The sequence below is a fragment of the Papaver somniferum genome, chromosome 6 (assembly GCF_003573695.1).
Source record: "Papaver somniferum cultivar HN1 chromosome 6, ASM357369v1, whole genome shotgun sequence".
In the NCBI taxonomy this organism is placed as follows: domain Eukaryota; kingdom Viridiplantae; phylum Streptophyta; class Magnoliopsida; order Ranunculales; family Papaveraceae; genus Papaver; species Papaver somniferum.
In genome coordinates this window covers 95,820,143-95,892,231 of record NC_039363.1, presented here as the reverse complement: position 1 = coordinate 95,892,231, position 72,089 = coordinate 95,820,143, and the positions used below count along the sequence as shown (strand labels likewise).

Here is a 72,089-nt window from a genome sequence, read left to right as displayed (position 1 = left end):
TTTTTCAAGACCCTAACGGAGCGGCTACCACGGGAGTCGCGACATCCAGCGTCGATGAGGAACACCTCCAATACCCCTGGCGCCGGCACCTCAGCAGGGCACACCTTCGCAGACGAAGAAACTCGCGCCAGAACCCAATTGGAGAGAAATCAACCGTCCAATTTTGTCACGCGATAAGATTTGGAGCAACTTCTTCGAAATCGAATCAAAAGTGATGATATAGACATGCATCAGCATCAACCCCCTTACCCGCCTGAAATACAAAGAATTCCTCTTCTAAGAGGATATTCTTCTCCTCAACTCACTTTATACGACGACACCGGGAATGCACGTGAACATATCTCTCGATTCCTGGAGTCCCTAGGCGAACATGAATACAATCACGTTCTTCGTCCGGGGGAAGTTTTCGAAGTCGCTTACCAGAAGAGGATACACGTGGTACAACAACATCACACCAAACAGTATCCCCAACCGGGGTGGCATGGTTAAGTACTTCTTCGTGTCTGAGCAAGTTACCTTCTTGGATCTAGGAAGGATGTTCCAACGAGATAATGAACATCCAAATGATTTTGTCAAGAGATTCAGGGTTCAAGCGCTAGACTGTCACGACCCAAACGTGACCGAACAACAATTGGTGAATTCCTGCATCAACGGTATGACTCCCATCTATCGTGCCTTACTAGAGAACCTGCGGTTCCAAACATTCTCTGAACTCCATGAGGAAGCCAAACGATCGGCCACGACAACACCATCATTGTTAGAAATAACCAGGCCAACCAGAGGCGAAGATGCACGCGAAACTCGAGGAAGTAGGCGTCTCGTCAACAAGCAATACAACGTCGGTCTCTCCTCTGTGAGCGTAGTAGACGAAGGAGGGAAAAAAAAGGCCCCAGCGGCAGACCAAAAGCCTAAGCGCGCGGCACCAGCACGACGGGCGGCTCCGCCCCGGAGGGCCGCCGCCTAAGCTCCCATGCATCATCACGAAGCTGAAGAAGATGTCCTGGATTTCCCGTTCCCGATCGAGGATGTGATTGAAATCTCAGAGGCATGAATCCAGGATGACGTCATCAGACTACCACCTCCCATGCGCCCACCGACCGAAGACGAGATGACAAACCCCAAACACTGCCGCTACCACAGGTTTGTTCACCATCCGAACAGTGACTGCAACAGACTGAAGCATATCTTCAAGGAGAAAGTCGAAGCAGGGGAACTTCATCTGGGAAATGAAGGAGTACATAGAGATCCACTTCCAGTCAGGAATTGCGGGATCTCTGGGGACTCCGTACACGAGACTATACAATCCATGATGCAGCATGTATGCGATATTCTCTACCTTTCCAAGGAACAACGTCAAGATATATTTTCAACCCTCAATCGTGTTGTGTCGGGCAAACGAATTTTTCCTGTTACGGAAGCCACGCCAGGAGCCCAAGCTCTTTCATGGAACGATGCCGAAAAACACAACTGGGAACTGCTGATCACGGTCTATCTAAGAGGAACTGAGCTCGACACAGCCTCTGACTTCAATGTTGTTACCATCAAGACTCTGAGAGCTATAAGAATTTTGAAGCAAGAGGCTTCCCACTCCCCATCCATGGTCAAGAATTCGAAAGGAGAAGCAATGAACGCATACGGCTACATTAACCTCGAGATCAAGGTGAGAGACGTTATAACGCATAGAAAATTCCACACTTTCAAAGAACTGGGTTATGACATGATCCTGGGGCGCTCGTGGGTATTTGACAACGAAGAAAAATTGGGAGCATCCCCTCTGCCAGTGTCAACACCCGAAAGAGTTTCCAACAAGCCATCCAACCTGCTGCCGTATCAACAACTTACCAATGGAAATCGATCACCCGGAGAAAGCCCGCTGGCGCTCGCTCATAGATTCCAAACAAAAGTAAGTCTGGTCAAACAACCTTCTCTACAACCAGTCACTTCTTCTCTTAGCCCGTCATGGGGAATTAGTCTGATTATCAGTACGGACATTGTTGAGAGATGTGAGTGGGACGCTGGGCCTTTCAAGTGCTTCACCAAGAATTTGGAAGCTGTAATCGAATATGACGAGACCAAGAGTCAAGCGGTTACACGACGCCCAAAGTTTCAAATTGGAGATATGGTATTCAAGGCAACCTCATTTCAAGTCGGAAATATAACGGTGAAGATAGCTGTTCGGACTGATTCACCCGAAGAAAAGTAAGACGAGCCATATCTGGTGGCATATGTTCTTTTGGGCGGTTACTGCAAACTCATCAACACTGACAAGTTGGAAGGCATAACAGTTCACTCGCGATGTATCAATCCATTCAATACCTAAAGCACGGTGATACTTCCTCCTCCAGCGTTCTTTCTTTAGTATTTTCTTCAGCGATTTTCCTTTCCACTCAATATTTGTATTCCCTCCAAGAAGAATGCACCGCTTGCATTCTTAATTAGGTTTTCGATTTCTATTTGAAGCATACTTTTCCTTTCAAACGAGTTTTCTGGAACTCAAAAAAAAAAAAAACCAAATAAATCCCGAAACATCGTTAAACCATTACCCATCAAATCACGACAGGAAAATCTGAAACCCTGCAACAAATACTTTACTCGATACTTTGAAGGGAAGAATACACAAGGAATCATCAGACGACAAGAAAGGTATGGAATATCAAACAACTTATTTTGATGAAGGTTTCAGATCCTTTCGAAAAAGAGGTTTTATTCAAAGAAGCTAAATAAGCGGGATGTTATTTGGCGAACCCTAACTTCCATGAATACAAAGAAGATAGAAATGAGTCTATGAAACATCAAAGTGGCTACACGCCAAAGAAAAACGGCAAAAAGGGAAACTGGTCATCGAAAGAAGACGCCTGGATCGCCAACGCCTCTGTCAGAGCCCTTTCTAGCACTTTCCCCAACAATCTCTCGGACAACAAACGTTCCATTCAGAAGTCGCCTCCGTAACAACAACTCCAACATCCCACCCGGAAATCGCCTCTGCAGCATCAGTTTCCGCCTCCTTTCCAACACCCACATCGATAACCGTCTCAGCATATGTCACCACAGCTTCTCCAACGTCCCTGACAGCAGTTTCGGCGTCCACTCCAAAAGCTGCTTCAGTTTCGTCAACCACAACGGCGTCTTCCTCGGAAGATTTTTCAGCGGGCTTTCGATGATGTCCCGGTTCATCCGCACCAGAATCAAGGATTATGGCACCATCTCGGGCAGGGAAATTAAGCTGGCTCTCCCCTAGAAGTTTCACAGACTCAGTCTTCCGCCGTTTCAACCGAGAGGCGAGTCGTTCAGCCCTAGCACTGGGCTGTGAAGAAGTTTCGTTTTCTTGAGGTATCTCAACGCGCTGGGATGCTTCACCATCTCCCCGCTTTTCGTCCATGTCCACCGGAGTCATGAAAGCCTGAGCATGCATCCGCACTCCACATAAATAGGTGGAAGGCATGTCCTAAATAATTTCACCAGCTTCACGAAACAGAGAATTAATTCTATCCAATGCCTCCTCATGAGAAGAAAACCTGTTGCTACAAGACAAGTCCAGCCGTGACGTATCTAAAGCTGTTGCTAGCTGGCATTGAGAAATTATTTCAACTCGGAGCAGACATGGGACAAGCTGTTATAAGGTACCTGCGATTCTAGGAGCTGCATACCCGTTGCCGATGCTACTCTGCCGGTGAAGCAATGTTGCTGCAGTATAAAAGTTGCTGACGCTGCCAATAATGCATAAAGCTGATGATGCTATGATGTACAAGTTATTACTGTTGTTGCAAACGGTCATACTGTGGAGTGCACGAAGCAACTAAGAGAGTTGGGTATCGAACAACTGCATCGGACATGCCTGTTGTTGCCGTTGCATACCTTGTTGCTGTTTCGTTTCTGCTACGAAGGGAATTTAAAGACCAGTGGAATCAGCTCAGCCAAAAACTACAGGTGGAGGATGTGGATGTACAACAAAAAGGAGGCACGATCCCAGGCAACTCAAGTGCTGTGACGAGGGAACTTGACTCAAAGCAACTTGACACACAACTCGCAGAGTAGGAGAAATCCGGCATAACTCCAACTTCAGCTCAACCTTGCAGGCCTGTGGATGTTGGAATATATTCAGATGAAGTCTCAACTGCTAAAGCTTCTCTCCGAAGAGTCAGAGGTACGGTTGTCACTGGAAGATCCCATTATGTACTACAAAATCAAAAGATGGGATACGTTTTCGCACTATATGCACCAGCAATCTACATGAAGAAGAAAACAGAGTGAGGAACCAGGAGAAAGCCCGAGACGATACCTGTAAAGAGGATGTACGTGATTTCAAGACGATCTGTACGAACGAAGGATTCAAGATCGCCTGCAGAGCGTCGAAATCCGAAAAAGGAAAACTTTCTACTAGAATTGACTATATACCTTACAGAATTATGAGTGGACCACCAGGTGTGTTTGTGAATGGAGCTTTGCACTGGTTAGCCAATCCATATCCAATTAGATCAAATAATGAGTTCTCAAAAGTAATACTTTCTTTCAACATTGCAAAAGAAGTATTCATTGAAATACCACATCCTGAATACTTCGATGATGGTAGCAGGATTGAGCGTAAACGCGTCGATGTTTTGGAAGGGCTTTTAGCAATGCTTTTCACTCATTCTAATGTTGGTTTTGAAGTATGGGTGATGAATGATTATGGAGTTGGAGAATCTTGGACTAAACGTTACACCATTTCTCGGATACAAGTTGATATTATTCCATCCTTTTGATATTTAAGGCGGATACATTCATTAAGAAATGGTGAGATCTTATTAGAAATTCAACTGGATGAGTACAAGCATCAGGTTGCACCTTTAATTTTATATGACCCAATATCCGAAAGACCTAGATTTGCGGAGATTGATTTGGGGATGTATTACAGATACTGGAATGCAGAAACTGGTCTTATCGGAAATTATGCCCGGTTTCATACAGAGACTTATGTGGAAAGTTTAGTATCGCTTCACTCAGGTACTTACGTCGGTGGTGGACAAGAAAAATCAGATCAAGATGACGCATTATCTGACTATTTGAAAGTATACAAGAGCTGCGATTGCTAAGAATGTAATGAGGAAAGGAACGCCATGGCTTATTCATGAAACTCGTCTGAGGAGTTGGACTCTTGAATATCAAAACAAAAACAACTTTTCCATTATATATCTGTCAGTCACTCTGGTTTGGAATTCTGCACCCTTCCCATATTCGTAGCTGTTATAAAAATTATTGAATATTTTTTATTTAAAATCCTCGTGTCATCAATTACAATTGTCAGGTACTTTTAGTTATCATATGCTCCATTAATATAATGGAATGTCTACCTATGAGTATTGCCCTTAATAGTTCTACTTTAATGACTTGATTATAAGAAGATTGGGCACCAGTTGGGTGACATTTGCATAGCTCCATTATGCATCAATAGCTTTGTCTCTGTGAATGCATCAATAGCTTTCTCTCTGCAATAAACATTTGGTACATGTGCATTGATAGAGCTATAACTGGTTCAACTAGTACCAGGGCTTTCATACTGTAAACGTGGTGTCGACACCAGAGCGCAAATTTAATCATCCTCAAATTGCTTCACTGATGACCAAAAAAGTATTGTCTTGCTTATAAAGAAAACACTGGGCACCAGTTGGGTGACATTTTTATGTATCAATAGCTTTGGCTTTGTGGGATCCTGCAATAAAAATTAAATTTGGTAGATACTATACGTCTATCTCTGAGTGCAGATGATCGAATCTAGCCTTGACGACTGAGGGTTAGCTTTATTGATTCTATCGTAGGGCGTTCATCCCGCCAAGGACATAAATTTGGTGTCGAACTGCAACATTAAGGGCACATTTCATCATCCTCGTCCTCGTAATTGCTTCATGACCAAGTATGTTATAACAGTCTCCCTGATTGGTTCCCTTTTAGCTATTTGAGAAAATGATTGTCAAAATTGAACAGCCACACTTAAGCTTCAATACTCTCCCGTGGATCTTTAGGTTCTTCCACTTACAGTAACTCCGTTCAAAATCTAACCGAAGTATCACCTTAGATTATAGTTTAAAAGATTGGAAAGCAACTGAAAGTCACTACCTATTTTCACTTCCAATTGATCCACTCCAAGGTTGGTTGGGTCCCGTCTTCCCTTCGACCTCGAATCAACTTGTAAGTTCTTGGGGATGTCAAGAAAAACGATGCAAACCAATTTCGTGTCTTGGAAATACATTCCACATATTGGTCTGTTAATATAAATCACAATTGAGAAAATGATTGTCATTACCAAAAGCAGGATTTTTATTTTTGTCATTACCAAAGAATGAATTTTATTTTTATTTTTGAATAATAAACAAGATGAATCCAGCCGAACACAAACAAGTTCAATATCACTATTGGGCCAAACAAAGTCTACAAAGTTCACACCTGCTTTGATACAGCAGAAGTATCAATAAATTCTTGCCAATATATTTTTGATACTACAATACAGATAATTGAAAGCATTAATCCCCCCTTCATATGCTCGTAATCTGCCAAGATGGATACTTTGAGTTTGATAAACAGTTTGCCATTGTTTTCTTCGTACCTGCACTTGGCTTCCGGCGAATTCTATCAAAAAGCAGTTGACTTAGCAGCAAGGGAATTACTTGGCTGCAACAGGTTTATCGTCTTTCCTTGCATTGTCTCATCGCATATACTGTTGGATGATATTCTTTTTGTTCTTCGTTTGGAAGCATTAAGGTGGAGCTGGATTGGGCTAAAACAGAAACATAATCTGCATTCTATAATGAGCACGTCAAGATTCTATTGAATCTTATTTGTTGATTAACTTTTATGTAATTATGTGTTGAAATGCAGACAATGCTTAATCACCTTGAAATAGTTCTTGAACTGCTTTGTGAATTTATGTTAGTCTAAGCTCAAACACTAAACCAATAAGATGTAGTAATAGATAGATACACATTGATCAACCTTGCTAGAAGATTTCCCACTCCCTTGTCAACAAACATTGGCGTCGTGTCCCGTGCCGGTCATGCCAATTGAATTGTAACTCTACATTATTTCTCAATTGAAACTCAACACTATTCCATCGTTTCGGTACTTGAGGCGCATACAGTCATTAAAAACCAGGGATATTAGAGATTCAATTAGATGATGAATATAAGTATGGAACTTTAGTTTTTTATGACCCAAAATGTGAAAGAGCTAGAGCTCCAGAGATTGATTTAAGGACGTGGGAGATATGGAGGACTATGGAGAGCTTAGTTTTACTTCACTCGGGTACTTACGTCGGTGGTGGGCAAGAACAATCAGATCTAGCTAGATGAAGCATTGTCTGGCTATTATGATGGAGAATAACATTCAGAAAATTATTTTAGTGTGTGATCCAGAAATTTAATTTAGATTGCCGTCGAGCAAAGGAAGGCGCAATGTCTTTTTCATATAAAATTCGGCGGGAGTTGATACTAAAGTAAACTAGCATTTATTCAATTTTTGTATATTTTTTCTCGATTGTTGTTTCCTTCGCATGCCTTTATTATTCACATAACTTATGGAATATGTTGGTTTACGTATCTGTAATTCGCAAATTCATGTGTAGTATCTGCGTCAGTGCTTCATATCCTAAAACAACCAAACCCTAACTGCTTTTTACCCTTAGTGTTAAATGTTACCAGAATAATCTTTCTTTTCATATAAGAAGTTTTTATCATTTTGATCGGTGCATAGAAGAAGAAGTTTTAAATGGAAAAAATGAATTAAAGCTGCATATTGATGATGTTTAGCCTTGTCCAATTTTATCACCTAAAATATGTGACCTCTGCATCTTGTGCAACCTGAATATTGTGCTACCTGTAGACATAGACATCATCCCCAGCCAAAAAAAAAAGCGACAAATATGCACGGTTTAAAATTCCCTTGTTAAACAAAGTCGCTGACAGTCAAAGACCCTTTAGTTGAGTTTCTAGCCACATAAGCAACAGACTCCTCAGTCCCAGTACTACTAGACTACTAGTTGCTTCTAATGAGAGTTTACATGGAGTCAAAGACCCTTTACTCATTGGAAATGAAAATGATGGGTCTACCAATTGATCAGTTCAATCTCATTTTCAAAAGTTTCATGTGAATTACAGTAGTGGAAGGGTAGTCAAATGATGGCGTCTCCAATATAACTGTATCTCTATATATTGGATCTATTAAATCCATGGGGAAAATTGATTGAATTTATGCTGTAGAAGTTATATTTTGGATTATTAAATCCATTGGGAAATTGATTTGAATCTATGATTACATTTTGCATTTTGTGTATATGTTTGTGCCTGGATTCATAATCAATCAAGTGATTTGGTTTTTCTAATGTATGTATATGTTTGTGCTGGGTTTGATTTTGCGAAAATAGTCCGCCGCATGAAATCCTCTGGAAAAAGAGGAGAAGGATAAGAATGTTAGCTTATCATGTTCCGATCCATGGAAGTGGTGACCAGTTTTGGTTTAATCCAACTCGGACGGGTTCAACCAACTTATAAATCCATCGGATCTACACTAATTTTTCTTCCTTTTTGGAATCAAACGTTAAACGTCAAAGTTATTATCCAAATAAACCTTTCTTTTCCATTTTGTCTCTTTGTAACATGTGATGTGCATCTATGAATCTCCGATTGATGTTTACTTTATTATAAAAAAGTTTGTTTTCTTTGTGTTTTTACATTCTAAATCTAAAAGCATCTATTTTATCCCTTTAAAAGTTTTGTTCGTTCTCTATTTTCTTTATACAGTAAACATAATTTAAATCTTGAAATAGATGTCATGATGATTGCATATCTTTTTTTGCCATGTTGTGAGTATATAATTGTTATTGATTTAAAAAAAGGAATAATAATAATAAAGTAATTGCTTGCTTTAATGTCTATTTTTTTTATACATGCATGCTTGCCGTTTTATTTGGTTTATATTATGCATGCTTGCCTTTTTTTTTATTTTTTTTTAGACGAAGTCCTTCAACAAGGTTAATGGTCCTCCTCGACTGTTGGTAAGAGCCAGACAGGAGGGGTAGACCAGTACATGGTAGAATTGTTGTTTTTATCCCGCTGAGCAAGCTCATGAGCTACAGAATTACAATAACGAGGTTGGAAAGTAAAGATACAAGCAACTAACTTAGAAGAGAAAAACTGAATGTCTTTAAAGGTAGCATCCGTACGCGAGTTATCCTCGAAATTCCTTGCTGAAAATTGGTCGATAAGGGACTTTGCATCGCTTTCTATAATGATGTGAGTTAGACGTTGCTCCAAAGCTTTCTTCAGTACCGCCTAGATGGCTCTTGCTTCAGCTTCTTCAGCAGAAAATACTTCGAAGACTAAGGATGCACAAAAGGTTGCTTTTCTTGAGAAATTTCGCATCACATACCCTGCACCATTTGCTCCAAAGATAATATCAAAAGCACCATCAATATTGCATTTAATCCAACCTGAAAAAGAGAGGGTACAACAACCACACCCAATATTTCGCTTAACTATTTGGTGTGATTTGTAGATAGTGGTAAAAGTGGTTCGATTCTCAGACTTGTGAAGGATATTAATTAGACTTAAATTCTAATATTAAAATAGAAAACTCACTAAAAATTATAGCAAAATCAATCAAAGTTGATATCAATATTAAAAGAACACTAAGGCTAAGATTCCACTATTTTTCAAATTCAAAGTGATTTAATCCAATATTTATATTCATGCAATTTTTTCGTTCAATTTGATTCTAAACTATTGCAACAAGTAGATTCTCAAAATAACAAGTGTAAATCCGAAGCATAGAACATCAAAAACCTAGGTCCAAGCATGCTCTATCAAAAGAAATAACAATTGCTTAACAAGAATCATTCAAACAATTTTCACTCAAGGCAGAACAATCATAAAAATAATTGCGATAAATAAATAAATAAGAATATACCACTTTTTATTGGAAAAATAGCTTCCTCTATCGCCTCAGCAATGGGGTTTAGCTCCTCATATTAATCACTTGCTCAAAATACATGTTTGTTGCTCAAAAGTTGATTCAAAGAGTGAAAGGTATAAAGCAGCTGATTTGCAACAGCGTAAAAGTGTTACAGATCTCTGGTACAAAGAGGAACAATGATTAATGTTGTATATAAACGTTACTTATCTTCTGTTGTTGAACAACGACAGTTTTCTGCGACAGTTGCTTGTGCGTCAATGTTCTTCGTGTTATTCCTCTTTAGCAGCAGCAGCAGCAGAAAAAGAGTTTGATAAAACTCTGATTTCTTCTTCTCTGGCTCTCCTCAGGTCCCCAAACTCTCGACACCCCTTCTATATGACCCAAATAATTTATTTATATCAAAAATACCGATTAAATCTCTCCCAAATCTTCCAAAATCTATTTCCTTCTCTTCACGGCAAAGTTGCGGAAATTTCTTGTTTTAGAATTTCTACGCGTTTATGAGCTTTCCTTTTTATTCTAAACTCTTCCTTAGATATATACAAATCTTTGGGAAGGTTTAGATCACTTTAATCTCTCTAAAATTCCCTAAAACAGGTCACACACGTGACTTTTCATATTTTCTGTTGTGATAAAAATCCGTCGATTGAGCCCAGTCTAATCGATTTCAACACCTATATCAGAATCCTAGACCCATAAGGAGTCTATCCTATGAAAATCAGAGGTTTAATCGACCTCAAACTCCTCCAAATCAGGAACCCTAAATCTGCCAGAAACTGCACCTACTTTCCCGCCAAAACTTATAATTCAAATGTAGAAGATGGTCGCCCCCTATCCAGAGTAGAGGTGTGATTAGCAGCTGTCTGGAAATGGGATGCCCCTTAGTAATTAGGTTACCCCTTATCCAAAGTGAGGGTCCGAATAGCAAATGTCCTTCATGAACGCAAAAAACTCTTTTCGAGCCAATTTCGCTGCAAAATCTTATTTTTCCAAAAACACCTACAAAGACATAAAAAGCCAAAATAAATACAAAATCGAGCACTAACAATATATACAATTGAGATTGTATCATACACAAAAATGTGTCTATCAAATACCCCCAAACCTATTATTTTCTAGTCCTCGAGCAAAAATAAAATAGAAATAAAATCCTAACTCACTGTCGCAGGTATTGTCGATTGCATTTAGCGTATGAAATACCCTTTAAACCCCTAGATGTCTCTAGTGACGGAGTGTTGTCTCCGGAGGGCTTACCAGAGGTATACCCACAAAACCTTTATACTCCAGACCCTAGCTATCTACACAAAACCTTGGAAGGCACTAAAGAATCTCCTTGGTTGGCATACTTATTGACTACAGGAGGAAGTACCCTGATGCGAAATTCCAATTGTTGTACACGAGTTCGCACTCAAGCATACTAAAATTCATATGAAGTGACAGAGCTCTACTCAGATAGTCACACTATGGACATCAAATATTCGGAGTCAAAACTAATCACATGGATAGATCAAGAAGATGGATATAGAAAAACATAGATGGTTTTGATGTTTACTAGGTGAACGGTGTTTCTCATATCTGTCTGAAGGCCTCCGCCAAAATGAACCTATCCTAATGGACTGAGATACTAGTCTGACTAATATCAACACACTGGCATATACAAGGGTACCAGTGATTTATAATCCTAACTATAGGTCAACACACTGGCATATCCAAGCGTTCCAGTGGTCGACTTTATTGAATTTATTCCAGTTGGTCTGATGGTCTGGTCTCAATTTCTCTCTCTTTTTTTTTTGTATCTCAATCACTCTAATTCACCCTAGCATTGGTAACAACTTGAATCGTGAGCCCCACCTAATCACTTAGAGAAACATAGTTTAAAAACAAAACAAAATAAAAGAAGAAGTGAAAAGGACGCAACGAGATATGGTGAAACTATCATGTTATTTATAACACCTGAGCTCTGTACTTTTATGAATAGACTCTTTAGATGTTGCCATCTAGTCAGATTGGTTCCTCAACTCCTACAACCAAAATGCTTCCATGCACTTAGATTGGTTAGTGCCATCCTTAATAGGGATAAATTTCTAGGCTCTGGAGTTTATTTATTGCAACAAAAAGGTAACAAAAAGTTCTACCCCACCCCCAAACTTAAATCTAACATTGTCCTCAATGTTTCTAATTAAAAAACAGTACCAAAAATATAAGTAACATGAGGAAATAGTAAAGAGAGAAGTCGGAAAGATATTACCTGGGTGAAGTGTAACCAAAAACCTACAAAAATATTATACAACATACAAAATCGCCTCGATGTTCAATCAAGGTAAATAGGGTCCTCCAGAGGGACCTCCTCAACATCACCTGTAGGAAAAGGCTCTAAAAAGGGCTTCAATCGCTGACCGTTAACCTTCGAAGAACTACTACCATCTGGTGTCTCAATCTCAACATCTTCATGAGGAAAAACAGTACGGATCACAAAAGGACCGGTTCACCGAGAGCGCAACTTCCCGGGGAATAGATGCAAACGAGTATCATACAGAAGAACTTTTTGACCTGGAGAAAATGACTTTCGTAAAATATTCCTATCATGCACAAGTTTCATTTTTTTCTTATACTCCTTAGCACTATCGTATGCATCTCTACGAATCTCGTCCAACTCATTGAGCTGGAGATTTCTTTGAGCTCCTGCCTTGTCAAGTGAAAAGTTTAAGTTCTTAATAGCCCAATAGGCTCGATGCTCTAACTCAACAGGCAGGTGACATGCCTTGCCAAACACTAAACGATAAGGTGACATTCCAATGGGTGTCTTAAACGCAGTACGGTAAGCCCATAAGGCATCAGTAAGCCTCGACGACCAGTCTTTCCTATTTGGATTAACTGTTTTCTCTAGAATACGTTTAATTTCCCTATTGGAAACCTCTACCTGACCACTAGTCTGAGGGTGATATGGGGTTGCTACTTTATGGGTAATACCGTATTGTTTCATTAAAAGAGCAAACGGTCTATTACAAAAGTGTGAACCTCCATCACTAATTATAGCTCGCGGCGTACCAAAACGTGTAAGTATATTCTCTTTCAAAAACTGGACTACGACCCTGTGGTCATTCGTTTTACACGGAACCGCCTCAACCCACTTAGACACATAGTCTACAGCGACAAGTATGTAAAGATAACCAAACGAAATAGGAAATGGACCCATAAAATCAATGCCCCACACATCAAAGACCTCAATCACTAAAATAGGGTTCAAAGGCATCATATTTCTACGGGAAATGGTTCCTAACTTCTGGCAACGCTCACAAGAACACAATGACTATGGGAATCTTTAAACAACGAAGGCCAGTAAAATCCACACTGCAAAATCTTAGCAGCAGTCTTCTTAGCACTAAAATGACCCCCACATGCATGTTCATGACAAAAGGAGATAATACTAGACTGGTCACTCTCAGATACACATCTCCTAATAATCTGGTCCGGACAATACTTAAACAGATAAGGATCGTCCCAAAAGAAATGCTTAACCTCGGCTAAAAACCTAGAACGATCTTGCTTACCCCAATGTTGAGGGGTTCGACCAGTAACAAGATAATTCACTATATTTGCATACCAAGGTGATTGGGAAACAGAGAACAATTGTTCATCAGGAAAGCTATCCCTTATAGGAAGGGAATCATTAGGGGAACTAACAACTAGCCTAGACAAGTGGTCTGCTACTACATTTTGCACCCTTTTGTCTCTAATGTCTGGAAAAATTCTTGTAACAAAGGATCCATCTAATCAATCTAGGTTTGGTATCCTTCTTAGATAAAAGGTATTTCAAAGCAGCATGATCAGTATAGATTAGATCTTAGAACCTAATAATAGGATCTAAACTTATCCAAGGCAAACACGATGGCTAAATTCCTTCTCGGTAGTTGTGTAGTTCATTTGGGCATCATTCAGAGTTTTGCTAGCATAGTAAATCACATGAGTAATTTGTTTTCTCGTGACCTAGCACACGCCTATAGCATAATCTGAAGCATCACACATAATTCAAAGGGTAGGTTCCAGTTAGGTGCCTGGACTATCGGGGCAGTAGTGAGTAAAGTTTTAAGCTTCTCAAAAGCCTCTAAACAAGCATCATCAAAGACAAACTTAACATCTTTCAAGCAAATTGCAAAGAGGTCTAGAAATCAAGCTAAAATCCTTAATGAATCGACGGTAAAAACCTGCATGCCCTAGGAATGACCTAATATCTTTTACGGTTTTTGGGACCTGTAAAGTCTTAATAAGGTCAACTTTGGCTTTGTCTACCTCTATACCCTTTGAAGAGACGATGTGCCCTAACACAATTCCTGATTTAACCATGAAATGGCATTTTTCCCAATTAAGCACTAAATTTTTTTCCTTACACCTAGTCAACACTAATGTCAAATGATGCAAGCACTCATCGAAAGATGAACCAAACACTGAAAAATCATCCATAAAGACCTCTAAAAACCGTTCTACCATGTCAGAAAATATGTTCATCATACAACGCTGAATAGTCCCAGGGGCATTACAAAGCCGGAAAGGCATGCGTCTATACGCAAAGGTACCAAAGGGACAGGTAAAAGTGGTTTTCTCTTGGTCTTTTGGGGCAATAACGATCTGATTATAATTGGAGTAGCCATCTAAGAAGCAATAGTGACTATGTCCAGCTAATCGCTCTAGCATTTGGTCGATAAAAGGAAGGGGAAAGTGATCCTTCCTTGTGACCTTGTTCAATTTCCTATAGTCAATACACACACGCCATCCCGTGGTCACTCGGGTTGGGATTAATTCATTATTATCATTCTGGACTACAATGATGCCTGATTTCTTGGGGACAACCTGAACAGGGCTGACCCACTTACTGTCTGAAATTGGGTAAATAATACCCGCATCTAACAACTTAAGCACCTCTTTTCGTACCTCTTTCATGTTTGGGTTCAGTAGACGTTGCATCTCCCTAGAAGGTTTGGAGTCTTCCTCTAAATGAATCTGATGCATACACACAGTAGGACTTATACCCTTAATGTCTGCTATAGTCCACCCTAAAGCTTCCTTATTTTCTTGAAGTACATTTACTAGCCTACTTTCCTGATCACTATCCAAATCGGAAGCTATAATCACAGGTAAAGTCTCAGATGTGCCTAAAAACACATACTTTAGAGTATCGGGTAGTGGTTTAAGGTCAAACTTTGGGGCTCTTCTAAAGAAGGAATTAGGGTAGTCTCAGAAACTGGTAACGGTTCGAACCTAGCTTTCCATCTATCAGTGTCTAACATAGGGGTAGAATCTAATACAGCATTCACCTGTTCAATAGTGCTATCGTCGTCAAAATCTAAAACAAAATGGGATAGACAACTTTCTAATGGGTCTTCAGACAAAATGTTTGGTAATGACTCCTGAACTAAGGCTTCTATCATGTTCACCTTTTCAACACATGTGTCATCTAGCTCATGAGGTTGCTTACTGACATTAAAAATGTTCATCTCCATATTCATATGACCAAAAGATAAACTCATCACACCATTTCGACAGTTAATGATCGCATTAGACGTAGCTAAAAATGGGCGACCTAAAATCACAGGTATCTGATTCTCTGGGTCAGGGACAGGTTGGGTATCTAGGACCACGAAATCCACTGGATAAATAAACTTGTCGACCTCAATAAGAACATCCTCGATAACACCTCGAGGTATTTTAACATACCTATCATCTAACTGCAGTGTCATCTGAGTAGGTTTCATTTCACCAAGTCTTAGTTGTAAGTATACATGGAACGGCAGTAAGTTCACACTGGCTCCTAAGTCAAGTACAGTTTTTTCTACCCGGAAGTTACTTATTGTGCAAGCAATGGTAGGAGAACCTGGGTCTTTGTACTTTGGAGTTGTGGTGTTCTGAATGATTGAACTTACGTGACTAGATAAAAAGGCTTTCTTATGGACGCTAAGTTTTCGCTTTCGCGTACACATATCCTTAACGAACTTGGCATAAGCAGGAATTTTCCTAATTGCATCTAATAAGGGAAGGTTTATGGTAACTTGCTTAAAAACCTCCACTATGTCATTAAAGTTCGATTCCTTTTTTGTTGGTACTAATAGCATAGGAAATGGGGCTCTAGGCATAAAATCAGACCTTTCAGGAACCGAATTCACATTATCAGAAATTTTATCAGTCTCTTCAGCTACTGGTCCTGAGAGGTGAGATCATGAGGGGTGAACTACAATATGTTCACTATCGGGCATGGTTACCTTATTGTCTACAACTCTACCACTCCTAAGGGTTCTAACAACATTCAATTGATTCGATGGTTTTGCACCTAATTCATCAACTCCTCTAGGGTCGGGTTGTGTTTGACTAGGAAACTTACCTTTTTCTCTCAAAGAATCACTTATCAGACCAACCTGGGTTTTTAACTCGGAAATAGCCTGACTATTTTCTTGTCCTATCCTGTTACTAGCTTGTAGACTCTGGTCTACGGATAACTGAAATTTTGCAGTTTGCTGAGTTAACAAGGCGAGAGATTCCTCTAAACTTAGGATTTTCTTATCTGACTGATTCTGAAACTGAGCTAATCCTGAAGGATTCTTAGTATAGCCAAAACCTGGGGGAGCATTAGACTTACTAAACTGACCTTGACTTTGGCCCTTAGACCACGAAAGGTTCGGATGGTTTCTCCAACCAGGATTATAGGTTTCTGAATACGGGTCAATCTTTTGACGATTATCAAATCTAGTGTTATTATAAAGAGCATTGGCTTTCTCTTGAATATTCTGGCCTTCCCAAAAAGGCTCCACTCTACCACTAGTCTGGCCCACTTCTAAGGCTTCTAACCTTTTTGTTATAGCAACAATTTTGGCATATGATTCATAGCCTCCTTCTACCCTATTAACGTTTCCTCTACTTAAAAGAATTGTTTTCCGGGGTGCCTTACTATTTTCCCATTGCTGGGTTTTTTCGGCGATTTCATTAAAAAATTTCATCACCGCATCAACAGTTTGGTTTTCAAATCCACCAGTGCATAGAGACTCAACCATGGTCGTTGTGGAATAATCTAAACCCTCATAAAGGATCTGAACTAGCCTAACCTTTTCTAAACCATGATGAGGACACTGGGACAATAAATCATTGAACCTTTCCAAATACCTATATAAAGATTCTCCCTCTTGTTGTGAAAATGTGCATATTTGCGTCCTAATAGACGATGTTTTGTGCCTAGGGAAAAAATTATTGAAAAATGCAGATGTAAGTTGTTCATATGTCTCAATTGACTCGGAGTCCAAACTATACAGCCACGACTTGGCCTTATCTTTCAGGGAAAATGGGAATAACCTAAGTTTCAAAGCATCATCATCTAAGCCTCTAATTCTTAAAGTACTACAAATTTCCTCAAAATCCCTAACATGGTAATAAGGGTTTTCATTTTCTTTCCCTAAAAAGATTGGGAGCATCTATAAGGTCCCAGGTTTTAGTTCATAGGGTGCCTCCGTTTCAGCTAACTTAATACACGAAGGACGAGTAGTCCTAGTTGGATTCAACTAAGCTTTCAAAGTTGCCATTTCTGGCGCTATCGGAGCAACAGGGATTCTCTCCTCAGTCAAAGGACGTTCAAAAATAGACTCTTCAAAAGTCGGACTTTCTAGATTAAGGTAACCGAGACGCTTCGAACTACTAGGTTTCTCTTTAACAAATCTACCTAATGCATCTCTTTTACGTTCAGGCATACAATAGAATTTTCTAAATTGGAAGGGTAAGCAAACACAAATCAAGGATGACTCAACCAAATCAAACCTATTGATTTCTAGCAAACAAAAAGCATGTTGGCTCCACTTAGATTGTTTCTAGACCAGCATCTAATCCTTCGAACGGGAATTCGTTACAATTTAAGCAAACACCTCTGGAATCAATCCGAGTTAACGTAAGTTGAATAGAGGCGAGGGAAGCTCGATGGAGCTTTGATACCCAAGGCCTCACCGGTATTACAAGGCGGCGCAGTCGCGCATTCAACTTACAGAAACCGTCAAGAACTTCTAAGTATGCTTAAAAGAGTAACCAATATTTTTCGAATGACTTTCCTGTTAAGCTCGTTACCCTATAGGTCTCGTTCTAGTCAAAATTTTAGGCTTAGGTTCGTGTAGGTTACGTGTTCCTAAAGCGGGCAAGAAGAGAACGGTAATGAAATCTGAAACCTTATCTTGTATGGCCAGGCCTTGCCCTTTACTAGAAAAATAAATGTTCGTATTCAGTCCTCAACATATATGCATACGAAGAAGTCCAGTAACTCGCTGACAGGGGATTCGCGAGTGTTTAGAATCTTACCTCCCGTTCCAGACGGGGGATGAATCGGTTGTAGTCGACTCGGGCCACTGACTCCGATGTCTAGTGTACGAACCCAGGGTGCAGAGACAATATCGTAATTGTCCTCCTTCTCTGCAAACAGTTTATATTTAAAGTACCCTTCCGTAGGGTAATAAAAAAAATGTCCCAAAGTCCAAATGTCCAAAAAAAGTAAAGAAAAATTACAAAAATAATAAACCCTAATACAATTTTTTTTTCTAAAAGAAAATAAACAAACCCTAAACTAAAATTGTCTAAAATAAAATTGTCTTCTTTTCTGTTCTTTTTGCTTTAATTTTAGCTCCAAGTCTTTATGAAATCACCAAACTCTTTGGCTCAATTTTCTTTATGATCCAGAACCTGTAGACACAAGATAAATACCCAAAAACATTAAAAAAAAAAGACAAAAAAATAAAAAAATAAAATAAAATAAATCTAAAACCCTAAAAACAAGTCCGCGTCGGTGGCGCCAAAAATTGATGTGATATGTAGATAGTGGTAAAAGTGGTTCGATTCTCAGACTTGTGAAGGATATTAATTAGAATTAAATTCTAATATTAAAATAGAGAACTCATTAAAAATTATAGCAAACTCAATCAAAGTTAATATCAATATTAAAAGAACACTGAGGCTAAGATTCCACTATTTTCCAAATTTAAAGTGATTTAATCCAATATTTATATTCATGTAATATTTTTCGTTCAATTTGATTCTAAACTATTGCAACAAGTAGATTCTCAAAATAACAAGTGTAAATCCGAAGCATAGAACATCAAAAACCTAGGTCCAAGCATGCTCTATCAAAATAAATAACAATTGTTTAACAAGAATCATTCAAACAATTTTCACTCAAGGCAAAACAATCATAAAAATAATTGCGATAAATAAATAAGAATATACCACTTTTTGTTGGAAAAATAGCTTCCTCTATCGCCTCAGCAATGGGGTTTAGATCCTCATATTAATCACTTGCTCAAAATACATGATTGTTGCTCAAAAGTTGATTGAAAGAGTGAAAGGTGTAAAGCAGCTGATTTGCAACAGCGTAAAAGTGTTATAGATCTCTGGTACAAAGAGGAACAATGATTACAGTTGTATATAAACGTTACTTATCTTCTGATGTTGAACAACGACATTGTTCTGCGACTGTTTCTCGTGTGTCAATGTTCTTCGCGTTCTTGAGCTGTGCAGCAGCAGAAACAGAGTTTGATAAAACTATGATTTCTTCTTCTCTGGCTCTCCTCAGGTCCCCAAACTCTCGACACCCCTTCTATATGACCCAAACAATCTATTTATATCAAAAATACCGATTAAATCTCTCCAAAATCTTCCAAAATCTCTTCTCCTCTCTTCACAGCAAAGTTGCGGCAATTTCTTGTTTTAGAATTTCTACGCATTTCTGAGCTTTCCTTTTTATTCTAAACTCTTCCTTAGATAAATAAAAATCTTTGGGAAGGTTTACAACACTTTAATCTCTCTAAAATTCCCTAAAACAGGTCACACACGTGACTTTTCATATTTTCTGTTGTGATAAAAATCCGTCGATTGAGCCCAGTCTAATCGATTTCAACACCCATATCAGAATCCTAGACCCATAAGGAGTCTATCCTATGAAAATCAGAGGTTTAATCGACCTCAAACTCCTCCAAATCAGGAACCCTAAATCTGCCAGAAACTGCACCTACTTTCCCGCCAAAACTTATAATTCAAATGTAGAAGATGGTCGCCCCCTATCCAGAGTAGAGGTGTGATTAGCAGCTGCCTGGAAATGGGATGCCCCTTAGTAATTAGGTTACCCCTTATCCAAAGTGAGGGTCCGAATAGCAAATGTCCTCCATGAACGCAAAAAAACTCTTTTCGAGCCAATTTCGCTGCAAAATCTTATTTTTCCAAAAACACCTACAAAGACATAAAAAGCCAAAATAAATACCAAATCAAGCACTAACAATATATACAATTGAGATTATATCATACACAAAAATATGTCTATCACATTATTATATCAATTTATTTTTTTCTCTTTTCTCTTCTTCCGATTTTCAAATGCTCTTTTAATTGAAAACAAAAACATCCTTCAAGTTCAAACTGGCATAGCCTTTATTATGATTTTGTTATGAAATTGTGTGTGTCAAAGACTGATTTAACGTGTATGTGTTAGAGTAAAACATAAAGTAGTAATAGTTTTCAATCTTCTGTATACATATGGTTTTTATTTTGTCATCACATGTATTTTTTTTTATTTTGTTCACTTAATAATATGTTAGAACTACCGGTATTGTAATGTTAAATTATGCAATATATGCTTTGTTATTGTTAAACATATTCATATTATTTGTCTGCAAATTTTGTCAACCTCTACTATTAAAATGAGTTTTGATGTTAATAGTTGACGGTTGATAAGTATTGTCATCCATTAACGGGGCTATGGTTTTGATTGGACCTTGACGTGACCGCAACACTATAACCAAAAAGGAACTTGGTTACCAAACGGTTCCCCATGTTTAACCATGAAGAAAGTTGGTTAACAAACGGATTGTTTGGTCTTTTTTTTTTACAGGCGGTTTGAACCTTTAAAAAAAAAGATTATGGAATTATTTATTTTAATATTCTTTATCAAGGTTCTTTACATTTAGGCTCCAACATAACTCAAAAACCATATTTTGGACTAAAAATACTTGAGCACCATTATTATGTTTTGGGTGTGGAAACCATCTCTTCGCAAATCATAAAACCTTTGACAATGAAAACACACAGTCTAAAAGGTAGAGCTAAATGTGCCCTTATATTTCTAAGCAATGCATCCTAGTTTTTGTGGAAGGACTCACAAAAAGCGATATGAGTCATTTTTTTCCCTACCATTTTTCTACTTCATCCATGATACTAACTGATGGACGCATTTATGTGGCTATTTTGGTCTCAATTATGTGTATTGTTAGTGCTCGATTTTGTATTTATTATGGATTTTTATGTATTTGTAGGTGTTTCTGGAGGAATAAACATTCTTGGAGAAATCGGCTTGAAAAGTTGTTAAAGGCACCCCGGAGGACATAGGCCATAAGGACCCCCGTTGTGGATAAAGGGAAACCAGATGATAAGGGGCACTCCACCGCTATATGCACCCCATACATTCTATTTCCACTCCACGGCTAACGGCACCCCTACCCTGGATAAGGGGCAACCATCTTCAACATTTCAAAAACCAAGTTTTGGCGGGAAATATCTTTGCAGCCAAACAGATTTTAGGGTTCGAGATTTGGATGGTTTTTAATGAGACTCAACTGCTGATTTTGATTGGGATTGATCTGTTAGGCCAAAACATGCTTGATATGCGTGATATAGTCGACCAACTTGGGCTGGATTGTTCATATGAAGCAACCATATTTGACGGGAAAAATGGTTAGTCAACAACGTTGTTTCTGAATTGGAGATTGATGATATTTTGTTGGAGTTTGAATCGGAAGTGGACTGGGAACGACGTGTAAAGATAAACGAGGACTGGTATGTGGTTCAGATTCGATTAAATTGTAGTGCTTAATTGGTTCTCGTGAAAACAGAATAAGAGGATCTATAGTCGGGTTCTGTTGATTGGCGTGGAGGAGTTACGCGAAGTATTAAGAGTGTATGGATGGCAAGGGTCCTATCCTACCGTCAGGAACGAGTTTGGTAAGAGTTTTAACAACTCAGCAGACGTGTAGAAAGAAAAGAAGTAAATATAGGAAGATTTTGATACATCTCGACAAGCCAAGGACGGTGAGTAAGTTTTGGTTTGTTTCTGGTAAATTCGTGGAAGTTTAGGAAAGAATATCTCCTCTAGATTTTAGGGATTCGATCCCTTGATACCAAAGAAGAGTTTGTACAAGATGTATAATCGATTCTATCCAGTTTGGGAGTGTATCGACGGCTGCATACGCGTAAACAAGAAAAGAGAAGTCTGAAACTTACGAGGGAGGAAAAGAGAAATTATTGAAGATATTCTCGTGATATGTTTCACCTGTTTTGTATAAGTAGGACCTTTGGGACTCAACAAGGGGGATCCGAGTAGTTTGGGGCCTTTACGTAGTTTAGGGGAAGCTCTGGTACGAAGAAATCACGCTGCAGAGAAAGTTGCAGCAGCAAGAGGAAGAAGAAGAAGCCGAAGAACATTAGACGACCCAAGTCAGGCACATAAAAGTGTGATTTATCCACGACACACATAGTATCGTTCCCAGCAGTCTTACATCTTCCGTATCGTTAGTAACAGTCGACCTGCCACGCATATAAACGTTGCAATTGATCTGTTTTATCTTTTTCTTGTATTTTCGCTCTCTTCAAACACTTTGGAGCCATGAGTAAATACTTTGAGCATGTTTTCGATATGAGGAGCTAAACCCAACACTAGGACGATGGAGGAAGCCCTTTTTCATCATTGTGGTAATTCTATTAATTCTTTATATGACTTTTTGCAGTAAAATTGAATTGATTTATGATTTCTCTTGAATGGTTGTGATTTCAATTGACAGGTCATGCTTAGCTTAAGTGTTGTGATGTCCCATGCTTTAGATTTACAGTCATTACTTTCGGAATCTACTTTGGCAAAGAATAAAAGTCAATAATCTTTACAATATGAGCTATAATTGTGTAGAATTGATTTTTGAACCACCTGATATGAGGTTTGGTGGAATCCTGAGTCTCGGTAATCTCTCGACATTGTGACAAACCTTATGTATATATTTTTTTTATTTTTATTGTTTTCTATTTTTAAATATGAAATCAGTCTCAACAAGTCCGAGAAATCAACACTTTACTTACCACTACAAAATTACATCACTAACGAACCAATATATGTTGAAGTATGACAATAAAAGACTCACTATCTCTTACAAGATATTTAGCCTAAAGTAGGTGGTTGACATGCATAATGAGATCATCTTGACTTTTTGAGATAAAGAAATTTCTCAAATTCAGCTAACTATTATAGCAAAGTTGAAAATGGAAATAACCCCGAAGTAAATGAGGGTTAAACGTACCAACTCATATAAAGCATGTGAAAAGGGACATATATGTCATGAGACAAAGATGTATTTTTTTCCCAGCAGTAATGAAACCAAAGTACATGTATCAATTGAACATGGGATGAAGCTAACATGTAATTCTAGCTCTCACCAAAGAGTTGGCAATAAATCTTCTTACCGGTATTTGTACAATCAATGTAATGCGGGTACCATAGTATCAACCAATTTCCATAAGAATATCATACTTTAGACATCAACTTTAATGACAATAAGAACTTTGCCTTGGCAATTGACTATTTAATTAAACTAGATCCAATGTCTACACTTATAGAATGAAAAGTACATCATTCCCACGAGGCATAAATTCTCTAAAGCACTTGAGATATATCTGTTTGAAAAATATATCATCCTCCTGAAGCATAACATATATTCACTCTAAAGTACTTGAGTTGAGTCCCACTTTTATTACGTAATAAGGCCACAAAACTTATTAAATCTCTCAAGACTCAATGTCTAACTGATAGTGGTTTTCTCCCACTAATTTAAGGAATGTACACTAGTTGTTGAACTAATTCCTTATAGTGTGACTACGATGATTGGATCAACGAGCGAAGAACTGCTCAAAATTTGTTGCCGAGATGGAACAAAGACTAAAAGTCCCATAAGCTCTGTACGTATGAAAGGCTAATCACACCTTATTAAATTCCAATGAAACCCATGTAAATGGATATCATGTGGAGCCTCACAGTATAAGAATGTAATTGATTGTATCTTTTATAATCTCTGATATATTTTGGAAAAAAATATATTTTAGAGAAACTAATGAGTCAATCTAGTGAAACGTAAATCACTATAGTATTTGGATTATTGAATCCATATTGACTCCGACGATGAAATGTTGGGAATTGGCTCAGGCTTTGGGCATAACGATAAAATAACTTTGTTTGTGACATGATGATCATTTTAAAAGGACTCGTAGAAACATCACTTTATTTGAGTGAACAAAAACGGGAGAAAGATTGACAGCATGCGAAATGACGGCATATCTCTCAATTAGTGTTATCTAAAGTAATAGATGCAACCCCCCCCCCCCCCCCCTTGTTACTTTTAACTAAGAAAGAATATCACTTAATTCACAAAGCCTTCAGTAAAACAGGATTGAGGCCATCCTTCCATATTACAAAGAAAACAAGGTGAAATTTAGAAAAATATTCATGCAGAATGCAGACCATTAAAGTGACTTATGGCTCTGGTGAATTTTTTGACATTTTGGACAAGTTTTAGTTCCAAATAAATTTCCCATTTTGTCTCATATTGATTCTTGTACTCCACAAATGTGAATGTGAACTGACAAAGAATAATCGATTTCAGAAAGTGCAATGATATCGAAAACGTGACAAGATCACACTTACCAGCTGCAAATGCTCCTGCAAGGTTAGAAATCCTCAGCATGGGGTACACCGTAAACTAAGGTGTTGTAACTACACTTGGTGGAAGTGTAGTTAAGGTCATGGCTCCACAAAGGAAGATGGAGAGACCACCAGGTTCGATCAATACTCACCTAGAGAGGAAGTAGATGAGTAAGGCACAACCTAATTTGTATCATTAATGAAATCATCTCATTTGATTGTCTCTGAATATGTCTATGAATCAATACTGGAGGACGCTCCGAAATTTAATGATTCCAGAGAACAATGATATCCCAAGTGGATTATGAGAATTCTCACGAGTCAATGGAAAGATCATGCGAGCATATTGATGATTAATTTCATATATATTTGCTTAAGGAAATAAAGCAAAATGAGATCGAACCAAGCTCCTTGTTGCTTAATTTTAACGAAGGGCGTATTTGGCCTATACAATCCAGGTAGAACTTGGTTCTTTGACAAATATACAGGTATTTGGTGCGGTAGTGCTAACCAACCAAGTGTAAATCCTATTGGACATACGTAATTAATTTTTCACAAAGCATAATGAGATGAACGCAGACTTAAAGTATAAAGACTCTCCTTCTGGCGCGAGGTTTCTCACAAAGCCCTGAAATTGTTCTCATTTAATGAACTTTATAGTGTTCCGCTAGTTAATTAGATTGGTAATTTCAAAAGGACTTGAAATGTAGCATATGTATGTGGTTGTTACGTATCTCTGAAAGAATCAAGAGATATAAGATATTTACAAAAGTACTTGATAGCCTTTTGTTACCCAAATCAAGTGACTCTAAACCACAGAATACGTTTACAGATAGATAAAACGCCCACTTATAAATAGAAGCAATCAGGCGAATGTGGTATACCTGTCTAAGTTGCTATTTGATTTGGAGGGGATAGACAAGTAAGTTATTTTTCCTTGTGTGTTCACAAGAAAGTTCCTAATTTGGAATTGTAGCTATATATGTCGATGATACATATATGATGGGTACTTTTGATGTAATAAGAAACCTTAAAAGCTATTTGATGAAATCCGAATTTGAGATGAAAAATCTGGGGAAAGCTCGACCGAATATTGATCTTGTGGTCTATTATTCCACCCATTTGCATATGCCTAAAGTTGTCAGGCAATTTAACAAAGACATGCATCCTGATAGAACTCCCATGATTAGTTGAGGTTCAAATGTAAGTAACTGACCATTTCGTCTAAAGGAAGATGGCGAAGATGTGTTGGGAGATGAAATTTCCATATCTAAGTACAATAGACGCATTGTTGTATTAGTATAATAATGTACTTGATTAAATTTTACATCATCATGGATCTTGTTATCTAGATATAACTTAACGCCAACGCAACGTCATTGGAATGCCATAGTAAATGTAATCATATACTTAAAAGTAACATTGGCATAAATTTTCTTTATCCCTACAAAGACGTTAAAAGGAATGCTAATGAAAGTGCAATCCAAAAGTTGTTGATTATGAAGGAACAATAATCTCTTCTCCAACGGAAGTAATCAGGGGGAGATATGGTAGACTATTTTCCAGGTCATTATCGATATTCAATTTCGAAAAGTACATGACTAAAGGAACTGTCTGGAACAACTCTGAAAGTAATTAGGGGGAGATGAGGACATCAGAGGGAGGATTCAAGGATATGATGTAGACATATTTTACTTCGAAATTGAAGCTGTGTTGTACTCTTTTCCCTTCGATCGAGAATAGTTTTTCCCAAAGGGTTTTATTACTCGACAAGGTTTTTAGCGAAACAACACTCAAAGCATCAAGTATGTTGGACGTTTAAGACATAAAGATCGCGTTGATATTTCTGAAAATACTTGAATCAAAGAAATGAAACGTGATAGTCTGTTAAGCTACGTAACAAGGAGGAGCATCTAACGGTGTGTTGAACTATATTCCTTCACCGAGGTTGCTTTTTCCCACAGGGTTTTGTTACTTGTCAAGGTTTCTAATGAGAGAACAACAAACACCGGGAATGTAATTTCCCATCTAAGGCTATTGTATTTCCCACAAGGGTTTTATGTCTTAGAAGTTGTGAAGCAACTGGTCAACTTCAACGGAGCAAAGCGATCATCTGCAATGGATCACCTTTACTAGCATATGTCACGTTGTACTCTTTTCCCTTCGTCAAGGTTTTATCCCACTGGGTTTTCCTTGTCAAGGTTTTAACGAGGCAATGTATGTGCATCCAACTATGTTCTAAATTTACTTAATATTGTACTCTTTTTCTTTAGTTCAGGTTTTGTCCCTCTAGGTTTTCCTGACGAAGTTTTAAGGAGGCAATTAACTTAGACTCGTCGATCTTTGAAAATCGTATTGCATGTGATGAACTACATGTAAAGTACGTGACAACATGTGAAGAGTTTCACCAAGGTTTTATCCCACTGGGTTTTTCCTTTTCATAGTTTTAGTAAGGCAATTGATTTCGGCACAAGTCAACAAAGGAGAGAACGACATTTGAAGAAGCACTATGTATAAAGTTTTGTTATTGAACCGCACAAGGGAAGTGTTACAGGGCCTACGGCCCATGGATGTGCGGTCCAAAAGGATAGTCTTTTGGTCTTCCCTTTTCCATGTATATAAAGTATTTATCCATGTAACTATACTAACGATATTCAATGAAAAATCCTTCTCTTTGTGTCTCTTTTATATTTCTCTATATTTCTCCTTAAAAAATACAGAATAAGTTATAAAAAACCAAGGTGATACTCTTTGAGTTACACAAACACCAGCCATATTATTTGGGCTTAATGAAAACCATATCAAAAAAAATGAAACAAAAACTCCATTTCAATTTAAAAATATTAAATTTAGTTTTTATTACTCTTTCAATTTCCAATGCTGCCCTTCACTGATACACATATGCGTATAAAGTTATCTTCTTCTCTCTTAATTCATTTCGTTTTCCTCCTTCCCTAACAGCACCACCACCTCCAACCGCCGTACCACCATAAACCACCACCAGTTTCAGATCTAATACCAACCTTCTTTTTTCTGTTACTACCATTTACATCGCCACCAACAGTACCTCCGGGACCACCAACCAGTTACGACGTTCAGATCTGACATCAACACCAGATTCACGGATCTCTTCCAGGTCAGTAACTTCATTTCTACACATTCTTCTTTTTTTTTTTCAGATTGATCTCAATTTTTTTCGATTGAAGTAATCAAGATTCTGCAATGGAAACTAGGTTTCGATTTTGGTGTTTCAGAGGTTCGTCATTATTGAAAGAAGATTTAGATTTGTTAATTTTAGTTTTAGTTTCGGATTAAATGTTGTGGAATTCGAGGCTTAATTTCCATGGTTTTTAGATCTTTGAAATTGGATAAACACACAGAATTTGACTAACTTTAATTTCATCGTATTGAGTGTCATTACTTGTATTCTGTAATTTTGAAGATGATGTTAAAATATTGTTCATTGCCGGTCTTGGTGGATTGAATTCGGCTTCGAATCCTCCATCACCAAGGAATACAGTAGCGGTGGTGAATGGATCTCATGGGGGAAGTGAACCAATGATGGAGATTTAATTTGATCTGCTTGTGTTAGGGGAAATGATGAATTTTAGAATGGTAATTAGAAGTGGGTAAATAATTATAATCTTATTTGCATTGATTTTTCTATTATAGAATTTGTTTTGCCATTTTTGCCCAAACAACAAATGGAAGCAATTCGTCCGTCTGTTCTGTTGAAAGACTCGTCAGTAACCATCTCTATTGCAGATAATTGCTTTATAGGGGATGGCAATACCAAAGTAAGTTCCTTTTTATTTTTTCATTTGATTTGATTTCATTTCATGGATCTCTCTAAGTCTAAAAGTGTTTTTTTTATTCTGCAGATTTGTAAATTTCCTAATCAACATACAAAATTGAAGGATAACCATTTGAGATTGAGATTGGAGGCATATAGGGAGTCTAGAATGATGACCCAAAAACAAGAAAGCCACAAACCCAATGTAGAAAAACTGGATCACGGGCAAGATCAATTTGGTAAAATGAAAGAAAGGTTTTTGAAATTCAGAAAAGAAAAATACTTGTAAGTAACTAAGTAAATTTATGCTGTATTTTGTTTTACATTGTGGAATTACTGACTCAATTTTGAAAATTTGAGCAGGAAATACATAGACCATTATAGTAGCCGTGCCGATGCCCAAGCACCCAAGTTATTGTTGAACAACTACATTTTTGTGCTGATATAGGAGTGAATTTTGTAGTCTTTGTGTTCCTTTTTCTTTTCTTCTCTAACTTACAGTTTTGGAAACCAGTTCATGGTGATTGCATGTGGCGACTCTAGGGTATGCCCTTCTTATATTCTTGGGCTTCAACCTGGAGATGCGTTTATGATACGGAATGTGGGCAATCTGGTGCCTCCTTTTAAGTTAATGGATACTGAACTAATTTTGTTTGTAATAACAGTCTATTATAATCATGCCAAAGGTCTTGTGAGGATTTATTAATGGACATGTATAATATCTCTTGTAATTTTTCTTGCAGTTGAATAGAAATTTGCACGAAACCATTTATGGTTTCATATTATTTATGATGAAACCAAAACTGGTTTCATCGTATTTATGATGAAACCGAAATTGGTTTCATCTAATTTTTGCTAATTTTTGTCGAAGAAACCAATTTTTTGGTGATATAACAATTTTTTTTTGTTCAAACCAATTTTGGTTTCATCTAATATGTGATCTTTTCAGATATTATGTTGACGAAACCAATCTTGTTGGTGATATGGTAATTTATGTTGAGACGAGCTTTGGTTTCATCCTCACCTCAGAGGATCCGTAAATGGGTTCAATATTTCCAAGGCTCATTGGAAAATGAGAATTTTGACAGTGATGATGTCATGAAGAAGAGAAGGAAGGTTCTCACCGGTACCATTGTTGCAGGAGAATCTGAAACTTCTGATTTTGATTGCTCCAAAAAAGTTGACGATGGTGGTAGGTTTCATCTTATTGTGTTTCTTTTATGATGAAACCAAATTTTGGTTTCAGCTGATTTTTTTTTAGTTTATTCGGCCTGACTTGGAAGTCGACGTGTTTGGTTTCAAAATTGAAGTTTGTGTTGGTAAAATGACAGTATGTGGAAAAATGATGAAACCAATTTCGGTTTCATCTAGTTTTGGTGAAACCAATTTTGATTTCATCATTTTTTCTGTTTGGTTTCATCATTTTTTGTGGCAGTGGCAGCTGGTTGGTGGTGGTGGTCGTCGTCAGTGGTGGTTTGTGGTGGTGGTTGGCATCGGCAATGGTAACACGGTGGTGGTTGGCGGTGGCGGCGGTGGCGGTAGTGGTCAGTGGCGGCGGCGGAGGTGGTGGTCGGAGGTGGCGGCGGTGGTCAGTGGCGGTGGTCGGTGGTGGCGGCGGTGGTCGACAGTGGTGGTGCTGGATGGTAGGGTGGCTGGTATTGGTGGTGCAATTACGTAGTATCGGTGGTGGTGGTGGTGGTGGTGGTCGGAGGTGCTGGCGGTGGTGGTCGACAATGGTGGTGCTGGATGGTAGGGTGGCTGGCAGTGGTGGTGCAATTGCGCAGTATCGGTGACGGCGGCGGCCGGCGGCGGAGGAGCGGCGGTGGTCGGTGGCGGAGCGGTGGTGGTCGGTGGCGGCGGTGGTGGTCGTGGTGGTCGGTGGTGGCGGCGGTGGTGGTCGGTGGCGGCGGTGGTGATCAGTGGTGGCGGCGGCGAGCGGCGGTGGTGGTCGGTGGTGGCGGTAATTATTGGTGGTTGTTTATTTCTTTTTGGGGTGACAATATAATAAGAATTAAAATGTGGTTGATTTTTGTTTTTGTTTTTGTTGGGGTGATTTAAACTAGAAGGGTAATATAGACAGTTTATATTAAATGGGGTTTTTGTGAACAATTTGTTTTGTTGGAGTTTTTGTATGTGGATAGTGACACCTATAGGGTTATAACAAGCGGACCGTAAAAAAATATAAAGATTTTCTTTTTTTAACGTGTGGTAAACGATTTACAATTAAACCCTAAACTAAAAATACTGTAAACAATATAAACCTAACGGAGAAAACCCTAGCTGCCTCGACATCCTTACAATTGAATTAAACAAATTGTATATCATCTACTAGAAAAATTCTGGAACAAAAACTAAATCGGCAACTGCTGGAGACTGACGATGCACATCCTCCACGAAGTTGCTGTGGAAATCATGTCTCGTCTACCCGTATGCAAAAAATGGTGCAAGTTCCTTGGTCATAACTCTGCTTTTGTCGGCAAACAACTTACTCATTCTATTAAAAATAACAACTTTACATTACTTTTTACGATAAAAGGTGATGACGATATCTTCTCTATAGATTATGACCACCTATCATCATCAGTATCTCATGAGGTTGTTCATAGGGTAGATAAACCATTCAGCTATACCTATGCGCGTATTGAAATATTTGGTTCTTGTAATGGTGTGTTATTTATAAAAATCGATCCATAATTGGTTATAGGTTTATGGAATCCGAGTACTAAAGAGTATAAAATAATTCCCCATCATTTCTGTATGCTACCAATTGGCTTTACAAACGAGTTTTATTCCCCTAAAATCCGTGGCCACAAATATAGGTACGGACTTGGGTACGACCAAAAGAGCAATGACTACAAGTTGGTAAAAATCGTAAGTCCTTCTAATGATGAAATTATGGTCGCTCAAGTAGATATTTACACGATGAGGCCACAAAATTATGGATGGACCACCAGGTGTGTCTTTGAATGGAGCTTTGCACTGGTTAGAAAATCCATGTCCAATTAGATTAAACACTAAGTTCTCACAAGTTTTACTGACTTTGATATGACCAAAGAAGTATTCACTGAAATACCATATCTCGAAGATTTCGATGATAATAACAAGTTTGAACATAGACAGATCAATGTTTTGGAATGCATTTTAGTAATGCTTTGTAGCCATTCTAATGTTGGTTTTGAGGTATGAGTGATGAATGATTATGGAGTTAGAGAGTCATGGGATAAAGGCTACACCATTTCTCGATCGAAAATTGACACTATTCCATCGTTTCTGTACTTGAGACGCGTACAGTCATTAAAAACTGGGGAGATTTTATTAGAGATTCAATTAGATGATTAATATAAGTATGGAACTTTTGTTTTTTATGACCCAAAATGTGAAAGAGCTAGAGCTCCAGATATTGATTTAAGGACGTGTGACATATGGTGGGCAAGACCAACTGATATTCTAAAATCAAGGTTTCATACCGAGACTTACATGGAAATCTTAGTTTCACTTCACTCAGGTACTTACGTCGGTGGTGGGCAAGAACAATCAGATCTGGATGAAGCATTGTCTGCTTCTATGATGGAGAATAAAGCTCAGAAAATTGTTTTAGTGTGTGATCAAGAAATTTAAATTAGATTGTAGTCGAAGAAAGGAAGGCGCAATATTTTTTTCATATGAAATTCAGCAGGAGTTGGATACTCAAGTAAAATAGCATTCTTTCTTCTTCTTTTTTGTATCAATAACATATAGTTAGAGTTAATTGATGTTTTTTCTCGATTCTTTTTTATTTGACATGCCTTTTTTATTGGGAATTTTAATAAAGTGCGACACTTTCATTTTTATGTTTATGAAAATGCCACCGTTTTTTTCAGAATTAATAGTTTGACTTTTCCATCCAGTTTTTTTCAAAAAAAACAACTAACATATGTTAACGCATACGTGGCCGTTATTTTTCCCTAGTAAGAGACAAGTAAACCCCTGAATAATCTTGCTGCCTAGGATGACAATTCAATCAAACGGTAACAACATGTATCAGCTGTTTTTCAGCACATAACCTCTATCCAAAACTGCCTCAATCCTGAGCCAAAACTAACCTAAAAGATACCAGCAATCCACAACCTGCGTTCCCTTGCCCTCCAAACCGAGCTCCAGTCCCTCCAAACGCGACCGTAGATACAACATCAATAGACACTATAGCCTGTCATCAGAAAAATAAGATTATCACCCTTGTTTGCCCAATTTGGTAACTGAAAACAAAAAATTCATTGAGTCATTAAGCTAAACACCTACAGAGCAACAGACTAAGACTAAGATGCACTGAACAATCAATTGTTTCTTATGCATTCACCAAATCATACAAAACTAATAAAAGCAAACCAAAGCATGAATGGGGTGATGATTCGATTTGTCATTCGATTTTTTAAACAAAAAAACATACAAAGGACATCATTACTGACCTTAAGACCATGTCATAAGTACATCAGTTTTCCAGACACATTTCTAGTTGAATTGTCGGACCAGAACATTACCCAAATCACCAACAAATTCATATCCAAGTTCTGTGCTACAGTTAACTCTTAAACCCATCTCAATCTTCTCAAAAACAACCACCAGAAACCATCATTCTATTCTTTCATTCAACTGGTTTACGTCTTCAAACTCCACAATTTCTGCCATCATCGACCCAGCTCAATCCCTATCCTTATCTCCTCCATTAACATCATATCAACAACACAGAACATCACCAGTTCAAGCCATTACAACATCCATACAAATTCAGTTCATAACCCTATAAAACAATCCACCAACACCATGCCAACTAGCCACAAGAACCTTAGCAGCATTACACTTCCCTGGACTAAATTCTAGCTCAAAATTCAACCAAAATCAGTCCTAGACTTAACCCAGTTCAGACCATTTCTCGAACAGATTATGTGCCATTACCTGGTGGTGTTGGAGATGAGTATGTTGTGATGTTTTTAGCAGCTTTCATGCTTCAATCCTACCTGCAAATTCAAATCCAAAGCAAATATACAAAACACAACCGATTCAATGTAGGAAAAACAAAATTCCTTAAGAACCCTAATTAAGAAAGATACCCAAATTAAAATTCAAAAACTTAATTTATTAATTCAGAAACATTCATAAATTAAATTAGTACAAACCCATTATCTCAAATTGGGGGAATTTTAAACAAACAACTACGAATTTGATAAATCATTCATCAAACAACTACGAATTTGTCATTCATGAAACAATGAATATGAACAATCACAACCAAGATTTGCTCGAGTTCTAAGCAATTAATTGAAATAGAATATTTGAAATCTGATTTGAAATTTCAAGAACTGGTTGTTGGGTAAATATTAATGGTGTTGATTAGAAATTAGGGCTAAGATTTGAGTTTCTTCCCTGGTTTTTCTTCTCATGATAGATGGGAACGATGTTCTAATGAAGACGAATATAGTCTTTTGATATTAGGAAGAAAATAAAGCTTAACAAATTTATGATGAGTACTGAAGTTGATAAAGATCTTTGAAAACCAGTTGAGCAGCAACAGTAGAAGAGAGGGAGAGGAAGAGGAAGGCGTGCTTTTCTGGTTTACTGGTGCGAGTATTATGATTTTGAGAGGAGTATAGGAGGATATGTGAGGGTAAGAATGTAAAGTGGAGAGATTTTATTGACCAAGTCAACGTGAATGACCAAACATTTGGGTCCAGGCGGAAAGGCTAACGGTACTGCCACTTAATTAAATTTGAAAAAGAACGGTGGCAGTTTCTTAAACCGTAAATCCAAAATGTGGTATTTTGTTAAAATTCCCTTTTTTATTCAAATGACTTATAAAATGTGTTGGTTTAAATTCTAAAAAAGAAAAGATAAAAGACTCAATTTTATGTGCCTCCAATTCGTGATGTTCAATGTTACCAGAAAAACCTCTTTTGTAAAACTTAACCACTATTAAGGAGAAGATGAGGATAATTGCTATGCTTGAACCCGAAAGGATAGAAGAATCAGTAGAGTTCCAAGAGAAAAATGGTATTGATATCCATACAGCCGTTGGCGCTGCAATATGAAACTCACTCAGCATACCACTGTTTCTGTTTTCTTCATATAGAATTATTTGTGTTGCAATATGACGTGCCAGCTCTTGGTTTCAGCGTTAGGCATCTGAATTTGTATGGAACTGATTGTCTTTCCCTGCATTGTCTCGATTAGGTTCATCGTACATTGTTGGATGAGTTCTTTGCTCTTCGTTTGGCAATATTAAAGCAGAGTGCATAGTGCATTCCATTATAATCTGCATAGTGCATTCCACTGTAATCACCTTGAAATAGTTCTTGAACCTGATTTATGCAGTTAATGTTTAATATTTTGTCTAAGCTCAAATACTAAACCAATATGATGTAGTAATACTGGACTAGATACACGTGATTTCAAGGGGTAGTAAGTATTAACCTTGCTATAAGATTTCCCACTCCCTTGTCAACGAACAATACTAGTGTCGTGTCCCTTGTCAACACACAATACTAGGGACTGAAATTTGTCTGACGCCTAATCGCGTCTAAAGACTTTTTCTGATGTCTTCCCATATGTGGTAAACAATTTCAGCTACCAAATATAAACCAGACCCTAATCATATAAAACCCTAGCAGCCTCCTCGACCTTTCTGTAAATTTTTTTTTTCTGACTCTTAAAAGGTTAAAATTTTATTAAAAATGAAAAAAAAAATACAAGATGAGAGGCGTCTAAGCGCAACAAGAGAAGGCAAAAAGCCGCCTCAACACACAAGTGGCGAAAAAACAAAAGCATAACAACTGCTTACCAACATATATAAGTGCCAAACTAACTGAACCTTATACTTTCTTCTGGGGTATGGGGGTTCTTTTCCCTCTACCCAAATCATCATTGTTTGGACCCAAATCCTTGATTGGTTTCGAGGAATGGAAAGTATCTACAATGCCTCCAAGGATTTTCTTAACCGCAACTTCGTTACCTCCACTAGTAAGACCAAGTGATGAACTAAACGTCTTAAGTTTCTCCATGTTTTGTTCTTTAGTCATTACTTTCCATCGAGAGACCTCTTCTTTACCTTTGCGACATCCACGGCATCATAGTCTGTCTCGTATTCAGACTCTTCATTAGAGTCTTCACCTGTATCAATTTCAAGAGCTTCAATATCTTGTTCTTGAGGATTACAAGTGGCGTTCCTGACATCTTCCGAAATTTCGGACAGATTTTCACTAATTGTAGCATCTCCACCATCAGTGTGTGACTCCAAGATATTGAAAAGGTTCAAGAGACAAATAGGTACATCATTAGGCCTTCCCCCCTTTATACCTGAATTCTTTGATCTTCTTGTATACCATTTATTAGCTGAATTGGGAGACACCATTTCCAGTACACCCTCACCGCCCAATTGATCCTCATTTGGCAGAACAATGGAAGCACTAGCTGACCCGGCGACCTCTGGTTCAATTCTATTTGTTGTTGTCAATGTGTTGTTAGCATCTGCGCCATCGCCTAAATCCACTGTCATGTTCTAGAGTTTGTAAAACCAAAGTCTTCTTAAAAGCCCTACTTGCGGTAGCATCAGGACATTTGCCATTCAAATGGCCGAAGGTTGAGCATGATAAGCATCTTGGAGGTTTCCAAGAGTCTTCCACAGGTAGTTGAAACTCTCTCCCATCAAAAGATACTGGGATAAAATCAGGGTAATCAAAATCCAGATCTATTTCAACACATACCCTTGCAAAACACATTCTTGTTCTCTCAATTGTGTGCTTATCCGCTAATAAGGGAATCCCAGAACACTAGCAATCCTACTGATGCCTTTAACATTCCATAAGTGAGTTGGAATGTTGTACAAATTTAGCCAAATAGGTATTGTTTTCATCTCTTGAACAGAATGTTCAATGAATAAATGCCAAGGACGAATAACAAAAAGTCTACCAGAGATGAAAACCGAACCTATTTCCATGGCTATAACTTTGTCTTCTTCCAAATCAAATTCAATAATAAAGATGGAGTCTCCATTAAGTGTCATTAGAAACTTACCTTTGAGCTTCCAAATTTTCTTCAATGCTTTTTCAACAATTTCGAAAGAAGAGCGTCGCCCCACGAAATACCCAACCAAAGTGCTTTCACAAGACCTAATTTCATCTGTGAAATCAGAGGCACGAATTACAGAAATTCGCTTACCGTTGATGGATTGAGGCTGACGAAAATGCAGTTTTCTCGCAGAAGAATCCTCTCTGTCCATCCTCTCTCATGTGAAGAGAGTATTCTTCCAATTTGCAGTCCTCACATCAGATGATGAAGTTCCATTTGCATCACCTTGTTTTGCTCCTCTACCTTCTCCAAGAACAGGAAAATCCTTCTCTGAAATTGTAGAAGACATAAACCCCAAGCTAGATTCAGATCAATGACGAAAATCGAAAGGAAATTGAAAACCTAGAAAAGTCTAGGACGAAATCGCCCGGCCAAAGTCAAAGAAAAAGAAAGAGTTTCAGAGGTTTTTTTCACCATTTTGTAATCAAAAAACCTATTTTATTTACTAGAAAATTAATGATACAGAAGTAAAACGGCAACCGTAGGAGATTGATAATGCACATCCCACATGAAGTTGATGTGGAAATCTTGTTGCGTGTACCGGCAAAATCCATATTAAGATTCAGGTGCGTATGTAAAAAATGGTGCAAGTTCCTTAAGCATAATTCTGGTTTTGTTAGCAAGCGACTTGATCATTCTATTGAAAAGAAAAAATTTGTGTTACTTTTTATGATAAAAGATGATCACAGTCTATAAATAATGACCCATCATCATCAGTATCTCATGTGGATATTCAGAAGGTAGATAAACCATTAGGCTATACACGAGTTGAAATCTTTGGTTCTTGTAATAGCGTGTTGTTCATCAAAATCCATCCATAATTGGTTACCGGTTTGTGGAATCCGACCACTAAAGAATATAAAATACGGAAAATGGGTTATTTGTTCAAATATTTTTAAAACATGGTTTAAATGGATGAGTAAAAATTATTATGGGTGAAATGGACACAGAAAAAAATAGCAAGGAAGAAACTGGATTCATCCCGACTTAAACTTAAAAAATAGCAAGGATGAAACTTGACGCATCCTGATATAAATTAAAAATAAGAAAAAGCATTTAAAAATGGGTAGGATGAAACTGTTTACATCCTGGCTATTTTTACATTTTTATCCATTTAAACAGTATCAAAATCTAAATGTCATTTTCACCCAGGATTGTTTTTTTTAACCAATTTTGTATATAAAATAATTCCCGATGATTTCTATATGTTACCAATTGGATTTACAAATGAGTGTTATTCCCCTAAAATCCTTGGCCTTACATATAGGTACGGGTTTGGGTATGACCAAAAGAGCAATGACTATAAGCTGGTACAAATTGTAAGTCCTTCCAATGAGGAAATCATGGTGGCTGAAATAGATATTTACACAATGAGGTCAGATTCTTGGAAAAGAATCGACTACATGCCTTACAAAATTATGGGTGGATCACCGTGTGTGTTTGTGAATGGAGCTTTACACTGGCTAGCAAATCCATGTTTAGTTAGATCAAAAGATAAATTCTCACAAGTTATATTTTCTTTCAATATGGCAGCAGAAGTGTTCATTGAAATACCACATTTAGAGTATTTTGATGATAACAACAAATTTGAACATAAACGAATCGATATTTCGGAAGGTGTTTTAGCAATGCTCTGGAGCCATTCTAATGTTGGTTTTGAGGTATGGGTGATGAATGATTATGGAGTTAAAGAGTCTTGGACTAACCGATACAGCATTTCTCGATTGAAGATAAAGATGAATTTAATTTCACCCTTTAGGTACTTAAGACGCATACAATCATTAAAAAATATGGAGATTTTATTAGAGATCCAATTAGATGATAAGTATAAGTATGCGACTTTAGTTTTTTATGACCCAAGATGGGAAAGAGCTAGAGCCGTCGAGATTCATATGGGAGATAAATGGTGGAACAAAACAACTGGAAATCATCTAAAGGCAAGGATTCATACGAGACTTATGTAGAGAGCTTAGTTTCACTTCACTCGGGTATTTACGTCGGTGGTGGGCAAGAACAATCAGATCTAGGTCAGGCATTATCTATCTATTGTGATGATGGATAATAACCCTTAGAAAACCGATTTAGTGTATGATCAAGAAAAATAATTCAAATTATAGCCGAGAAGAAAAGGATTGCTAAAGCCAAATCTGAGGGCGTTGATTACCAAAAACTTCTTGCCTCCTGGTTAGAAGGTGCACGCCGTGGATTATCCATATGAAACTTGCTTTGGGTGCTTTTTAGTGATTTGGGAGTGGCTGGCCCAAGCAACCCCTTACTTCCATCTCTAGTGTTGGGATACCTAAACGGAAAATGGGTCATTTGTCCAAATATTTTTAAATCACGGTTCAAATGGACGAGTAAAAAATAGTTTGGGTGAAATGGCCAAAAAAAAAATAGTAAGGATGAAACTGGTTTCAACCTGGCTTAAATTTAAAAAATAGTAAGGATGAAACTGGATACATCCTGTGTAAATTAAAAATAAGAAAAAATATTTGAAAATGTGCACGATTAAACTGGTTACATCCTGCCTATTTTTACATTTTTGTCCATTTAAACAGTATCAAAATCTAACTGTCCATTTCACCCATGAATTGTTGATTTTGGTCTTTTTAACCAATTTTGTGATACCAAAATGAAATGTTTTGGCATTTATTGGTCAGATACCATGAAAAATATGGACATATTTCTACCTGACAGGTTCGTGTGCTTATATTCGCTCGTTTGATTGGGGGCATGAATATTAATCGGGGGCCTTGACATTTTATTTGCACCCCAAATTTTACAGGGACGTGTTAAACCGATTGTGAAAATACTATTTTACCCTTCACTAAAAATAAATCTTAAAAACTTATTAACTCTTAATCTTAAGCCCTAATTCGTTTCTAATTTTCAACAAAAAGATCACTCCCTCCTCTCTCACCCTTTGAATCTTCTCTTCTCCTCCATTAACGACTCCAAGAAAAAAAAAAGATTCTTCACCCGAAAAATTCCAGTTACAGTAAAAAGGTCGTCAATTCGACAAGCCTAAACCATAACGATTTTTCATACGCATGTAGAGACCATAAAAAATCGTTAGGGTATATGATGATCAAGATAACGACCATATTTCCGGGTTTTCATATTTTTTACCCTAGATTAAAATCGTTAACATAATATAGAAACCTATGACGATCCTCTATGGACGACCTTTTTTTAAACGTCAACGACCCTAATTGAAAAACAAACAGCCTCTCTGCCCCAAAAAATTTCAGAGTCGTCTTGGTATAGACACACAAAATAACGACTCTTTCTGACCCAAGCTAAGAGTCGTCAGGGTATATCATATTACCCTGACGATTTTTCGTAACCTGGAAAAGTTGCAGGTTTGAGTCGTCATTTTTGGCGTCAATACATTGACGATTTTATAGAGTCGTTGGTAGAGCTGGCAAACGGGCGGGACGGGTCTGGCTTGTGATCAACCCGCGGGTTACGGGTTAATACCAGCCTGAGCTCGCGGGTTGAAATTCTTCACGGGTGGTCATTTATCCTACCCGCGCCCGTCCCGGGTAAAGCTCGCGGGTTCACGGGTGCTCACGGGTGAACTGGTTTTTGTTGAGTTAACTCGCCAGAAACCGATTTTTGGGCTATTTCCGGGTTCCGGCCATATTCAGCCCATCTAAAGTTCCTTTCCTACAACCTAAGTACCTAACATTCATCCAATTCATTTTTATATCAATTCAAAAACTCAAAATTACAAAACTAAACTAATTTTGCCTTTAAAGAAACACAGATACTACTATACTAGTCATTAGTAGTTTAGTACTTAAGTACTTTAGTTACAACTTACAGACTTACAGTTCATGAATCATGATGATATTTCCAAGTTTCCAACAATGAAAATAAACATAGTTTCCAACAATGAAAATAAACCTCCGAGACTGTACCATATTAATAACCACTTCCTGCACAAAATATATATTGTGTGGTTAATCAAAAAAGTGTGAACTGTCAAAAAAAAACACCTCCAATCTCTTTTCTATGCAAATTGGAGACATTGGTAAGTGATAAATAACTGTCTGTCCAAAAAACATTCTCTTTGAGTTGCTCCAACTATTCAATATGAATCTGTAATTTCAAGAAAAAATAAACCAAGCAAAAAAAAGATTCAAGTCAAAAACATGGAATTTGCATAATTACCCCGCTTTATATTGAAGAAGTACGCATACTAACTAGACGCATAAGAACTTACTTCCTCCACATCCTCCACTGCCCCATCCTCCACTGCGTCAGGTTCAAATCCTAATACATCTTCTTCAACAATCACATTGTCCTCATCCATATCTTCTTTTCCTACATGGATAAAAACAACCAATGTTATAGATAAGAATTAGACATTCAATAAATACAATATTACTGATTTTCTTACCAATTCCATATTCCCAATCACGAGTTGTTATTAACGCCTCAGCATTTTCAGGTAATAAGGAACTGCGAAATCGATCAATCACCCTTCCTCCAATGCTAAATGCAGACTCCGATGCGACGGTTGAAATAAGAATTGACAAAATATCCCCTGCCATTCTTGAAAGTACTGGATATTGTTGTTCATGGTTCTTCCAATAATTTAGGATGTCGAGTGAATTTAGACAACCTCTGTACGTCTCGCCAAGATATTCATCTAACTCTGACAAGTCAGTTAATACATTACCACCACGTTCCTGTGTTGCAACATATTCCTGCATGAAACAACCTAGAAGTGGGTGAACTATGAATATACGAGTCTTAAAAGTCTTAGAAACAAGCTAACACCATCACATATTATATCCACAGTTGAAAACAAGCTAACGCCATCACATATTACATCCACAGTTGAAAACAAGCTAAATCCAACAATGTAAAGCACTCATGTGACTGCACAGCAAAACAGCTTCATCGTCATAATGTGGCATTAAACTTACATCCTAAGGGATTTCACTGATTAGTAAAACCTACTCATGACCACAAACATGATACATCTTAGTTTAGAGCAGGAGGCAATATCTCTATATTGAGACATTCTATGAGGGAAACAAGATATTGTGACACGTACGTAACAGGCTTACATTACTGTGACACGTAGCGGTGGGGAATGAGCCGGGTTAACCCGCGGGTTTCACGGTACGGGCCGGATTAACCCGTTTCTTCACAAGCCACTAAATATACAACCCGCGCCCGTCTTGTTTAGTTACGATCCGGGACGGGTGCGGGTTTTCACGGGACGGGACGGGCCAACCCGCGGGTTTTGGCTCGGATTGCCAGCTCTAGTCGTTGGGGTATACATCCCTCGACATTGACGACTCTTTCTCTGTGTTGTGACATATATCCAATCCATTGGAGAATTTAAGATAATCTTACCATCAACACAATCATCTTTGTTATTTGAACCTTCTCCAACATCATTTCTCCTACTTGAATTACTCATTTCTAAAAACCCCAAGTTTTCTTCTAAAACCTCATCTTCTTCTTCTCAACTCGGGAAAAAAAATAGAAAAAAAAATTATTTTAAAATTGATTTTAATCTAACATAATCTAACCACACTAATTAATTAACTTTATTAAATTTCGATACTAATCATCCAGGACCAGTTTAGGTATTTAGGAAAAAATTGCTAAGAGGTGACCCAAATTAGATTTGGATGATCTTTTTTGTCCTCTAATGAGAGGCCCCCAAATAATATCCATGGCTCCCGTTAAACTACTAGGTTATATTGCAGTATATGGGTCAGTGCTTCGTAATCTAAACCAAGAAAGTCCCTGCTTAACTTACTGTCATTGTTTAAATATCACCAAAATAATCTTTCATAGAAATTATAAATGGAAAAGGTGAATTTATAGCTGCAGATTAATGATGTTTAGCATTGTCCAATCGAAGTGAATTCCACCTCTATATCGTCTCAGCCAGAAAAAAAAAAAGAATGATTTTTTGGGATCATGATTTTTTGGGATCATGGTTCTATTTTTAGTAAAACATTTAGAAGTAAATTTAGGCCATTCCTTATCTAGATATCTATATTAATACCTAAAATACCCTCCTGATTAATTTTGGGTAATGATTAGTGAAATCATTAGTGAAATGATTAAGCTAAAGAAGTAGAATTATTGAGAGAGTAAAATTAGAGAAGATGAGGAAGAAAAACATGGAAAATAAATTTTTTACCCAGCTCACTAAGCTTGAGTATTCAAGTGATGATAGCTTATCTGATTCTTCATCTCCATCCTCTCCTAGAGTATTTGTTAATCTTCCCAATGATCTAGGTATGAGTTATTTCTTAGACGGTGAATGTATTCTTCCACAAACTCAATCTCAAGATGAAAATGATGGATTTTACCAACCATAACCGGAGGAAGAGTATTTGGGTACCCAAGTATGCTTCAAACTTAGATAATGGTGGTTGAATTGGTCCAAATATTCATAAAATTGTAAATTTTTATAAAAATTCCTGCTAGGTTCAGGTAGTTCGGTTACCAAGTGTGAAGAACAGGTAACCGAACACGAAGTTCGGTTAATAAATGTCAAGAACATATAACCGAACACAGAGTTCGGTTTCTTTCTTCAAACACGCAGGTAGCCGAACTTTAGTAATAAGATTTACAGAGATATGTTAAGTTAGTTCGCAAACTTCAATGCAACCAAGTTCCCAACCGAACTGCAGGTTAAAAAGTAACCTAGTATTAGAAGTTCGGTTGGTTCGCAAACTTCAACATATTTTGCGAATCAACCGAACTGGGCTTATATATGCATATATGCAATTAGGCAAACGTTCGGTTACTACGAAATTTATTTCTTGGCGAATTAGGTAGAGTTCGGTTACGAAGTTTCAAAGGTAGATTTCGATTACAAAGAAAACTTAACATTTTTGCGAACGAACCGAACTTTTGGATTTCTCATTATTTGCGTAAACAAAAGTTCGGTGATATCCTTATTTTGCGAAGGAACCGAACTTATGGACTTGTGTTGTTCTAATACAAGGAGTTCGGTTGAAAGTATTTTTTGCGAATCAACCGAATTGTGAGTCCGGTTAAGAAAAAAATAATTCGTGATAACCGAACGTTTTGCGACGTAACCGAACTTTTCTCTGGAAAAAAAAAATCCATTAAATCTCTCTACAACTTCCATTTTCAACTCATTTTGACGATTACTTCTCATTTATTCAACCAAAAACAAATGACAAGTAATGGGTTTGCGAGAATATCTTTGTTAATGTTTTACATTAAGCTATATATATATAGACGTGGTGGTGGTTGGTGGTGGTGGTAATCGGAGGTGGTGGTGGTAATCGGTGGTTGGTGGTGGTGATAATCGGAGGTGGTGGTGGTGGTAATCGGCGGTGGTGGGAGGAGGTGGTGGTTATATATATATGTGGTTATTAGGTTGGTTTTAAATTAAATTAGATTAAGGGTAGGTAAGTCATTTCAATGCTTTAAGACCCCCTATAACTATAGGGAGGATGGCCTGATATAACCATGGTCCCCTTATGGTCCCTAAAAAATCATTCAGAAAAAAGAAGATGCCCGGCCTTATACATTTCCCAAGTGGGCCTCAGCTAAGGAGTCAAAGTATCAAACTAGGGTTTCACCTAAACAAGGAGACAAATGCGTATGGTTTAAAATTCAAATGGCATTACCTTGTTAAACAAAGTTGGCAGTCAAAGTCCCTTTACTCACTTGAAACGGAAATGAAGGATCTGCCAATTGATTAGTTCAATTTCATTTTTAAAATTTTCAGTTTTCTTAAGAACGGTATCATTGCATTAGGTTTCAGCCTCTATAAATAGTATCACCCATGATGTCTGTCATGATAAGCATAAACCTCATTTTTGCATCAACCGAAGTAACTAAGCATATCATTTGAGCTTGAATTAGCAACAGACTAGTCATGAGTTTTCTCAAAGTCTTAACACTAGTAGCCTTATTATTCCATGTCTCTCTAGCGCATATCTCACCGGAAGACTATCTAACCCCACATAATGCAGCTCGAGCTGAGGTTAATGTCGAACCACTAGTATGGGACGATAAAGTTGCAGCATATGCCAGTGATTATGCTAAACAGAGAGCTGGTGATTGTGCTCTCGTTCATTCTACTGGATCCTATGGTGAGAATATTGCGATGAGTTTTGGAGATCTTGCTGTTAAAGATGCGGTAAACATGTGGGTATCCGAAATGAGTAATTATGACCATGAATCAAACTCATGTCGAGGAGGACAGTGTTTGCACTATACACAGGTTGTTTGGGCTAGCACTGCTCGTCTAGGGTGTGCTAGTGTTAGTTGTGCTGCTGGTGGTACCTTTGTTGTTTGCAGTTATGATCCTCCAGGCAACTATGCAGGACAACTTCCTTACTAACAAACATTAGGAGGTGTTTTGCTAAGATCGTGTGTCTCAATTTTTCTTTTCTCTTTAGATTTTTTGATTTATTAGTGTTGGGTATAAGGTTTTTGTGAATCATAAAGAAACGAGCCAGCCAGCCGTGATGGCAGTACAAATTTACGTTTCTCTCTTTTATTTTAATCCATTTAGGGCATAATTTGAGATTTTATTCAATTTGATTGTGTTGAATCGGTTGAAGGAGGTAATTCAGCTTACTTGGTAAATGCCGTGAATATCCGATGAGGTTACATATATGGTATCCAGAAAATGAGACCACAGAATAAATTTAAATTAGTACGGTAAAAAACTACGGATTCCAACAAAAAAAATATCGCTAAAAATCCGTCTTACAACCCAAATTATGCCTTGTGGGTAGTGTGGCTCATAATTTTTTAATCCACTGAAAGTTTACACGAATGATCTGAGAATTTGTCAACTAACCAAAAATCTAGTCTGTGACCTAAAAACTGTTGTGTCCCTAAATCCACCAGGTGACAATAAATCTGTAGTGTGATCTAAAATTTGCGTCGTAGTCTAAAATTAATGTTGAGTTTTCCAAACGGCATCCAACTTCTCTTAAGTAGTTTATGCAGAAACCATATTCCCTATTATTGTCGTGGGCACAGGGCCTGTAAGTAGTGAGCCGGCCGCGGGTATTTGAGTAAGCTGGGTACTCGATGACAATGTGAATTATAATGGTGTTGTTTTAGGTGATGTCAGCTGAGAAGCTCACTTACGGAATATTCGCCACTCAAGACACAAGTGATTCAAACGTTCTTCGGGTTGCATCAAGTCATGGATAAGAGTGATGCTAGTGTTAGCAATGACTAACACTAGAGTATTAGTCATCATGAAGCAATCTACTATCTAGTGCTAGAGTTGGCAAAGGACGGTTGTCGGCGTTAGGTCACCGGCAGATGAAGAAGGGTCGCTGGCCTTAGCAGGAGGGTCGCTGGAGCCACCGTGAGATAGGAGAGTTGTACCAGCGCCATCAATAAGCCAGCGTGTGAAGGAAGATAGCGATGGAAATGAGCCAGTTTCGTGGAGATTTATCTTGTGCTGGCACCAGTAGATGAAGCTGGAAGTAGCCAGTGCCGTGAGTAAGTTTTGCTGGTGTCAAAAACGCCAGTGTTAGAAGAAGATGGCGTTGTCTATTTCCAGTGTCGTGAAAGTTTGGTGTTGGCGCTAGATGTGTTATGTGTTGGATATGTAATCTAAACACGGTTTTAGTTTGTTAGAGTTTCACCAATGGTCATTATGTGTGTTTCCTATGTGGAAACACAAATAAGACATCATCAATTTATTTTTCCTTAAAGCTAGGGAGAGAGAAAAAATATTCATCTCCAATAGTATTGTATGTAATTTCTTTTTTTAATTAGTATAAATTTTATTTTCCATAATTAAGATTTTATTTGAGCTAAAAATGGTTAGTTAATAAAAGCTGACTTTAGAGAAAATATACATTGATTTAAGGCATCAGGATTGGAGAATGATTTTAGAAAAAATAGATGTGTATCCTAAATGGATTTTGACATTTATCTCCACACACATATCATTGGAAAAGCTCATGGAGATTTGGTCTTTAGAAAAGAACGTGTGATTAATCCTATTATGTAGGATATGTAACGTGTTTTACGGTAGGTCCTTCATGTTTAGGAAGTGTTGGTGTTAGACGTATTAAAAATGGAGTTAAATTAGTTGCTATTAGTTAGGAGTTTAAAGTTAATGGGTTAGTGGAGATATCCTTGTAATGCCTATTTAAAGGCTTCTCTAATGGAATGAAAATGCATCGAGTTTTAGCAATGTAAATCATATGTAAGTTTCTGTGTGTAACTCTCTCTCACTCCTCTCTTGATCCTGATGGAAATCCATCATGGTATCAGAGCGGGTTGAGAGTTGAGTTGAGAGAGGGTTGAGAATTGTTTTCAAAATTTTATTTTTTCAAACACAGTATTGATTTATTTGGTGAGAAAAGTGATGTTAGAAAATTGTTTATGATAGTTAAGAAAAAATCAGGTTTATTTGGTAAAGTAAAAATAATTTTTTTTTTCTTTGGAAAACAAGGGTTTCCATGAAGAAATTGAGGTTAAAAAACATGGGTTTCTAACTATGAAAAAAAATAGTGTGATGAAGAAAAAAAAATCCAATGAATTAGGTTTATGGAAAACATGGGTTTCCATTGAAAGAAGAAATTTTTTTTGAGAAATCTTTTTTTAAGAAAAAATATTTGATTACGGTTGTTGTTGAGAAGAGAAAATTGTACGAAAATATTTTTGATAAATAATTTTTTGTTCAGAATATGTAGAGGATTCTAAAATTTTGTTCAGGAAAATGTTATGTTAGTCCAAATTATGCGGGATGATCATCGGCTAACAATGATGACCGAGATAAAGATCGATGATGATGAATGATGGTCACAAATAATTGTTGCTGAAATTTATGATGATGTAATGATGAAGATAATTATAATCTGATGAAGACGATTATTATAATGAAGACCGTGACGACCATAATCGTTACGATGATGATAACGATGTTCTCGCTAATGTATCATGCAGGAAAGAAGACAACAAAATGGTGAACGTGTTTTAATTAAGATGCTCAATCCTTTGATGGAAAAGATGGTTCTTTCCTACACCAAGCTCCTCGAATGGTTGGCTGGCACTTTTAACCACGATATTTTTTTGTGAGTCTTAACATATTTTGGGTGTAATTCATGAGATGAACACGTAACGTACATTAGTGAAAATGCGGGAGTCTAACAACCAAACCCAACAATTCGTTTGGCAATCTGAGAGGACTTACTCCAATACACTTTCTAAAGAATCAACTAGACAGTCAGACTCAATCTAGAATAAAGTATATCAAAGAGTTTAATATCTCTAACTCTTAATTCAATCGCAATCAGCAAATAGAAATCTAAGAGCCTGATTGAATATAAGAGGAGTTACTTGAACGGTACCAAAGATCAATGTTCAAGTGTCAATCAATGTAAATCAACAACCAAAGATTGGATATTCTAATTGATTGATCTTAACGCACAACCTGTGATATTTCAATTATATAACTAAATATAATGCGGAAAAGAAATAACACAGACACAAGAATTTTGTTAACGAGGAAACCGCAAATGCAGAAAAAGCCCGGGACCTAGTCCAGATTGAACACCACACTGTATTAAGCCGCTACAGACACTAGCCTACTATAAACTAACTTCGGTCTGGACTGTAGTTGAACCCCTAATCAATCTCACACTGATTTAAGGTACAGTTGTGCTCCTTACGTCTCTGATCCCAGCAGGATACTACGCACTTGATTCCCTTAGTTTATCTCACCCACAACTAAGAGTTTCTACGACCCAAAGTCAAAGACTTGATAGACAAATCTGTCTCACACAGAAAAGTCTATAGGATTGAAAAAATCTGTCTCCCACAGAAATATCCAAGAGTTTTTGTTCCGTCTTTTGATAAATCAAGGTGAACATGAACGAATTGATAAACCAGACTTATATTCCCGAAGAACAGCCTAGTATTATCAATCACCTCAAAATAAACTTAATCGACTAGCGAAACAAGTTATTGTGGAATCACAAACGATGAGACAAAATTTGTTTGTGTTTAATTTTCTATCTTGCCTATCAGAGATATAAAATCTCGAGCCAATTATTTCAATTGCACTCAACACGATAGAAACAACAAGATCAGATCATACAACTACAAAGATAATAGTTGGGTCTGGCTTCACAATCCTAATGAAGTCTTCAAGTCGTTAACCTACAGGGTCTCGAGAAGAAACCTAAGGTTAAAGGATAATAGACTCTAGTTATGCAACTAGTAACACACAGGAGGTGTGGGGATTAGGTTTCCCAGTTGCTAGAGTTCTCCTTTATATATTTTTCAAATCAGGGTTTGCAATCCAAGTTACCTTGGTAACAAAGCATTGAATAATCACTGTTAGATGAAAAACCTTATTCAACCAAGATAATATCTTTCAACCGTTAGATCAAACTTAGCTTGTTACACACAAATGAAATGTACCCTCATTTAGGTTTATGTAACCGTACCTAAACGTGTACACCAGGTTGGATCACAAATAGTTAACCGAGGTTAGCCATATGATTACTCTCATATCAACCTTATTCATCTTAACCATAACTAGTTCAAATGACTCAAATGAAACTAGTTAAAGAGTTGTTCAATTGTTTATAAAACACAACTGAAACCAAATCGGTTTGATTCACTTGAATCAATCATGGACAGTATAGCCACGGTTTGCAAAGATTGCATTCCTTATTCTTTAAATGTTTAAGTCCATGAACTTACCGATTTAATAAAGTAACCAGCTTAAGTATGCGTACGGGTATGCATACTAGTTAAGAGTTTGTCCAAAACCAAACTCAGCAGAAATTCTAGGTTCGAGAACTTCCTCCAGTATGCGTACGGGTACACATACTTAACATGTCTCCTTCACCAATTTCGTATAGACACATATGCATACTCTTGGCTTCCGGTTTATGGATTTATACACTAATGTGCGAACACACTATATATGCTTATATCCAAAGATGGTTACATCATCAACTCTTTATTTCAATCATTGAAACATTCTTCTATAATGACAATAGCCGTTTTCACACATTATTAGCATCAAAGCAATTTTCAATCATTGAAACATTCCAAGCCTACATCAAATGATTGTATCACACAAACCATGCAAGATGTTACTCGGAAATTTTCTCATGATATAAGATGAACTTGGTCGAAGCGAAAGCTTACCAACACATATTTCGAGAAATATGTAAGCGAGATATACTCATCTCGAAATCTCAAATTTGTATGGAGAAAAGTATATTGTAACACGACTTATGTCTCAATATAGGAGATAGTAGAAATAGACTTTCCAAGTGATAGATGATTTCATGTCTCCACATACCTTTTGTCGAAGAAGTTCCACAATATCGCTTAGTAGTTCTTCGTCTTCAAGAGATGAACGTCGAGAGATCTAAGCTTAACTACACTATCTATGTCCTAGTCCGATACATCTATAAATAGGCTAGAAATCAAGACTTATAGTTTTGATCACTAACATTGAAAAACATGCTTGAGATAGCAACGCATGCGAGTTCGACCGAGCAATTCTCTCACAATCAGATTTTTTGCTAGAGAGATTTCATGGAACTCGGGTTGGGAATATTCACGAATTAGTCTAGTGGTTATTTCGAGTAGAAGAATATATAATTTTTAAGTAGATTCAAGTATTGAAGGCTTATGTATGCAAATTTCTTTTCAGAACAAGTTCATACTGAGATACTGTGAGCATAATAGAAAATCAATATTACTTATCGGAAGTTTGCGTATTGATAGAAATATCTATAATGAGTTCAAGAAATTCAACTGTGGAATTATTACTACCTGGAACACGTTCAAGTTGCTTTATACTAGTGGATGTCCCTCTAGGATATGTCCAATCAATGTAGATTTGATACAGATGTGAGTAAACTATAAATAATGAGATATTCGACAAATATATGAAATATATATATATATATAACATTGAGAGTTCACATAGGTAAAGCCCGGTGGTATTAATATAAACAAACATGTCATAGGGATCAGTAAAGAATTCCCATTTCCATTAAGAAAGTCTATAAGTATAAACTATGTATTTGTGAAACGGGTTATGAGGCAATTTTACGATATTCGCGTATAAACTATGTATTTGTGAAACGGGTTAAGAGGTAATTTTACGATATTCACGTTTGTCAAAAATCCACCATCAATATCAAATCCCTTACTTAGTGCGGAACAATATTGTTTCGTAGTAAACAATATAGGGTGACAATATAAGATGTTAAAAATTGAAACTAAGTATAGAGAGGTATCCACTTAGATTTGTGTCCTCCACACAATGTCCTTGATGCTGGGCCTAGGTGTATTAGACTCTCTTGTGAGTAACTAGTATACTCCAACACTTATGATTTGAGTATGCAATGCCAAGTGATAGTGATGACGTTAGTAAGTTAGAAGTAAGATAATAGCTTGAACACCCGGAGACGATGCTTTGAGTTGTAGCTGGTACAACAAAGTTGAAAGTAGCAGAAGCCAACGAAAGAAGATGATGGTAGATCATATATGAAAATGGGCTAAAGTGTATAGTATTTCATGTATAATTTTTTTATTATAACTAAAAGTAAATACACTTGTACGTTAATCCAAGGCACTTGATATTGATCCTATAAATATCGGTCTTGTACTGTAACTATTATCAAGTGAGTTTATTAAATCAGTATCTCTTTATGATCCTTTGATAAAGCGACCCAATAGGTTTGAATCAAATCCTGATATATCAAAAAGTCACACAAATCATAAGAGATCACCATTTTATGAGATCGTAGGGTTAGTGAAAACTGAAATAAGATCTCATAACCGAAAGAAAAGCATAAAAGATATTCATTTACATCAAGAAATGCAAAGAATGACACAAAAAAATTAAATAAAAGCTTAATCATTAACATTATTGATAGTGAATAGACTTTACACAAACATTGAAATAAATCAAAAATTTATTAGTCTATATATTCTAATAAAGATATAGTAACTGAATCTTATTCATGTTTTCATGCAACTTATTCCTTCATATATTCAACACTTGATGAAGGTGGGTTATTACTTCCGATCTTTAATTTATGTATTTCCTCAAGAACATATAACCTTGTTTCTTGACAAGAATCTCTTGCAGTTGAGATGTTTTGGTGAAGGATTATGGAAGAGGATGCAATTCTGTTTTAGATTGAACATAAAATTGTGTCAATATCTCAATACACTGATTTTTCTTCAGTATATTTTATCTTTCCTTCTTGCTAAGCCAATCTCTCTTTTTGATATTCTTCTTCAGCTTCTTAGCATCAAGGGATGGTGCATATTTATTCAAAAATAAATCTTTCAGATTAAACACTTTTCCAAGAAAAGATATCGGATCCTAATTCATAGTTTAGACAATAAATAAAATGTGACTGGAAATCAAGAAATTCCTTTATAAATCTACGAAAAACATATTTTGGTGATATCATACTAACGAAAATATAATATTCCTAAAGATAAGAATATTTCCAAGATATATTTTCAATTGCTAGATTTATTCCCATAATCTACACAAAACTTTCTTCCTCACTCACAACTGACACAGTAAGGTGAGGATGCAATCTAATACCTATTAAGTGGTATTCGCATGAGAATTTCTCTCATTATGGGTTTCAGAATACACAGAGTATTCTTGATCTAGTGAAGTACGTTTCTTAGAATTTCTCTTGATGCCTTGATGCACCATTGGAGATCGGTTCTTACGATGATATTGATCACCTAGGTGATTCTTTATCATGTTCATATCATCAGTTTTTATAAGAAAAACTTGCTTTTTGAACATGATCCAGTGATCATATTGATTGTCGGAATTGCATAAAATTGTTTTGGAAATTCTTGGATTCCTGACAGTTGTGCACTTTGTCATTCTTTCTCTTGTACCGTTGGTAAGATCTTCCATTTGGGCTTCATGCTCCCCTAGATGTTATGATGAGCTATCCCAAACATCCATATTCCACGAGGGATGATGCTCTATTATGAGTCAGTTGAAGGTATATTAGATGATACGTGGGTGTTACCTTGACATGAGGATATGAGTTTTTACATGGACGGTCTTGTCACTAGCACTGTCATTGGTCGGACCTTATGATTGAAGAAGGTGATCGCATCGAGTTCTTTTTAGGACCTTCTGATAAGGAGAATAAAACATATTTGCTCTTATTAAAGTAGAAGTTGGGACATGGTATACTAAAACTCGGTGGTATGTTAAGTGAGTTCCTTTTAGGATTTCCCATAATCCTACTCTGACTCATGGATTATAGGTTGGATCGCATCAAACATAGTATGTTAGGTATTTTCGTGTTTGCATGCTATGATACCAAATGAAATGGTGAGTCTAACAAATATACAACATTATTTTCGATGTCAACCTATGTGTACACACGTTGTATATTCTTAACGAAACAATAACTACCAGAAAATTTACTCAACAAGATGTACTTGGTAATAGTCATAGAAAAGAAACCATCTAACTATGTGTTCGTTACCAATTTGATTAATGCACAAGTATATTTACTTTATTATACTATGAAAATGATTATAATACAGAAAGAAAAGTAAATAACATAGACACACAAGATTTTGTTAACAAGGAAAACTCTCTGACAGAAAACCATGGGACCTAGTCCAGTTTTGAATATTCTCAAAATTAAGTCGTTATACAAATTGGCTACCGCAACTTCGTATATTTGAGACCAAGTAAACACTATTTCGCTACTCATTTCCTTAAGTATACCTGGGCCTACAACCAATCTATCCTACATACGTTAATCCCAAGAATGAGTCTGCTATCTTGAGTTGCTTCACCACTGTGATGACTTATGCTCTCAACTTATTTGGATCGTAATCCGAAAAGAAAACAATTAAATTTGTTCCAGTAACCAAATCAGTTATCGATTACCCAAATCAATATTTAGATCAGTGATAAAGCTGAATAAAGGATCTTCCGTTTATATGAATAAAGTCATTTGTTATAAAGATCAACCCAAGACAATGATTATCGAAATAATCAATCTCAATGAAAAAAATTATCCAAGCAACTTAATGCAACTAGAAAGTTTTTTTGATATATCTATAAGTCTTATGTGTAAGAAGTAGATAGCTTGTGGATCCCACATAATCGAGTATGCAAGAAGTAACACAGAGATCAGAATCAAAAACAAAAGTATTCAAGTCTTAAATTTTTATCTTCAAAGTAACCGCTACAAACAAGTCGATTACATTATTGATCATTACACACATAATGAAGTTTGTTAACATTGATTGATCAACAATCACTAAGATCTGTTCTAGTTAACTTTTAAACAAAATTGAGTAGCCTTATATCAGAAGAGAGGGATCCTAATATAAACCAATTTGATTTATCAAAAATAATTATACTGTTAATTATTAATCAACAATAATAGTAAAATAAAATTAAAATAACTTGAATGGCCTTATATCAGAAAATAATGACCATTAATGTATTTTATTTATGTATAAATTAATTAATTATAGAAACGTGTCTCATGTATTGAAAACATAATGTATTAAAAATATAATATAAAATACAATCTTGAATTAAATAAAGTAATTTTTTTGTGCTAACTCTAGTTACTAGTTTCGTATATGTCTAACAATTAAGTTTTAATAACAATTGTGTTTGTGTTATATATTCCTATAGCTTCTCAATTTGCAGGCCCAACTCTCTAACAATTTCGGCCCAGTGAAATCTTAAAACTGAATCTCTCCTTCTAAGTTTTTAATGCATAAGTTAACATTTATTTTATTTTTTTCCTAAAAAATAATAAATAAACATGATTATATTAATATATATAGAGCCATCATTTTAAGTATCTCTCCAAGAGCCCCACAAAAGTTTAGTATGTCTCTGACAAAGGGTATTTTAGAATCTGGTTCTCGATGTATCAGGAATTCCACGTGGATATGATTTTGAAATGTATTATTGAGTATCTTGGGAAAAAGTTTGATATTTTTAGTTCTCGTAATCTTCATGGCAAGTCCAGGAGGCGACTTCATAGTAAGTGTAATTTTCTAGTACTAGACAATGCAAGACATGAGTTAAGAATGGATTGGAGTGAACTTCCGAGCATTCTAAATTTTCCTACAAAAGGAAGTGTAGTCTTAGTTACTACACAAAGTCATGTGGTGTCATCAGTAATTGGAAGACGGTTTGAATTTGATTTTCCGAAGTTTCCTGAAGATGTTTGTTGGTCTATATTTAATTAAAATGTATTTCTATCACCAGATTACTCTACTAATCATACACATTTATGTGATACGAGAAGATAAATACTGAGAAGATGCTATGGGATTCCTTTAATTTCAAATACACTTGTAAATTTTCCATTTTCCCCTAGATGATAAAGGAGAGAGAGTCTATTTTAAACACAGAGTTGTGGAATCTTCCCACTGAAAACAATGTTCTTCCGTATTCTCTGCTATTATGATATCACCAACTACCTAAACATATGAAGATTTTTTTCTCCATTGTGGCATTCTTTCAAGAAATTTTCAATTTGAAAAGGAAACATTGGTAGAATTATGGATGGCAGAAGAGTTAATACAACCTAAGGGAATTACACAGCTATAAGATTTAAGGAAACATTGGTAGAAGGTGTTCTGTCTCATGAAGGGTTCATAAAAGTGATTGAAGAAGCATGGAAAATTGAAGTGAGAGGGAATCCAGCATTCATTTTTTTTATTAAAACTCAAGAATCTGAAGATTATGCTAAAAAACTGGATTTGGAATGTGTTTGGAGATGTAAGAAAGAAGATAAAACAAGTATATTATGAAGTAATGAAGCTCTCTCTTATCTCAGACCAAAATCCTAGTGACATTGAATTTTTAAACCAACTTGTAACAGCAAGAGGGGTCCAAGAAGTATTAACCCAGCAACAACAAGAAATATAAAGACAAAAATCTAAAGTTAAGTGGCTTAAATATAGAGCAGCAAATTCAAGATTCTTCTATGTCAACATGAAAATAAGACAAATACAGAATGTCATAGTGGAATTGGAAAATGAAGAGGGGGAATTAATTACAACACAACAAGGTATTGCTGATATTTTAGTGAATCACTTTGAAGCCAAATTCAAATATAAAGAAGTTCAGATTTCTGAGGAGATAATTGAAGCAGTTCCTAAGGTAATTCTAAACGAATATAATGACAAATTAAAAGCCATTCCCTCAGCAAAAGAAATAAAGAAAGCAGTTTTTGATCTTGATCTTGACATTGATGGATTTGGTGGATGGTTCTACAAATTGGCCTGGGATATAATCAGTGAAGATTTTGTTCTAGCCATTCAATTTTGTTGGGAAAAAGAATTCATTCCAGCAGGTATGAATGCTAACTTTTTAATGCTTATTCCTAAAGTCAAAAATGCAAGAAAAGCAAACCAAATCAGGCCAATTGGTTTAATGAATTTTTGCTTCAAGGTATTTACTAAAATTATCACTACAAGATTAAGTTTGGTATTTCAGAAGATTGTATCTCCTCAACAAGGAGCCTTCATCAAAGGGAGAAATATACAAGATCAGATAGTTCTAGCATCAGAAATGATCAATGAACTAGATACAAAGAGAAGAGGAGGTAATGTGGGATTGAAGTTAGACATTTCTCAAGCTTATGACTCACTTAGTTGGGAATTCCCCTTTCTGGCTTTGAAACAATTTGGATTCTCAGATATGTTTATAAAATGGATTCATATTCTACTTAAGTCAGCTAAAATATCGGTTCTTGTTAATGGGGGACCAGTTGGATACTTCAATGTAAACAGGGGTCTAAGACAGAGATCCTCTCTACTCTCTCATCTTTGTTATGGTTGAAGATATTTTAAGCAGAAAGTTATCCTCAATGGTGTTGAAAAGTGAATTACTTCCCATGGTACATAGGAATGGAGTGAATCCAACCCATATCATGTTGCAGATGATATTTTTCTTTTCTGTAATGGAGATAGAAGAAATTTGAGAAGATTATTATTGAAACTTGAAGAGTATCAGAAAGCTTCAGGCCAAGAAATTAATTTCACAAAAAGTAAATGCTTTGTGTGAGGTACAAGCAATACAAGGAAAAATCAATTAGCTGCAGGTTGTGGTATGGCCTTAGCTGGTTTCCCTGATAAATATTTAGGAGTTATGCTAATACCAGGAATGATAAGATCAAACCATGTACGGGGATGTGTAGAAATGCTAAAAGAAAATTTAGCTGGTTGGAAAGGGAAAATGCTTTCATTTCAAGAAAGACTAGTGCTGAAGTTTGTGTTATGTAGTATCCCTATCTTCAACATGTCAGTATACAAATGGCCAAAAAAAGTGTTGAAAGAAAGTGAAAAAATAATAAGGAACTTCTTGTGGTTTATTGATCCATCAGTGAGAAAGACAGTTACCTTGAAATGGGAGAAAACTTGCTCTCCATTATCAGAAGGTGGTTTGGGTATTAGACAGCTAGAAGTGATAAATAAAGCAATGCTTATGAAGTTGTGTTGGAAGATTCAGAATGGTAAAGATGAATGGGCTAAATTCTTTCAAGGTAAATTCCAAGACAAGAATGGTAATTGGATAGATTATTATAAAAAATCATCAATATGGCCTGGTATAAAATGGGTTGCTGCTGATGTTGCAGACATACAAGGTGGTTGGTGGAGGATGGTAACAACATCGTAGTCTGGAATGATAGCTGGATAAAAGATAGGCCTTTAAAAGACATTTTTCCTGAAAATCCCATTATGTTACAAAACCCAGATATGAAAGTGAGAGAGTTGATAAACAATGGAGAATGGAAAATCCCAGCCAACTTTCTGGAATTCTTTGAGCCTACAGAACTACCAGTTTTAGACAATAAAGAAGATAGGAGAATTTGGAGTGCTACATCAAACGGTAATTTTACTGTTGCATCTGCTTCAGAGTGCATAAGGAAAAAAATTCATCCAGTTAAGTGGGCAAAAGCAGTATGGCACAAGAGTATTCATCCCAATATATCAGGTAATGTATGGAAACTAGTGAGAGGAGTGGTGCTATCAGATGAAAAAATGAAGAAGAAAAAAATTCAATTAGCCTCAAGATTCCCTTTCTGCAGAAAACAGGAGGAAAACTTGGAGCACATTCTTTAAATAATTTGGAGTTGGCTGGGAGGAATATTCAAATTCACTAATCCTAAATCCCTTGAAGATGTACTTCAGTATGCAAAGCATAAAAGTCCAGCTATAAAAGAACTATGGAAAGTGGCAGCTCTAATTACAATGAAAGAGATATGGTTCTTGAGAAATAGAAGTGTCTACGAAGAAGAAAAAGTTAAAATAGATCTACTGAAGCAAATAATTATACACTTTACAAAAGAATATGAAGTTAGAATGTCTGGAACTATGTGGAATTCAACTTATGATCTGCAGATTTTGAAGTCATTTAGGCTAAACTGTAGAAAGGTGAAGATAACAAGAATAAAAGAGATATACTTCCACCTTCCAACAGCTCCATTCATCCTGATATGTTGTGATGGTGCTTCAAGGAGTAATCCTAGAGATGCAGAATATGGATATATATGCAGAAAATGGGATGGAGAGTATCTGTATGCAATGTGTGGTGGATTGGGAATTGCCACTAACTTTATGATAGACACATTTTTGTGTTCGATTTAATCTCAATTGTATATTTTGTTAGTGCTTGATTTTGTATTTACTATGGCTTTTCTGTCTTTCTCGGTGTTTTTGAAGAAATAAACTTTTACGGGGAAATTGGATCGAAAAGTGGCATTTGGACTCCCTGGAGAAAATTATTAAAGGCAGCCAGAAGACGTACCACATGCACTGGAAGAATGTTGGACACGCCCCGAAGAAGTGTTATATTTACACCCAAGAGAAATGATAAAGGCACCCCCCCAGATGATAAGGGGCATATCACTGCTATTTACACCCCTCTTTACTATTTGCACCCACTGCAATCCCCCCCCCCCCCCCAACCCCCAAATTGCTACGGGGCACATTTTCACCGTTTGAACTTTAGTTTTTGGCGGGAAGTTCATTTTCAGCAGCGATGTTTTTCTGGAATTATTTTGGACAAGATATTACGGGCTTTCTGTTGGATATGGACTGGAAAAGTCGTATACATCAAAACAGGGTTGGGAAGAGAGTTCGTTATGGAAAGAAAATTTATCTCTGCGTATACCACGAAACATGTAAAATGCTGTTGAAAGTCCGAGACTTTCAGGCGAGAATTCGAACAAGATTTTTGTGGGTTCGCTCACGGATTTGGGTTTCTCTAGGCCTGTTGAACCATAACAGGGGAGGAAATTGGGCCGGATAATGGTTTTTCAACAAAACAGAGTTGGGAGTTTTACTCGGGCTTTGTTGGAATCTGAAGACGTGAAGACGAAGAAGATAGAGGGAGATTTCATTATACAGAACCGAGAATATTACGATGTTGGTTTTGTTATTTATCGCAGATACATGGGACCTTAGGGAAGATAATATGTACTGAGATTTGTTTCTATACATTCTTGAGAGTTTTGAAAACTAAGAAGCCGCGTAGAGAGATTGCAGGAGATTTCCTCGAAACTTGTCGTGGGGGAAAAACAAGGATTTACGAACAAGATATTCGATCTTGTTGTGCATAAATAGAGTTGGCTGAGGTTCAGAAAGGAGTCGATAGTTAGGGGGAAAGAAACGGAGACTTTAGGGACCAAGCAGAGGTGTTACGGGTAGCTGCAGGTGGAGTTGCAGGGAAGCTGCAGGTGAGACTTCCAGAGAAGAAGAAGAACACGAAAAACAGATCACAGTTCATAAGAAAATAGTCATCTCTTCTTTGTAACAGCCAACCAACTGTAACAGTGACGTCTGTAACACTAATACAGCATTTGTGGTTCATGGATTTATGGTTATAGGGAGATAAACTTTATAAGTTCAATGGAAACTTATAAAGTTTCAAACAAGATGGAACAAGATTAAAAGCTCTCTTCAAGAATGGCATTTTTCTCATGGTTATAGGGAGATAAACTTCTCAGCAGACTCAATGGCAAAGAGAGGAATCAATCTGACAAAAGGAGAAAGAAGAAGCTATACTTCAAGACCCGACTTTATAAGTTCAATGGAAATCCCAGATAAACCTTACTACATAACTAGTTAAATATCTATTTGAATTCTGTTCTAAAACCCAGCAATAATGGGCTTTTCTTCAGTTTCTGTTTTATCTTGTAAGCCCAACTATAATGGGTTTGGTTTTGTAAGTTTTGGTTATTATTTTTGGTTCTAATAAAATTTATATTACCAAGCAAAAAAAAAAAACTAGTGAATAGGGGTTCTTTGCTACATATGAGTGGTGGGGATGGTTTAAATTTTGTGTTTCATGGATTTATTCTTGATATGGTCCAATTGGTAAATATGGATGGATCATTCCGTTCATGGATGCACTTAGCATGTGCACCAAACTTTTTAACCCCTAGGTAACCGTAGTGGATGAATTATAGTCTCGTGAAGGTTTACATAAAGGTGTAATCAAATAAAATACTACTATAAGTCTCAATCTTCGTCCGAATATCTAAATAACATATATTTTGGGGCATACTCTGGAATTTTTGACTTTATAGATTGATAGCTTTCTTCAAATTTGAATTCTTCTCCTTGATCCTCAAAGTATTGCATTTTTGCGATTCCCTCCTACAAAAAAATAAATAAATAAATAATAAAAAATAAACTTACTCTGTTTAGTGTTTTTTAATTGGAAGATTAAAAAACTTAACTTATGTAAAAGACACTTTAAAAATACTTATAAATTGTTGAATCAACAAGCCTAAATGGCTATCTCTTTGTGGGGAAGTTGGTACATATCGTGTATTTGTCGCGTAGAATTTCGCTTTGTATTTCCATAATCTCGCACATATTAGATATACATCCTTACCAAAAAGTTTTCGGGTGCAACCCTTTCAGCTTAGACATCTTCACATCGGGTTTGATTGTACCATTTTTTGACTATTGCCTAATCTTCAGCTGAATCTTATGCTTCCATGCTTGTAGAGGTATGATATGATTTTGACAGAGTAAATGTGTTGAATATATACAACTAGGTGTTTGTTTTTGTTTATAGAGAACAAGAATATTTGTAGGATAGTTTCAAAAACTAGTCGTTGGTCGAGTAAATCATTATATTTTCTACTGAAATCAATCCACTTGTAGTTTTACTAAAACGTGATTTTGAATTCGTCGTCATGGTAAAAATTTGATATAAGGACGAGAATGGACAGCCATCATGATCGCAATGATCTTATCACTATGATTATTATTGTAGTTACCATTCAGTAGGAGCTCAAATTTAAGCACCTTTGATCATCGTGGTATTAATTTTATACAATGACGACTTGACCTATGTCGTCATGATCGTATTGTTATGATCATGATGACTAATTGGATGTTTTCATCCAATAAGTGGTCGAATTTTGCACATACGGTCGTAATGGTTATTTTTTATACAATGACGACTAAACAACAGTCTTCATACTCATGAAGTTATTAATTAGAAGACTAATAGGATGTTTTCTTCCAGAAAGAAGTTAAATTTAACCACATTTGATCCTCATGGTTAGTTTAAAGAATCGTGGTCGTAATGTTGTTACCATGATAATTAATTGAAAATTTTCATTCAGAAAGGGGTCATGTTTTTGTATACTTGGTCGTCATGGTTTACGTTTAATACAATGACGACCATCCAGATTATTGTCAGTTTTTTCAGCCTGCACATAAAAAGGATGACGATCCTGGGTTTTTTTTTTGTCATGTTACAAGTGATAAAACTGTGATGACATTTATATTGTAACAACAAAAGTGTTAACATTTTTAAATATAGTTAAGCATGTAAAAAAAATTTAACTAAACAAATCATTCATGAACTAGAAACTTAACAATGTAGGTGTTTGATAACAAGCAAAATGAAACATTATTCCATACATGAACCTTAATATAATTGTCTAAAAAGTAAAACAAAACATGTTCTCATTCACGACCATGACCACCAGCACCATCCAACCTCGTTTAACACCATCGCCTCGTTGACTCCCCTTAGTACCACATGTTCAACTACGAGGCCTCTTTAGTTCAAAACTTGCTTGACGGGATATTTTGCTGGAATGTTCATTATCAATATTACTAGAAAATTCAATGTGCTTAGTTTGTTCTTCAACCGAAAACGGGTCTCCTTTATCTCTAGCACAACACATCATCTTCAAAAGTATCTTTAAGTTTCCTTTAAATCTTAAAACAATAAGAAAGGCACAATACTTAAAATAAACTTATTCATCGTTGTCGTTGGTAGGTCTATGACAGTTTTCTGCTTCTTCTGATCTGATTGAAAATTTTCTTCATGAATTACACGATGATAAGAAAAAATGGGGTATCCTGGCATGTAATTATCACGAGCTTCATAACCGTCGGTCACAAGTTCCAAAAAACTGACATCCACTCTATGATCACGCCAATGAGAAGTTTCTGGCTCTGGAGACTGAACATAGCCAAGTTGTCGCATGACTCTAGGAGAATCATATATTGAATATCCATTGGGGTAATATAAGGGACCGTTGTAAAGTGTTGCTTCATCTTTCGATAATGTTTTCCAAGAAAACTCGCATGTTAATTAGTTGTTGAGGCATATCCTTCTCCTAAAAACCGGTGAATTTTTACTTGCATCCTCTAGGTTGGTCATTTGGAAAATCAGCTACAGTTTTGATACTGGAATTGGCTTTACCAAAAACGGTAAGTGCTCATATATTCAAATTTATGCAAACATAAAAAATAATAAGAATCCTTCTTACAAAACATTAAATACAAAATACACCAAATATAAATGATAAGTCAATTGAATTACCTGGTGTAGACTTATATTTCCGCTAACTTGTTTAGTGACTTCCCATGAATACTTTCTCAACTCTCCCATCTAGTGGCCCACCAATGCAGTACCCCATGAATACTTATGCACGTCATGCAGGGGATGCAATATTTAAATATATTTAGCATCGACCTTGTTTCTGGCACTATCGGAAAAGACACAGTTGGGCATTGAAAAAGCGGGGTTACAAAAACCACATCCAATATTTCGCTTAGAAATCTGTATGTACTAACTCCAATATACTTTCAAGAGAATCAACCAGACTCAATCTTAAAAAAGTATATCAAGGAGTTATAATATCTCTATCTCTCAATTTAATCCTTACTCAAGCAAATAGAAATCTGCGAGTCCGATTAAATATAAGAGAGATCACTTGGATGGTACCAAAGACCAAATATCCAAGTGACAATCAATGTAAATCAACAACGAAAGGTCGGATATTCTAATTGATTGAACTAACGCACAACCTGTGATATTTCAATTATATAACAAAATATAATGCGGTAAATAAATAATACAGACACCAAAATTTTGTTAACGAGGAAACCGCAAATGCAGAAAAATCCTGGGACCTAGTCCAGATTGAACACACACTGTATTAAGCCGCTACAGACACTAGCTTACTACAAACTAACTTCGGTATGGACTGTAGTTGAACCCCAATCAATCTTACACTGATCCAAGGTACAGTTGCGCTCCTGATCCTAGCAGGATACTGTGCACTTGATTCCCTTAGCTTATCTCACCCACAACTAAGAGTTGCTACGACCCAAAGTCGAAGATTTTAATAAACAAATCTGTATCACACTGAAAACTCTACAGTAATAGATAAATCTGTCTCCCACAGAAATACCTACGAATTTTGTTCCGTCTTTGATAAATCAAGGTGAACAGGAACCAACTGAAAACCCGGACTTATATTCCCGAAGAATAGCCTAGAATTATCAATCACCTCACAATAATCTTAATCGACGCGGCGAAAGAAGATATTGTGGAATCACAAACGATGAGACGAAGATGTTTTTGATTACTTTTATATCTTTCCTATCGGAGATATCAATCTCAATCCAATCTTTACGATTGTACTCGTACGATAGAATATGCAAGATCATATCACACAAATACGAGAAAGTAGTATCGGTATGGCTTCACAATCCCAATGAAGTCTTCAATTCGTTAACCTGGTTTACAAGAAGAAACCTAAGGTTAAAGGAGAATCAAATCTAGATAATACAACTAGTATCACACGTAAGGTGTGGGGATTATGTTTCCCAGTTGCTAGAGTTCTCCCTTATATAGTCTTTCAAATCAGGGTTTGCAATCAATGTTAGCTTGGTAACAAAGCATTCAATATTCACTGTTAGATGAAAACCTGATTAGATTCAAGCTAATATCTTTCAACCGTTAGATCTAAAACCTATCTTGTCATACACAAATAAAATGCACGATTTTAGGTTTGTGTAACCGTACCCAAACATGTACATTCATTGGTTCAAAAATACTTAACCAAATGGTTAGCCATATGATAACTTTCATATTAACCATATTTTTCTTTCCCATAACTAGTTCAAATGACTCAAATGAACTAGTTAAAGAGTTGTTCAATTGATTAGATCTTATAGAAGTACACAAGACACATTCGAAGAAAAAACGATTTGATTCACTCAAATCGATTCATGAACTTTATTGCCACGGTTTGCAAACTCGCATTCCTTAGTTTATATAAGTTTAAGTTCACGAATAATCGTCTTTAGAAATAACCAACTCAAGTACGCGGACTTAAGTTCTCGGAAGAGTTTACAAACTCCAGCAGATTTTCTCGGGTCAAGAACCTTCGGCAGTTCGCGGACTGGTTTTCCTGATCAACAAAGTACGCATACTTTGGTTCAAAGAATAAGGACTTATACATATATGTGTTACCACACAATGCTTATATACAACATTGGTTATATATTCTAAACTCTCATTTCAATCATTGAAACATTCTTAGAGGACGTTATATAGTTGTTATTCACAAACCATTTTTCGTCAAAGCCATTTTCAAAGTGATTGAAACATAACATGACTTTCGTCACTAAGTAAAGATGAACTTGGACAAAGCGAAATCTTACCAACACATATTTCGATAAATAGATAGGAGAGATAAACTCGTCTCGAAATAGCAAATGTGTATAATCAAATTCTATATAGTAAAATGACTTTTCTCTCAAGATAGGAGATAGAATAGATATACTTGTGAGTGATAGATAAGTTTAAGTCTCCACATACATTTTAGTCGATGAAGTTCCACCAGTTCCTTGAGTAGTTCTTCGTCTTGTATGATGATCGCCATGGAGTTCTTGAGATCAACTACACTTTCTATCCTAGTCCGAGACTTAGCTATAGTAGACTAGAAATCAAGACTTATAGTTTTGATCACTAACATTGACAAACATGCTTGAGATAGCAACACATGCGAGTTCGACCGAGCAGTGCTCTAACAATCTCCCCCTTTATCAATTTTAGTGACAAAACTATTAATACATATGGAATACAAAAATAAATAATACACTTTTGTAGATCCTATTCCACATGCCTAATCTTCAACATTACTCGAAATCTTCGTCACTTCCAAGTACTCCAATGATTCCAAAGGTTGTAAGTTTGGCATCATCGTTGTTGAAAATTCGTAGCTATAACAATGAGAAAACAGAATTCTCGATCATTGTTATAAAGTGTCATAGTATCACTATGTAGTATCAAAGTTCAATTGTATCACAACTTCGACAACAATACTATTGTGATATGTATCACTCCCCCTTAGTCAATACTCCATCTCACATGGAAACGACACCCCCTTAGATAATGATCCGAAAACCATATGTATTTGTAGTGTGAACTACATATTAATTCTCCCCCTTTTGGGCAATAAAATTGGTAAAGGTACAAGAACGGATCCTAATGAAAATTTCCATAGAGACATTTCATGACCAAAATAAAGCACATATCAACTTATTTAGATGCAATCATATAGCCGAAACTAAATGCTTTCATTAAGGAGTTTATAAAGATACTAGATAACCCCTATAATATTCCACAGCCTCACTCCCCACAAAGATTTGGAAATTAAGCACAAGTTCAATTAAGAACTCTCCCCCATAATATGTCATTCTCGAAAGAACAACAAGAGAGACCTTAATTTCAGAAGAAAAGAAGGATTTCTTTGGACATAACAAATCACATATGAATATGAATCTAATTAATACTCAATTCACCTAACCATAAGAGAAACCATGATTAATTAAATCGGAAATATTCAACATAAGAGAACTTACGGAGCCGCACAGTATATACATAAAATATGGATCAGGGAAGATCAATACTGCGGAATAGACAAGGATTCATTCTATTTTCCATCACTATTTGCATAATGACATATAGATAGACATAATCCTCGTAAACAAAAGTTCATCCTATCTTCCATCAATAATGACATAATAGGCTTCACTTTAGTAATGTCAAAAGTACATTCATTCTTTTATCAATACTTGCATATCAACTTACGAAAGACTTAACTTTTGACAAGGTACGGGACAATCATAGTTCATGGACGAAACCACACATATCCCATAACATATTGCAATATACAAAACCATAAAGATTAATAATGCAAAAATATCATCTTCCAAACAATTTTTTAGAATTTAAACAAATAAACCTAAAAACATGAAGATGAAAACGTTAGACATAGCTATGTGTAATCACAATAAATGGCTATTCCAAACTCTAGTTATTCTTCTAAACAAGACAATAAAAGAAGATTAACTAGGAAACGACTCCTATAAAACATTTCACTTACTTTGAATACTCTTCTCATAATCTCTGTATTCTTCGAGATCATCCTCAATCAGATCAATTCTAGATTCCATATTATCCATCTTTTCTTCAAGTCTCTTGGATGAGGCTTCAAGTTCACTTTTTGAACACGAACTTGATCTAAGACGAGATTCATGGTTAAGGAGAGCTTATCAAAATTATAAACGGAGAGGTTTCCATCAAGAGAGGAACCGTGATTATTAGGGCTCATCATATTGTCTGAAGAATCAAACTGAATCTTCTTAGAAAGAAAAAAAGAGTCCAAACATCACTTTCTTTGATTGAAAGACTTGAAGAGGACATGACTAGAAGATATAGATGAAATGTGTATGCAGGAGAAAACTTTCAACTTATGAGGATATGAGGATATGAGGATAGGAGAAAATTATCCAAACTAACATTTGACCAAAACCCAAACTGAAAAAGATTATCCTCAGAAAAAGTCTTAAAGGAGAAAACCGTTCGAAAACAGTTCTAAAAAAAAAAAAAATCACCACAACCCTCTTGAAGGTTATGTTTTTTGTCTAAGAGGGATAGACAAAAAAAATCACAAAATTACAGAATGTAATTATTCCAATCCATTGTAGGACTGGGTGACTTCTCACGAGGGGATGAAGTATCCATCGTTCCTTGTCTTGTGTTTTTGGAAAGATGAGTTGTGTACATCATACTTTATTCCCTTTAACACGGTTTTGACTACCTTGATTGTTGATTGTCGAAAACTATGTAGTCCTTTGGAAATCTCTTTTACCAAGAGCAAAGGTTTTGTAAAAGATTTCCTTTTCTTTTTTACACATCGTTTGATGGAAGACGGTTTCTCATGTTTCTTAGTGCTAAAGATGTTGAAATGGTCCTGATATTCATACGAGGAGTTTCCAAAAAAGGGGTATATCCTTTTGGTTTTCCAAACTATCCTTGTTGTCAGGGTGACATAAGAAGGATATAGAATCAGGAGGAATTTGTTGACAACTTTTAAGGTCCATAATCGAAGATGTTCGACATGTCCTATAAGTATCACTATTGGAACTGATCACCTCAAATTTTAATTTAAACAGTTGATGTTCTAGATCTTCAATCCTTTTGATTAAGATTTCCTTTTCCAGTTGGATTTCTGGGGAAATGAGATTGTTTATCATGGAAAAATCAGGACTGTTAGGAGGACAGGCGTGATTATCAGCAAAATTATTAACCGAGCTTTCACAGATATCATCCTCAAGAAAGTAGTCCATAGTATCCATTCATGCTTTAATTATCTCAATCAACTCCGTATCAGGACATTTAGAAGTATCATGAATACTCCTATAGCACTTGAAACTAGTATTGTTGACATAGTTTTTCTGAACCTTTTTATTGATTGACTGAGGTTTATTTTGAGACTTTATTTTACTCTGTCTAAGAGACTTCTTAAGTTATTGCATAAACAGTGACAGAGTCGAATTAAAGTAGTTCTCATCTCCTTTATCAATCAATTTAGAACGTCGAGAATTATGGTCAGGTGCAGCAACATGGTTGCTAAACTGATGATGCTTTTCTCTTTTTTTAAGTTCAAGATCGAAAATCTTCAACTTTCCAGCAAGGGAATTTCTGGAAAGTGTATCAAGGTTATTTCCCTCAATGATGGTATGCTTCTTAGAATCGTATCTAGATGGCAACGATCTGAGAATTTTAATCACAATGTCCTTTTCAGGAATAGTCTTACCCAATGCAAAAGATGCATTAAAAATTTCAGACACTTTATGACTAAACTCATCAAAAGTTTCTTCATCTGTCATACGAAGGTTTTCCCAATCAGAACATAGGTTTTGAAGTCTAGCTTCTTTCTCATTGGAATTTCCTTCAAATACGGTTTCTAAGATATCTCAGGCTTCTTTAGACTTAGTGCACATAGTCACATGGTCCCGAAGATCTGGGGTAATGGCATGTATGATAATATTGAAGCCGTCAGAATTTTTCTTTTCAGCAAAAACTTCTTCTACGCTATATCTACCAATATCCTTCAATATAGTTACATCGCCTTCTGTAATAACCGGAGGTTCATAGCCGTTAACTACATGTACCCATGTTTGAAAATCACAAGCTTGAAGAAAATCACGCATAGCAATTTTCCATCATAGGTAGTTTGAGCCATCGAAGACTGGTGGTACGTTTATGGAGATAGAACTTCTATCCATAGAGTCAGATCACTACAAACACATACTTGTAAGGTCTTTAAACGTGTTTGCCTGCTCTGATGCCAATTGAAAAAGAGGGGGTACAACAACCACACCCAATATTTCGCTTAGCAATCTATATGGACTAAATCCAATATACTTTCAACAGAATCAACCAGACTCAATCTTAACAAAGTATATTAAGGAGTTATAATATCTCGATCTCTCGATTTAATCTTTACTCAAGCAAATAGAAATCTGCGAGTCCGATTAAATATAAGAGAGATAACTTGGATGGTACCAAAGACCAATATCCAAGTGTCAATCAATGTAAATCAACAACCAAAGGTTGGATATTCTAATTGATTGATCTAACGCACAACCTGTGATATTTCAATTATATAAAAACATATAATGCGAAAAAGAAATAACACAGACACCAGAATTTTGTTAACGAGGAAATCGCTAATGTACAAAAACCTCAGGACTTAGTCCAGATTGAACACACACTGTATTAAGTCACTACAGACATTAGCCTACTACTAAAAACTAACTTCGGTCTGGAATATAGTTGAACCCCAATCAATCTCACACTGATCCAAGGTACAGTTGCGCACCTGACGTCTCTGATCCCGGCAGGATACTACACACTTGATTCCCTTAGTTGATCTCACCCACAACTAAGAGTTGCTACGACCCAAAGTCGAAGACTTTAATAAACAAATCTGTATCACAGAGAAAAGTATATAGTAATAGATAAATATGTCTCCCACAGAAATACCTACGAGTTTTGTTTAGCCTTTTGATAAATCAAGGTGAACAGGAACCAATTGATAACCCGGACTTATATTCCCGAAGAACAGCCTAGAATTATCAATCACCTCATAATAATCTTAATCGATGCGGCGAAACAAGATATTTTGGAATCACAAACGATGAGACGAAGATGTTTGTGATTACTTTTAAATCTTTCCTATCGGAGATATCAATCTCAAGCCAATCTTTACGATTGTACTCGTACGATAGAATATGCAAGATCAGATCGTACAACTACGAGAAAGTAGTATCGGTTTGGCTTCACAATCCCAATGAAGTCTTCAAGTCGTTAACCTGGTTTACAAGAAGAAACCTAAGGTTAAAGGAGAATCGACTCTAGCTAATAAAACTAGTATCACATGTAAGGTGTGGGGATTAGGTTTCCCAGTAGATAGAGTTCTCCCTTATATAGTCTTTAAAATCAGGGTTTGCAATCAATGTTAGCTTGTTAACAAAGCATTCAATATATACCGTTAGATGGAAACCTGATTAGATTCAAGCTAATATCTTTCAACCGTTAGATCGAAAACCTAGCTTTTCACACACAAATGAAATGCACGATTTTAGGTTTGTGTAACCGTACCCAAACATGTACATTCGTTGGTTCAACAATAGTTAACCAAATGGTTAGCCATATAATCACTTTTATATTAACCATATTTTTCTTTACCATAACTAGTTCAAATGACTCAAATGAACTATTTAGAGAGTTGTTCAATTGCTTGGATCTTATATAGGAATACAAGACACAATTGAAGCAAAAACGATTTGATTCACTCGAATCGATTCATGAACTTTATATCCACGGTTTGCAAACTTGCATTCCTTAGTTTATATAAGTTTAAGTTCACAAATAATCGTCTTTAGAAATAACCAACTCAAGTACGCGGACTTACGTTCTCGGAAGAGTTTACAAACTCCAGCAGATTTTCTCGGGTCGAGAACCTCCGACAGTTCGCGGACTGATTTCAAGGAAAAGTTTTTCGGTTTTCCTGATCAACAAAGTACGCATACTTTGGTTCAAGGAATAAGGACTTAAACATATATGTGTTACCACATAATGCTTATATCCAACATTGTTTATATATTCTAAACTCTCATTTCGATCATTGAAACATTCTTAGAGGAGGTTATATAGTTGTTATTCACAAACCATTTTTCTTCAAAGCCATTTTCAAAGTGATTGAAACACAACATTACTTTCGTCACTAGGTAAAGATGAACTTGGCCAAAGCGAAATCTTACCAACACATATTTCGAGAAATAGATAGGCAAGATAAACTCGGCTCGAAATAGAAAATGTTTACAATCAAAGTCTATATAGTAAAACGACTTTTGTCTCAAGATAAGAGATAAAGTAGATAGAATTTTGAGTAATAGATAAGTTCAAGTCTCCACATACCTTTTAGTCGATGAAGTTCCACCAGTTCTTTGAGTAAGTCTTCGTCTTGTATGATGATCGTCATGGAGTTCTTGAGCTCAACTACACTTTCTATCCTAGTCCGATACTTAGCTATAATATACTAGAAGACTTATAGTTTTGATCACTAACATTGACAAACATGCTTGAGTTAGCAACAGCATGCGAGTTCGACCGAGCAGTGCTCTAACAATCTCCCCCTTTGTCAATTTTAGTGACAAAACTATTAATACATACGAAATACAAAAATAAATAATACACTTTATAGAAACTATTATCTCTTCAAACTCATTCAAGAAACTATTGAGTAATAATTTTCTCATCTCCTGGTTTATTGTTCAATGGCACATACAACTGATGAATCTTCTGTGGATGAAATTACTGAAGCTATGCAAGCAAGCCAAATTCTCCATGATCCTTTAAGGCATGTTATGATTCTTAATAGAGACTTTGTCACTTCCAAGTACTCCAATGATTCCAAAGGTTGTGAGTTTAGCATCATCATTGTTGAAAATCCGTAGCTATAACAATGAGAAAACAGAATTCTCGAACATTGTTATACAGTGTCATAGTATCATTATGTAGTATCAAAGTTCAATTGTATCACAACTTCGACAACAATACTATAGTGATATGTAGCACTCCCCCTTATTCAATACTCCATCTCACATGGAAGCCACTCCCACCCTTACATAATGATCCGAAAACCATATGTATTTGTAGTGTGAACTACATATTAATTCTCCACCTTTTTGTCAATAAAATTGGAAAAGGTACAAGAACGAGATCCTTATGAAAATTACTATAGAGACATTTCATGACAAAAACAAAGCACGTGTCAACTTATTTAGATGCAATCATATAGCCGAAGCTAAATTCTTTCATCAAGGAGTTTATAAAGATACTAGATAACCCCTATAATATTCCACAGACGCACGCCCCACAAAGATTTGGCAATTAAGCACAAGTTCAATTAAGAACTCTCCCCCATAATATGTCATTCTCGAAAGAACAATAAGAACGACCTTAATTTAAAAAAAAAAAAGATTTGTTTGGAAATAACAAATCACGTACGAATATGAATTTGTTTGGAATATTATAGATAACCCCTATAATATTCCACAGCCGCACGCCCCACAAAGATTTGGCAATTAAGCACAAGTTCAATTAAGAACTCTCCCCCATAATATGTCATTCTCGAAAGAACAATAAGAACGACCTTAATTTAAAAAAAAAAAAAAAGATTTGTTTGGACATAACAAATCACGTACGAATATGAATTTGAATCCAATTAATACTCAATTCAATTAACCACAAGAGAACCCATGATTAATTAAATCGGAAATGCTCAACATAAGAGAACTTACAGAGCCGCACAGTATATACAT

General features: G+C 36.4%; 3 protein-coding genes and 1 pseudogene across 3 annotated transcripts; 3 read left to right on the top strand and 1 right to left on the bottom strand.

Moving 5' to 3' along the window:
- Positions 1-17,037: 17,037 nt before the first annotated feature.
- On the top strand, positions 17,038-17,137 carry LOC113292162 (annotated as a pseudogene).
- An 18,044-nt stretch (positions 17,138-35,181) lies between these two features.
- On the bottom strand, positions 35,182-37,303 carry LOC113288481. The gene is made up of 2 exons (XM_026537529.1): positions 37,050-37,303; positions 35,182-36,839 (listed from the first exon to the last, which is right to left on the bottom strand). Exon 2 carries the CDS (start codon positions 35,995-35,997, stop codon positions 35,521-35,523), a length of 477 nt encoding a protein of 158 aa, XP_026393314.1. The 5' UTR covers positions 35,998-36,839; positions 37,050-37,303; the 3' UTR covers positions 35,182-35,520.
- A 7,100-nt stretch (positions 37,304-44,403) lies between these two features.
- On the top strand, positions 44,404-45,151 carry LOC113285918 (basic form of pathogenesis-related protein 1-like). Its single transcript, XM_026534657.1, has one exon. It carries the CDS (start codon positions 44,464-44,466, stop codon positions 44,929-44,931), a length of 468 nt encoding a protein of 155 aa, XP_026390442.1. The 5' UTR covers positions 44,404-44,463; the 3' UTR covers positions 44,932-45,151.
- A 10,421-nt stretch (positions 45,152-55,572) lies between these two features.
- On the top strand, positions 55,573-56,421 carry LOC113291142. The gene has a single exon (XM_026540709.1). It carries the CDS (start codon positions 55,573-55,575, stop codon positions 56,419-56,421), a length of 849 nt encoding a protein of 282 aa, XP_026396494.1.
- The last annotated feature ends 15,668 nt before the right edge of the window (positions 56,422-72,089 follow it).

Coding starts and splice junctions, on each gene's coding strand:
- LOC113288481 (XM_026537529.1), bottom strand. CDS start 35,997: ATGACAGTGGATTTAGGCGATGGCGCAGATGCTAACAACACATTGACA.
- LOC113285918 (XM_026534657.1), top strand. CDS start 44,464: ATGAGTTTTCTCAAAGTCTTAACACTAGTAGCCTTATTATTCCATGTC.
- LOC113291142 (XM_026540709.1), top strand. CDS start 55,573: ATGAAAATAAGACAAATACAGAATGTCATAGTGGAATTGGAAAATGAA.